The following is a 72,089-nucleotide window of genomic DNA, read 5'->3' as shown; positions in this document are numbered from 1 at the left end:
GGCTGTCGCTTGGCAACTCGAAGTTTCAGCTCCCTCCATACATTTTCTATAGGATTAAGGTCTGGAGCCTGGATAGGCCACTCCATGACCTTAATGTGCTGCTTTTTGAGCCACTCCTTTGTTGCATTTGCAGTTTTAGGTCAATACCATGCTGGAAGACCCATCCATGACCCATCTCAGTGTTTTGGCTGAGGGAAGAAGGTTCTCATCCAAGGTTTTACAATACATGGCCCCGTCCATGATTGATCAGAACACAATAGTCTAAGTTGTTGAAGTAAAATTAGAAAAATATACGTATAAAACTATTTTTCAGAAATAAAAAACGGATAATTAGTATGTGCATATGTATTCACCCCCTTTGTTATGAAGTCCATAAAAAGCTCTGGTGCAACCAAGTACCTTCAGAAATCACATAATTAGTGAGATGATGTCCACCTGTGTGCAATCTAAGTGTCACGTGATCTGTCATTACATATACACACCTTTTTGAAAGGCCCCAGAGGCTGCAACACCTAAGCAAGAGGCACCACTAACCAAATACTGCCATGAAGACCAAGGAACTCTCCAAACAAGTAAGGGACAATGGTGTTGAGAAGTACAAGTCAGGGTTAGGTTATAAAAAAATATCCAAATCTTTGATGATCCCTAGGAGCACCATCAAATCTATCATAACCAAATGGAAAGAACATGGCACAACAGCAAACCTGCCAAGAGACGACCGCACACCGAAACACATGGATCGGGCAAGAAGGGCATTAATCAGAGAGGCAGCACAGAGACCTAAGATAACTCTGGAGGAGCTGCAGAGTTCCACACCAGAGACTGGAGTTTCTGTACATAAGACAACAATAAGCCTTATGCTCCATAGAGTTGGGCTTTACAGCAGAATGGCCATAAGAAAGTCCTTACTTTCAGCAAAAAACAAAATGCCACATTTTGAGTTTGCGAAAAGGCATGTGGGAGACTCCCAAAATGTATGGAGGAAGGTGCTCTGGTCTAATGAGACTAAAATTTAACTTTTTGGCCATCAAAGAAAACGCTATGTCTGGCACAAACCCAACACATCACATCACCCAAAGAACACCATCCCCACAGTGAAACATGGTGGCAGCATCATGCTGTGGGGATGTTTTTTCAGCAGTCGGGACTGGGAAACTGGTCAGAGTTGAGGGAAGATGGATGGTGCTAAATAAAGGGATATTCTTGAGCAAAACCTGTACCACTCTGTGTGTGATTTGAGGCTAGGACGGAGGTTCACTTTCCAGCAGGACAATGACCCCAAACACACTGCTAAAGCAACACGTGAGGGGTTTAACCGGAAACATGTAAATGTGTTGGAATGGCCTAGTCAAAGCCCAGACCTCACTCTAATAAAAAAAATCTGTGGCCAGAGTTAAAGATTGCTGTTCACAAACGCGAGCCATCCAACTTGAAAGAGCTGGAGCAGTTTTGCAAGGAGGAATGGGCAAAAATCCCAGTGGTAAAATGTGGCAAGCTCATAGAAACTTATCCAAAGCAACTTGGAGCTGTGATAGCTGCAAAAAGGTGGCTTCACAATAAAGTTGTGGGCATGTTCTGTAAATTAAAGTGGAGTTGCACCCAAAAATAAAAATCATGAATGTTCCTAAAAAAAATATTTTTTTTTACTCCCCTCTAAATGGCTGTTGCTAGGGGGTCCCTCATAGTCTGCCTCCTTCAGTGCCTGGGCTTGTGACATCATTTCCCCTCGGCGCAGAAAGGGCTCAGCTCTGCCCCCTCCCTCCTGTCAGTCATCTGGGACACGTGACAGGTCCCAGCTGATTGTGCGGCCAATCGCGGCATGCAGCGCCACTCGCGCATTTGCAGTGGGTGCCCGGCTGTAAAGCCACAGCCGGGCGCCTACAGTGACAATGCCGGCGCCGCTGAATGGAGGGGGAGACGAGCGGGGCTTTGAGCCCCCGCATCGCTGGAGCCTGGGACAGGTAAATGTCCGATTATTAAAAGTCAGCAGCTGCAGTATTTGTAGCTGCTGCCTTTTTAATTTTTTTTTTTTAAATAGCAACACCACTTTAAATGATGCAAATCCTCAAACAATCCATGTTAATTCCAGTTTGTGAGGCAACAAAACATGAAAAATGCCAGGGGGGGGGGGGGGTTGAATACTTTTGCAATGCACTGTACTGTAGCCAGCCTGTGGGAGCGAGAAGTATTGGTTGGTAGGGGATCAAATACTTATGTAGCGCCAGGCTCCTGAAGAGCACGTGCTATGTTTTTGTAAATTTAGTTTTCCTAATTGGGTTTTAGGGTTAATTATGGTAAATTATGGTCTCAGCATCAGTTTGGCTGGACTATATTGTGTTCTGCCTGGTCATAGGTGTAGGTGTCACCTTTGGCAGGCATTGGAACGCAGTCTGGTTGGACGCATTGGGTACCTATCTCTCTCTCTGAGCCAATCAGCGGGTGCGTTGTCTCGCTGTGTATTCCGGGAGAGGGTACTTAAGGTCACGTGGTTCTGGGTTTCCGGGCCAGAAGTATGTTCTGAATCCCTGATCTTGGTCCTCCTGACCAGCTCCCAGAGGCCCTCATGGCCTGGGGTGTGGATCCATCAGTTTCCGAGTCTTGGAGCTGGCTAGCCCCAAGCACAGCACCTGGAAGGAGGGTTCCAAGGTGGTCCGGTGCCGTCTGTTTTGGAGAGGCCCAGAAACTGAAATTGCAAGCAGGGGAGGACTCTTCAGAAAAGGGCCACGCACAAGGCTGGCTGCTCGGTAAGAGCCTGGAAGCTAAGCTGGAGAGGACACTAAGGTGAATCCACATCCTTGCGGTATCGCCGGACCGGCTGCAAGATACTGATACCGAATTAAAGTTCCTAGTTTCATCCTTCAGTTACAACTAAGTCTGTGGCAGAGACTTTTCTCATTATAAAGTTCTACAACCAAGTCTGTGGCAGAGACTATGCTTTTGAATCACCTGTTGGTTGCTAAATCCACAAAAAGGGGATTTATTTGACAGCTGTAGCATCCAGAGACATTCAAGTATTAGCAGTTCCAAGAGTACCTGAGCTTTACTACCTATACCCTCTATTCCCTACTCAGAGACTGTGTGTTCAACGTTTTGCAAATGAAAATCCCTAAAGTGGCTTCAAGTGTCGGTCTCTACAGTTTATTGGGCCATCAAACCCCTAGATGAGCATGAGGAGGAGAAGGTAACGGTAAGCCCAAAAATAACCAGCCGCTCCTTCGGGGGGGGGGGGGGGGGGGGGTCAGTGCTACACTTATTTTATTCACTGAACTGCAACTCAATTTATAACTTTTGTATCGTGTGTTTTTTCGGGATTTTTGGTTGATATTCTGTCTGTCATTTAAAAAAAAAAAAGTGGGCCTTTATTGTGCTTTACCATGCTAAAAAATGCACATGGACTTTTTTTTTTTTTTCTTAAGGTACAAGCATGTTATATTGTATAGGAGTGGCACTGTCCATGACTGAACCTAGCATCAAAATGCAAAGTTTGCTTCTTTTTTAGCCCCCTGCAAATGTTCCAAACATTGTAACAATGAACAACAAAAAAAATGTACTCGTGGTACATGCCAACTTCTACTTGCAGTGCCTAGGTGAGGGTAACATCACAGGTCATCCAGCGAGATCTGGCAAAGCTAAGGGAGGGAGCAAGAAGGTGTTTCATTACTGTGCTGTAGGAAGGGAACAATGGTTTCATGTCAACATGTACAAATATATAAGGGGTCCATATAGTGAACTTGGAAATAAAAGCTTCACCGCGGCAGGGGGCAGCGGTAGTGCAAAAAGGAAGAAAGTGGGACTTTAAATGAAGCTCAGGATGACAAAAATGAGTAAAATGGTGGAAAATAAGGGTTTAATAATGCGTAAAAACAAGTTTACATACAGTTCATTCCATGTATACAAAAATGCACCCATAACATGGTGTCAATCTGTAACCTGGCAATAATTGATAATAACATATTTATAACCATTGATATTCAAGGTAAAATAAAAGGGACCACCATACTCATAGTTGGATACAAATGTTGAGATAATAGCATCTGCACTATCAATAGGCTCAAAAACCCAAATATGTTAAAAGAAGTATAAACACATATCATGATGGTTGTGTAGCTCATACACCAGTAGCTCGACGCATTTCACGGCTTCAAACCGCTCTTCAGGAGCAGACATGTAAGGTATCTGCAATAGGGAAATATTTGTAGGTAAGTATACTAAATCAGGGTAGGGGAGGATGGATAAAGCCCCCCCAAAAAAGGGCCCGTATAAAACAAAATGGCTTACAAATATATGTGTGCTGGAAGGCAGGGTGTCAAGGACCTCAAGCCACCCCAGAACATCAGTGTCGGGAGCCATATAGTGAACTTGATGTCGAGTTATTCACTTTACAGTCAACAAAGAGGACAAGGAGGCACTCTTTACGTCTAGAGGAAAAGAGATTTCATCTCCAAATACGGAAAGGTTTCTTCACAGTAAGAGCTGTGAAAATGTGGAATAGACTCCCTGCAGAGGTGGTTCTGGCCAGCTCAGTGGTCTGGATTATTTCCTAAGTGTACATAATATAACTGGGTACTAACATTAATAGGTAAAATTGATCCGGGGAAAATCCGATTGCCTCTCGGGGGATCAGGAAGGAATTTTTTCCCCTGCTTTAGCAAATTGGATCATGCTCTGCTGGGGTTTTTTGCCTTCCTCTGGATCAACTGTAGGTATAGAATTGGATATATGGGCTGGTATGATATTATATATATATATATATATATATATATATATATATATATATATATATATATTTTTTTTTTTTTTGTGGTTGACGTGAAAGGCAACAGCTAATAGGATACAATCTGCTGACGGCTGATGTCACAGAGCTGCTCCAAGCTATGGGAAGAGCTTGACAATAACATCGGGATCCTGCCAGCCACTCCCGCCTCTCCACAGCCCGGGCGCTCGAATGAGCGCTGGCGACACAGAGAGTAGAGAGTGACTGACAGTCACCCCTCAGTTCTCAGTCTTCGCTGAGCAGAGAGCGATTAGCGGTCGTGTGAACGATCAGTTCTTGGGTTAGAGGTGGTGGGAGATAGCTGCAGCAACAGACTGATGCTGCAGCAGGGATGTGAGTATGTATGTTTATTTTTTTTACAATCCCAAACTTCTCCTTTAAGTGTAGCAGAGGGAGCTACAACCTCAGAGAATGCCGTTCAATAACGGATGAGTCAAAAGCTAGAGACATTGATCCCTGTAAACAACAGGCTTTTTGTAAAAGTAGCCGAGAACCCTATTTTCTGGTTAAAAAAATAAATAAAATTACACAGCATTAAAATTAAATATGTCCTATTTATTTGACCAAATGAATGGGATTTTTTTTTTTTTGCATTCATTACAAAAGAAAAAAAATATATAAAAAAAGAAAAGACACCTAAACGTATTGAACTTGTGTTTATTGAAATACTCATGCCTATAATTTTTATGTAATGAGGCAGAGATGACGCATGTTTCCATTAAGATTAACACAGACCATATTATAAATATGTTTTATTCTTTGGTGCAACACATCCATGATAAAACTATAAATACATGAGAGTCAATTGTTACAAAGTAACAATTGTATGCAAATTTAAGTCAACTGTAATTACAGCTGGCTGATATATACGTATGCAAAATACGTCTCGTATAAACATTTGGCTTCAGGTTGAAGATTGAAGTGAGCTGGAAATTGGCATCAGTTTATGAGGAAAATCCAAGCATTGCCGCGTTCCATGCATTTTCCCGAATGAGCATTCAGTGATTTTTCCGGTTTGGAAATTTTCATCAATAGCATAGGTAAAGCATCAAGCTGAGCCGATGCTGGATTATAGAATCGCCTATTTTTTAAGTGTAATAAGTGGGGGAATACTGTATGTACTTTGTGTTCTGTTACTATAGTGCCAAATCATATATTTCATATGCATTTATTAAATAAAACATAAATATAATTACCATATTTATCGGTGTAAAAAAAAATTACATTTTAAATGCCCATCAATGCAGCCATATCACTGTCCATCTGCAGCCTTGCCCAAAATTGCAGTATGATCGTTTTCAAATGTTACCGCCGCCGAGATAGACAGAGCCGGATGTCCCGTGTACTCGGCTCTTGCAGTCCCGCCCAGTCCTGCCCCTTGGCTCCTATGGTGGACACAACACCGGTCCAATGGCAGGACGTAAATGCTAGGACTGGGCGTGAGCCTAGCCGATTGCATTGTACACTCGGCTCTGTCTATTTCGGTGGCGTCCGTTCCCTCTTTCCCCTCCGAGGCAGCAGTTTGGCATATAGCATGCACCCACGATTTCCCCCTGATTTTAAGGGGAAAAAAGTTATACACCGATAAATACGGTAGCTACTGACATTTATAGGTAAAGTTGATCCAGGGAATATCCGATTTGCCTTTTTGGGATCAGGAAGCCAATTCCTTTGGTGGCAAGCCTGCGGGCTCACTCTTGACTCGGGCTGTGTGTGTGTCTATAGACCTTTTCTTTTTAGCTTTAAAGTATGATTGGCTGAGCCGCGATGATGTCATGTGTGGGTGTCACTGTTTGACACAGGGCTCTGAAGGAACGGCATGAGTATGCCGTTCTTTCAAAGCAAATGCGCCGGTGATGCCACTTTCTGCTTTTAAAGTAAACATCTCCTAAACAGTGCATGTTTAAGAGATTTTTACTGTACCTATAGGTAAGAATCGAGGTATTTTACTCCAACTTTAAATGAATTCAAGCAGATATCACTCTTGCTTTGTTAAATCTGTTCAGTAGGGACACGGACCACAATAAATATCTGACAGGGGCTCTAAACTTCCCCCTAATTTATTTAAAACTCTAATTTTTTGCTATTTTCCTAGGAGAATTAGTGTCTTATGCCACATACACATGGTTGGAATTTCGGACAGCAAAAGACCGATGAGCGCTTTTCATCGGAAAATGCGACCGTGTGTAGGCTCTATCAGAATTTAGCTGTACGAATTTCCGCTAGCAAAAAATTGATAGCATGTTCGCAATTTTCCTGACGGAAAAATGTTCTCTCGGAAATTCCGATCGTGTCTATGCAATTCTGACGAGATAGAAGCTATTGGCTACTGGCTATTGAACTTCCTTTTTCTAGTCCCCTTGTACGTGTTGTACGTCACCGCATTCTTGGCAGTTGGAATTTGGTGTGACCGTATGTATGCAAGACAGCTTCAGCTAAATTCCATCGGGAAAACCATCAGAGCTTTTTCTGACAAGAATTCCGATCGTGTGTACGCGGCATTAGAGAGAAGCAAATCCATTCTATACTTTTTTTTCGGAATTTTATTAACATTTCTTTTTTTTTTTTGGTCAAGATTCAGTTGCTGCAGAGCTAGGAGAGCTCCCTTTGTAGCTTTCTGGATTGTCTGATTCTATGCATAGCCCCAGAGGTCATAACTGGACCCTGCTGTGAGAAGAACACAGGGCCTCCCTGAAATGTAACCTGCACTAAATGGGCCCATTCCATCTGCTGATCCACTACACTACATTCATGTCTAACCTGGAGCAACCTGTACCTACTATCTCTAAAGTTACCAGCCTGGATTCTCTTAAAAGTCCTCAGCCTGTTAAAACTCTTCCAGTCCACTCCCTACTGAAACATGTTTTGTGTAGTGATTGGCCTGATCCAAATAAATTCGCTTCTCCTTCCAAGGAGAGCTTTGCTCAGCAATACTCTATTGAGGAGGAATTTGTGAAATGCTGTGCTGTTCCTATAGTGAATCTGCCCGTTTCCTGGCTCAAGAAAACTCGGACTGTTCCTGTGGAGCACATCCTGGTGTTTTAAGATACTGTGGATAAAAGACTAGAAGCCCTTTCTAGTCTTTTTCGTCCTTAGTGGGCCTTGTCCTGCAACCTGTCATTGTCCCTATGCCCATTTGCCTGAGCTCTTATCTTATCTAGTGTCTTTACACTGCTGCATTGATGGAGTAGTGAATATTATTTGCCTACTATTCAGAATGGGTCTATCTGTACACATGCCTCAGTCTTAGAAACCTTAGAAAGTCCTAGAAATCTTAAAGCTCCTTTTATGTCTCCCAAACCTCCAAGGCCAAGTTCTGCTGCTGAAATTCAAAATCCTCCTGACCTGTGAACAACTTCTCCGCACAATGTGGGGACCCCCCCTCTCGCCAACTTATCAGAGTAGGGAGAAGTCTCTTAGCCTTTGTGGCTGCCTGAATCCATACCTTTTGAACAGTTGGGTCCAGAATGGGATATGCGGAGACTACAAGGTAGAATTTCAAACTCTGCCTTCATATTGTCAAATCTGCTAAGATCTCTGCAGAGACTAGTAGATCCACCATGCTGCGTTGCCACATCTCCTCTCTCAAAGGGTTATAGCCATTGTTCCAGAGCAGGAAAAGTTTCAGGGTTTCTACTCAAACCTGATTACAGTTCCCAAAGCAAAAGGGCACATTTGCCCAATACTGGATTAAAAGATACTTTATTTACAAAAAATCTGCATGTAATCAACAGGTGCAGTAATTGCATTCCTCTGTTTAGGGGAATTTATGGACATCAAGGATGCTTATGTACATGTCCCTATTTTTCCACCGCATCAATGCTATCTGTATTTTATGATAAGCATACAACATTACCAATTCATTGTCCTTCTTTTCGGTCTGTCCACTGCACCTCTGCTCTGCTTTGCCCTCTGTCATTCTCATACTGTAATTACTTATATGACATTGTACTGAAGGAACCGTTGGCACAGACTCAGTCAGTATCCAACAAACGGTGCAGACTCTGAAACTGATGGATCCTGAACCTCCAGAAGTGAGTCCTGGAACCAACTCATACTGCTAAGTATCTAGGCCGGTGATGGCGAACCTCGGCACTCCAGATGTTTTGGAACTACATTTCCCATGATGCTCCATTACACTGCAGAGTGGATGAACATCATGGGAAATGTAGTTCCAAAACATCTGGGGTGCCGAGGTTCGCCATCACTGATCTAGGCCTCCTCCTGGTTGCAGCTTTCTCCAGGGTTTTTCTTCCACGCGAAAAACTCCTCAGACTACACTCTCTTGTAGGGTCACTACAGTCCAGCAGCCATCCCACCATCCTCTTTTGAAAAACAAAAAAGGGTTGGGAGCTAAAAGAACAGTTCCAAAAAAGCAATTCATCAGGGAGGGACAGACAATCTAACAAAAAATATAAAGTTTATTATGCAAATTCACTTAGATATATATCAAAACAAAATTTAATTTTAGAAAAAGTAGCCCAAGCATTCCATTAAAATAAGACAATGTTGTCTTAATACCCAGATAACCACCATATACCACCACACATTCCCATAAATATGACTATATAAATAATGTTCCACTATAAGTCCTGGGAAGGGAAGAAAAGTATTATTCATCCAGGGGACACAGATTAAGTAATTGCAAAGTAAGAAATGGGAATAACAGCAGTATGTGACCTCAATATCATGTGTTGACAACCGCTAATATAAATTAGAAGGCAGTAGCTTTTAGATGGACAAATCGTGATTGTTTTTAGACCAGGAACCGTAATAAATTGCTGTAGAAAAGATCTCACTGCTTTCCCAGCATCAATCACCACCGCTGCACGGATGGATGAGGAACTTCTGTGGTTTTTGTTTCCCGGTCAAAGGGTAGGTAGCCTGAATCTCAGTCCACAAATGTAAGCTTCAGTCCTTTTCCTTCTTTATAAAGCAGAATTAATTAGATGAATCCTTATGTTTCGGCCATTAAGGCATTCACGGGGCTTCAGCAGACAATAACTGCAATCACGATATTGTCCGAGATCACATTCGTTAGTGTATAGGTGGATCCAGGAAGACACTACTAGGAGCGTGATGGGGTCGTCTTGACGCTTTTCACCCGTCACTGGGTTTCCTCAGAGCATGCGCAGATACTAATCCGACTGTCAGAAACCAGGAATCAGACTGAGACAGAAGTACAATTAAATCACACTTGTTTATTAATACAAATAAAAAGGTGAATAGAAAAATGTCAAGCATAGCCAGAGTCCAGTAACCAGATCGGGTAGTCAGCCAGGCCAAAGTTCAATAACCAGATTGGGTAATCAGCCAGACCTGAAGTCAAGGATCCAAGTAGAGTAACTGCAAGCAGGATAAGGAGCCAGGAGGGATGTCAGCAAGCCAGTGTTGAAACAAACCGCAGGAGATGGTTTCTTGTGATGTGACCAGCGCAAAGGCAGAGGTGAAGTGAGCTAGAAAGCTTTAAGTAGGCAGGTCAGACGAGGATCATCGGGAACAGCTGGTAACTGTGGAGAGCGAAGAGAGCTGGCAATTAGCCAACAGCTGAGCGGCCAGCCCAGAGAAGGAAGGGCTAAGCCAGCCCTGACACCCAACAGCCTTAAATAATAAAGACAGTGTATTTACATAATAATGTCGGTGTCCAGCTATCAGAGCGTCTGCGCATAAGATAGACAGCCATTCACTCACAGACAACAACAATACTCAAACAGCGGGCCGAACTGAGAGCATGGGAGTCCACCCACAAAAAAAGGGGTATTATATAATCAAATCAAGTAAAATTAACACACTAATGGTGTATTATGTAATCAAATCAAATAGGATTAACAGACTGATATACACACATTACCACGGATATGTCACCAGAAGTTCAAGTTGAGTTTAGCAGCCTCATACTAGGGTGTAAGGAATACTGAAAGATTAAACTCGTTATTTAACCCATGAGGCTGCATTCTGTTAAAATTGTATATCCACATTTTCTCCTTCTGGTACAAAATCCTATCAAAGTCTCCCCTTCTGAGTGGTAGGTTCAGTCTGTATATCCCCTTAAAGGAAAGTCCTGTGGGGTCACTGCCATGGAATTTAATAAAATGCAGGGAAAGTGGACGTTCATCATCTTTACTGATAATACTTTGGACGTGCTCAACGACTCTAATTTTTAATTGTCTTTTGGTCTTACCAACATAGTTCTTTCCACAGGAATAGGTTAACATTTAAACCACCCTAGTGGTTTTACAGTTGATAAAGTTGTTCATTTTGAATTTTTTCTTTCCATCAGAGTCGGTAAACACGTCCGTTTTCTCCACATATTTACATACCGAGCATCTACCACATCTATACATCCCCCTAAGAGGTGGCAATTGTGTCAACCAGTTAAGGGTAGGAGACCTCTAATACTCAGAATGAACAAGACTGTCCCTGAGGGTACGCGAGCGACGGGCTGTAAGGAATGGGCGATCTCCCACAATTTCTCCAAGGATAGGTACATCAGCAAGAATATGCCAATGACGACTCAGTATATCTCCAACTTGGTTCCACTGAGCCCCAAACTTAGTAATGATCCTAATTGGATCCTGTGGCTTATTCAAAGGTTGAGGACATTGATCCTTAGCGAGAAGAGTTCTTCTATCAGCCTTTATGGCCCTCTTTTTGGCTTTTCTAATACAGAAGTGAGACTAACCCCTCTCTCTGAATCTGCCATAGATATCCCTCGACTCAGTCCTAATATCATTTGTGTTGAGCTCCTCTATGAAAGCAGTCAGTTCCTGGGGGTGCCCATCCAGACCATGAGCACATCATCGATATATCTCAGCCACATATTGCTGTGGCTGAGGTACATCTGTGAGGAGCTCATGAACTGTGCCTCCCAGAGGCCCAAAAAAAAAAACAGCATAGGAGGGGGCCCAGGGTGCCCTCATAGAGGTCCTGCTAATAATGGACCCCCATGAACTTAAAGCAATTGTGCTCAAGTAGGAATTCAAGGATCTCAACAATGAATTCATTTTGTTGTGCCATAGATGAGAAATGTTCTTTCAAGAAAAAACTTCACAGCTCTCAGACCCCACGCGTGGGGAATAGACGTATATAGAGATTCTACATCTACCCCCACAATGAGAGCTCCTTCCAGCAATACCATAGTGTCCAGATATAAAAGAACATCTTGTGTGTTCCGCACATATGGAGGAAGGTCATGGACTAATTCCTTAAGTGCATCAACAAATTTACCAGTATTTTCAAGGGGACCATTAATAGCAGACACTATGGGTCTTCCGGGTGGATCAGTTAAAGTTTTGTGAAGTTTGGGTATGATGTATAATGTAGGGGTGTTGTATTGGTGTACCCGCAGATAGTTAAATTCCTTTTTGGTAATTAGATTTCCCTCCATACCCATAGTCCATTTGTAGTTGAGGGCCTTAACAATAGTAGGGAAGGGATTGGAGCAGAGTCTTCGATAGGTAGATGTGTCGAGGAGCAATTTCATTACCCCTTTTTCATATTGGTCCTGGGTAAGAAGTACCACATTGGTACCTTTGTCACTCCCTTTAATGACAATACCGGTAGCCTCCTCCAACTCCTTCCATGCCCTCCTCTCCTCCCTGGTCAGGTTATCAATTCCCCTATATTCCCAGTTAACCTTTGACAGATCCCTTTGGACCTGATCAAGAAAAAGTTCAATCCATTTATGTTTGGAAAACAGGGACATCTTTACTGATCTAATTTATAATTTAGATGGATGGACAAACTCACCTTCCATGTCAGTGATTTCCCTATCTGAGTCTGAATCAGAATTTTCCTTTAAAAGAAATACAAGGGCATCTAATGCCACCTTTTCTTCTTTAACAAGTTGACTTATTGTTTTATTATGTCGTACATAATGCCAATAACTAAGAATGACCTTTCTAAGGAAGAGGGAAATATCCTTATGAACCTCAAATTCATTAATGACTGATTTAGTGGAGTATGAGAGACCCTTTTGTAAAAGAGAAACGTGATGTGCATTCAAGGGGGAAGTCAGTTAGATTCACTGCCTTCATATCCTGTGCAGAATCCACATCCGTGGGATTTACAATCGTCAGGGGGTTAAATAATTCCTGTGTGCCCTGCTTCTCAACTCTCGTTAGCTTCCGTGTGGCTCCCTGATTCATCCTTGGTCTACCAGGGACGTATGTGTTATGGGTTTCGCCTTTGTATTTTGTTTTACCCTCCCCTTGTTTAGACCCACGTTGTTTATAGGGTTCTGACCCTTCTCTAAAAAATTCAGATTTGTCTCTATATTCGACTTCACTATCTGAGGATGAGTGAGGTCTACGCCTGGCATTGGGATTTTTTCCCCTCCCCCTACTTCTACGGGATCTACTTCTCCCCTTAAAGATAGTAGGATCAGATATATCCCCCTGTTCCCAGTCTAATAAATTCTGTTTGAATTTATCCTGTTTGTTGGCTTTTAAACTTTTTTTGTTTTTTTTACACTTTTTTTCAGAAGTTCATTAAATATTTCAAATGCAGGTTCTCTTTTAAAGGGTTCTAGTAGACATACACTCGTGTCTATCTCAGCCTTAATTTCATCCAACTGTGTTTGCTACTCATTCACAATCATCTGCATCACTTCAATACCACGTTTTATACATCCAGCCTTCCAAATTTCCAGGAAGCGCAGAGTATGAAGGCGTCCTGCTGAGGACACCTGTTCCCCTAAACCTCTAGGGATTATCCCGTGTTCAATATGTGATTTCAATGATGAGATATCCCATTTTCTATTAAGAAATTTAATTGTGTTTTTTATGATTTTTAAATAGGGTATGAAGTGAATCGTCGCTACAATTAGGGACAGGTTGTTCACATAAGAAGGCAGACTGTATTTCCTGGTCAATTCCCTCATCTAGGACATGTATATCTAAGTGAATTTGCATAATAAACTTTATATTTTTTGCTAGATTGTCTGTCCTTCCCTGATGTATTGCTTTTTTGGAACTGTTCTTTCAGCTCCTACCCGTGTAAATAATTCTCTGCACTTCCTGGAAATTTGGAAGGCAGGATGTATAAAATGTGGTATTGAAGTGATGCAGATGATTGTGAATGAGGAGCAAACACAGTTGGATGAAATTAAGGCTGAGATAGACGGGAGTGTAAGTCTACTAGAACCCTTTAAAAGGAGAACCTGCATTTGAAAAATTGAATGAACTTCTGGAAAAAACAAAAAAGTTTAAGAGCCAAAAAACAGGGTAAATTCAAACAGAATTTATTAGACTGGGAGCAGTGGCATATCTTTGATCCTACTATATTTAAGGGGAGAAGTAAATCCCGTTGAAGTAGGGGGAGGGGGAAAAAATCCCAATGCCAGACGTAGACCTCACTCATCCTCAGATAGTGAAGGGGAATATAGAGACAAATCTGTGACTTTTTTAGAGAAGAGTCAGAACCCTATAGACAACGTGGGTCTAAACAAGGGGGGGGATCAAACAAAATAATAAGGGGAAACCCATAACACATACGTCCCTGGTAGACCAAGGACGAATCGGGGAGCCACACAAGCCAACGAGAGTTGAGAAGCGGGACACACAGGAATTAGTTAACCCCCCTGACTATTGTAAATCCCACGGACGTGGAGTCTGCACAGGATATGAAGGTAGTGAATCTGACATCCCCTTGAATGCACATCACGTTTCTCTTTTACAAAAGGGTCTCTCATACTCCCCTAAATCAGTCATTAATGAATTTGAGGTTCATAAGGATATTTCCCTCTTCCTTAGAAAGGTCATTCTTCGTTATTAACATCATGTACGACATAATAAAACAATAACTTGTTAAAGAAGAAAAGGTGGCATTAGATGCCCTTGTATCTCTTTTAAAGGAAAATGCTGATTCAGACTCAGAAATCACTGACATGGAGGGTGAGTTTGTCCATCCATCTAAATTACAAATTAGATCAGTAAAGATGCCCCCGTTTTCCAAACATATATGGATTGAACTTTTTCTTGATCAGGTCCAAAAGGATCTGTCAAAGGTTAACTGGGAATATAGAGGAATTGATAACCTGGCATGGAAGGAGTTGGAGGAGGCTACCGGTATTGTCATTAAAGGGAGTGACAAAGGTGGCAATGTGGTACTTCTTACCCAGGACCAATATGAAAAAGAGGTAATGAAATTGCTCCTCGACACATCTACCTACCGAAGACTCCCCTCCAATCCCTTACCTACTATTGTTAAGGCCCTCAACTACAAATTGACTATGGGTATGGAGGGAAATCTAATTGCCAAAAAGGAATTTAACTATCTGCGGGTACACCAATACAACACCCCTAAATTTTACATCATACCCAAACTTCACAAATCTTTAATTGATCCACCTGGCACTACATTAGTGTCACTGGCCCCCAAAAAAGTGTTAGGTTTGTCTGTTGCTGTTTGCCGCCATCACTAGTAAAAAATTTAATCTATACCATAGTTTGTAGATGCTGTAACTTTTGCGCAAACCAATCAATACACACTGCTTGGTATTTCTTTTACCAAAATTATATAGCCAATTATACATATTGGCCTAAATTGATGAAGAGATTTGATTTTTATTATTGGACGTGTTTTATAGCAGAGAGTAGAAAAAAAATATTTTTGTTCAAAATTGTCGGTCATTTATAGTGCAAACAATAAAAACGCTGTTTTGATCAAATACCACCAAAAGAAGCCTCTGTTTGTGGGGGGTAAAAGGACATAATTTTATTTGAGTACAGTGTCGCATGGGCGCACAATTGTCAAGTAACGCAGCGCCGTATTGCAAAAAAGGGCCTGGTCAGGGAGAAGGTGAACCTTCCAGAGGTGAAGTGGTTAAAGCAGAGTTCTTCTTAAAATGAAAAGTCAACAGCTACAAATACTGCAGCTGCTCACTTTTAATAATCGGACACTTACCTGTCCCAGGGTCCAGCAATGCGGGGGAATGAAGCCCCGTTCGTCTACCCCTCCTCTCTGCGGTGCCGGCATTGTCACAGCTGGGCACCCACTGTGCACGCGCGACCCGTGACTGGCCGGGCAATCATCTGGGACCTGCGACTTGTCCCAGATGATTGCCAAGAGAGAGGGAGAGGGGAGAGGGGAGAGGGGAACTTCCAGCACTGCGGAGCCCCAGGACGAAGTGGGAGCTGGAACCTTTTAAAAAGAGGATTTTCGCCCCCCCCCCCCCCACCAAAAAATGTACATGCCAAATGTGGCACCTTCCCTTAAAGCCAGTGTTTCTCAAATCCAGTCCTCAGGCCCCCCCAACAGGTCATGTTTTCAGGTTTTCCATTATTTTTCACAGGTGATTTGATCAGTTTCACTGCCTTAGCATTTACCACAGCCGTTTCATCTGAGGGAAATCCTGAAAACATGACCTGTTGGGGGGGGCCTGAGGACTGGATTTGAGAAACACTGCCTTAAAGCGGAAGTTCCATTTTTGGGTGGAACTCCGCTTCAAAGTGATTGTAACGTCTTTTTTTTCTTTTAAATTAAATTACAAAAATGTTATACTTACTTGATCTTGGATTTGTATAGAGTGACCCCGAACTTCCCTTTCTAGCATCCCCGCTGGCACGCCTCCTCTTCTGCGAATACCCCCAGAGTACACCATTTGCTATGGGGGCACTCCTGCAGGCTCGGTCCTGAGCCACACTGCCTGCATCTATAGACACAGGCAGAGCGGTTTGGCCCTGTCCCCCTTCTGTCAGAGGAGTTTACTGACAGCTGCAGTAAAAAATGTTTACGTTTTTTAACCGCTTTAAAGTACAACTAAAGGCAAAACCTTTTTTCCCTTTTGGACAGAGTGGAGATGGGTTAGAACCCTTGTCAGTTTTTTTTTTTTGCTGTCCCCATTAGGGAGATTCTCCCTCTCTGTTTGTCCTGTTTACCGTTATTGAAAGTGAAAGTAAAAGAAAATCCCAAATTTTGGGTTGCTCCCAGAAAAGTAATAGCGGGGAAATCTTCCAATGGGGACACTAGTTCTGGTGACCTGGGGGGTCCCCAATGGACTTCATTTGCAGAGATTTCCTTTCACTTTCTGTTTGGCTACAGGACAGGAAGTGAAGGGAAATCCCCGAAATGGGACACAGATCGCAGAAAAAAAAAAAATCTGACAGGAGTTATGACTTACTCTATCCAAAATGGGGAAAAAAAAGTTTTGCCTATAGTTCTACTTTAACCACTTAAGCCCCGGAGGATTTTACCCCCTTCCTGACCAGAGCACTTTTTGCGATTCGGCACTATGCCGCTTTAACTGACAATTGCGCAGTCATGCGACGCTGTACCCAAACAAAATTGACTTCCCTTTTTTTCTCACAAATAGAGCTTTCTTTTGGTGGTATTTGATCACCTCTGCGGTTTTTGTTTTTTGCGCTAAAAACTAAAAAAACTGCCAATTTTGAAAAAAACCCATTATTTTAAACTTTTTGCTATAACAAATATCCCCCAAAAATATATAAAAAAAACTTTTTTTTCCCTCAGTTTAGGCCGATGTGTTTTCTTCTACATATTTTTGGTTAAAAAAAAAACCACAATAAGTGTATATTGACGGGTTTGCACAAAATTTATAGTGTTTACAAATAGGGGATAGTTTTATGGCATGTTTATTTTTAGTTTATTTTTATTAGTAATAGCGGCGATCTGCGATTTTTATCGGGGTTGCGACATTATGGCGGACAGATTGGACGTTTTTTTTACACTATTTTGGGACCATTCATTTATACAGCGAACGATGCTATAAAAATGCATTGATTACTGTGTAAATGACACTGGCAGGGAAGGGGTTAACCACTAGGGAGCGATGAAGGGGTTAAGTGTGTCCTAGGGAGTGATTCTAATTGTGGGGGGCTGGACTTCAACACACAGGACAGTGATCACTGCTCTGAGACAGGGAGCAGTGATCTCTGTCCTGTCACTAGGCACAACAGGGAAATGCTTTGTTTACAAAAGTATCGCCCCATTCCTCCTCTCCGTGACACGATCACAGTCACCCGGCGGACATAGAGTTCGCGGGACCTGGGGTCATGTGCCAGCAACACCATTTCTTAAAGGGGATGTACCTTTTGCCTACCAGTGCCATTCTGCCGACGTACAACGGCGTGAGCTCGTCGGAAAGCGCTTAATGTTAAAGTGAAAGTTCAGTCAGTGCCCCGTCTAAGGCTGGTTGTTAAGGAGTGGGTCCGCAAGCTGGGTGCTGCATCCTTAACAATGGATGACTTTTCAGCTGCCAGCGGGGTTCTCCTCTGACAGCTAGCTGTAAACACAATTGCTGGCAGTAAAAATTGAAATCCATACCAGACACTTGAGCATGCAGTCTGGCAGGCCAGGAAAGGGGGGATGAGCGAGTGCCCGCCATACCAGGCCACATATCCTCAATATGGGGGGATACAAGGGCCTCTTCACTGGGCCTGGGTTGTGGGGGTACCGAAATCCTGCCCCCCCCATGTGAATGCGTATGGGGTACCACTACTAGTCACCAAAAAAGTGTCAAATAAAAAAACGCACAGTTTTTAGTAAAGAACAAAACAAAAAAAAAACTCCCATGTAGATATATTCTCAATAATGATGAATGCCAGATGCCAACGAAGGCTACTACCATTTGAGAGCTCCACCGCTAAATAAACAAAGGGATGGGGCCACCCGGTGACATCACCGGGCAACCCACCTCTTTGTGATGTCATCTACCCAGCATGCCTCCGGTCGATGATGTCACAAGGGGGCGGGGCGGCACACAAAGCAACTACCAAGGGTCACAGTGTATATACATCATTACTTTGACAGATCCATTCCGTGGCTGGGCAGGAAGCCGAGTGAGGGCAAGATAGTCCCTTGGAGGACAGGAGCGATGTCCTATGTCACTTTCGCCTTCCGGCCTTAAAGGGATGATTTTTTTCCATCTCCTAAAGGCAATATGACTATTTTTTATTTTTGCTTCTAACTGTAAATGTGAGATATAAAGTCTCTTTGACCGCAGATCTCACAGTAAAGAGGCCCTTTCATGCTTATTTCTTTTACAAGGACTGCTTACATTCCTTGTAATAGGAATAAAAGTGATCAAAAAAATAATTTAAAGGGACAGTGTAAAAATAAAAAATAAAATAATTTTTTTTTTTTTAAAGTGCCCCGTCCCTCTGAGCTCGCGTGCAGAAGGGAACACATACAAAAGTCATTCCCACATGTGAGGTATGGCCGCAATCGTTAGAGCGAGAGCAATAATTCTAGACCTCCTCTGTAACTTAACATGGGCACAAGGTGCTTGGGGGAGCAGAGCCCCCCTGCCCCAAAACATCCCTGCCATGTTGAGGGCATGTGGCCTGGTATAGTTCAGAAAGGGGGGCGCTCACTCACCCCCCCACCCCTTTCTTGGCCTGTCAATAGTTATGCTTACATTCAGCTGTCAGTATGGAACCCCGGCTGCAAATGCCTGTGCAGTGACGTCACCCATAGGCTTTCTATGGGGCATCTGTTGTCAGCTGCCCCTCCTCTACAGTGAAGCCCGTGCTGGGACCCGATCATTTGACCGGACCAGAGCACCCTCAGAATAGGTAAGTGTAAGCATCTTTTCTCTTTCTCTGTTCTTTTAACTGAACGTCCACTTTAAGGTTTTGTGTTAGGATTTAGTTAATGGTGTAGAGGTGGTTTTGCTCAGTTCTATTTACAGCTTTTCAGAACCAAAAGCCCCACACTGAACACCATCAGTGCTGGGTTTTTGGTGTCTGAACCTACTAGTATACCTCTTTATTGACTATACTTGTTTTTTAATGGACTTATAATGTGTAGATGATTAGATTTCATGACATGTCCGGGAACACTTTAAAATGGTGCTTTTGGTATATGTTTCTAGACAGTTTAATCATACCCTCCCCGCGCCATCAACATGGCTGCATCCTTCCCTAAAGAGAACACAGAGTCTGATATTTTGGCCCTGACCTAAGAGTCCTCTCTGGAGCCACAAATCTAAGATATCAGCCTTTGACTTGGTGTAGTCTTGGATTGATGGAAATGTTTCTGTCTTCGTTTCTCTAAGCATTCCAACTGGTTTTTGAGGAATTGGCGGCTCTGTCTTGTAAAGAGCCATATTAAAAAACGAGGAGACGGGAATTCTCAGAACTCTTGTTTGTAACCTAGAGAAATTGAGGAAGCCACCCATCTTGACATTGTTCCTGCCAGATCTTTGAAAATTGTAGAAGCCTCCCCCCCCCCACCTGAGCGAGCGCGGGCGCCCCTTCATAAGGAGGCTTTAGTATTTTGCTTTGCGGCCTTCCTGCCCCAAGTCCTCTTTTGGCCCTGGGACTGCCCCTGAGGTCTTCCTCTTGAGCTCGATGGTGGAGGCCGTCGAGACTGTCTAGAGGCAGATGCTCCTGGCACTGGAGAAGATGCACGTTTAAAGGAGAAATGCTTAAAGCGGTTCTTCACCCTAAAGGGGAAGTTCCACTAATCTGATCCCTCCCCCCCTCCGGTGCCACAATCGGCACCTTTCAGGGGGGAGGGGGGTGCAGTTACCTGGATAATCCAGGTATCTGCACCCACTTCCGGGCAGACCCCCGCAGACGCCCCGCCCCCCCCCCCCCCCCGTTGTGTTCTGGGAAACACACAGTTCCCAGGACACAGCGGGGGATCTGAAGAGACGCGCAGCGTGACTCGCGCATGCGCAGTAGGGAACCGGGCAGTGAAGCCGTCATGCTTCACTTCCCGATTCCCTGACAGAGGATGGCGGCGGTGGCAGCAGCGAGATGAGCGATCGCTCGTCATCTGCCGCCGACATCGCTGGACCCTGGGACAGGTAAGTGTGATTTTATTAAGTCAGCAGCTGCAATATTAGTAGCTGCTGGCTTTTAATATTTTTTTTTTTAGGTGCAGCTCCTCTTTAAACTTCTTTTTCACTGGCCAAAGAGAACTTTTCCCATTAGAAATCCTTTGCATATATTTATCTAAATCGTTTCAGTTCTATTTACAGCTTTTCAGAACCGAAAGCCCCACACTGAACACCATCAGTGCTGAGGTTTTGGTGTCTGAACCTACTAGTATACCTCCTTATTGACTATACTTGTGTTTTAATGTACATATAATGTGTAGATGATTAGATTTCATGACATTTCTGTGAACACTTTACAAATGTATACCAAAAGGGCCATTATAGACAGTTTAATCATATCCTCCCCGCCCCAATCAACATGGCTGCATCCCTCCCTAAAGAGAACATGGAGTCCGATATTTTGCCCCTGAACTACGAGTCCTCTCTGGAGCCACAAATCTAACTTTTACAGCCTTTGGCTTGATGTAGTCTTGGATTGATGGAAATGTTTCTGTCTTCGTTTCTCTAAGCATTTGAACTGGTTTTTGAGGAATTGGAGAATCGGTTTCTCTTAAGGCTGCTGGTAGAGGAGAGCTATGTGGAGAGACCGGCTCATCCAGCCTATCTGGTCTATGCAGCTTTGCAGAACAGTATGGAATTCAGTGTTGGCCATCAGGAACAATATAGTGTAACTCCCTACATTCCTGCTAAAACCGGCGCTTTACAATGATAGTGCCACTGCCCTCAGCATTCCACAATAGAAAATGATAGGAAATGTACCAACAATTCACTGACAGCTTCTACAGATTCCGATATAAATGTATTTTTGCTCCGAAAGCTCCTTTTGGAATAGTGGGAGAATTGTTCTTCCCTGTTAAAGGGTACCTAAACCCAAACACTTGAAGTAAATCTAATGTTGCTGATGTTCCTGTAATGTCAAAAAGTGTCCTGCTTTCAATTATGAACTTCCTTTCCTAGGTGACAACGCTTACTCAGTTCAGTTGCTGCGTTGTCACCCTTTTCAACGCATTCCAAAAGGAAGTTCATACGACAATCAGTCAGTCCCTCCCCTGATACCAGGCAGCTAGGTCTATTCCTGAACTCCGACCTGTCCTTTCAGCCCCAAATCCAACCACTTCACCTTCGTAACGTCTACAAAATGCGTCCCTTTTTAACTACCAGACAACTCATTCACTTCCTTGTTATCTATCACCTTGACTATCGCAACTCCCTTCTCACAGGCCTACCTCTACACAGGCAATCCCGTCTTCAACCTATCCTGAATGCTGCTGCCGCCAAACTGGTCCACCTTACCAACCACCCCTCTCTACCAGTTCCTCCACTGGCTTCCGATTGGCCAACAAATAAAATAATTAAAAATAAAATAAAATCAAAATACTCTGGGTGGTGGATTAGGTGTACTGACTGATTAGTAGATATCTCTGAGTGTGGAATGAGCATTGGGCAGAGAGACGGGTTGGTCTATGTTACCTTCACCACCCCCTTCTCACCCCCACCCTTTTTTTTTTCTTTTCTCACTTAATCTCCTTTTTTTTTCTTTCTTTCTTTCTTATTCTGATCTTTCTTTATACTTTCTTGAGCTTCAGCCAGTATAACAGGACCCACTGCAGTACTTTTGGGTGTGTATTTCACCCAATCTATATACATTTCATATGTGTCGTTGGTCTTGTTGGGTAGGGAAGCAAACAGGTTTCCCTTCACTAAGGGTAGAGAATGGTGGACCTCCCTTCCTGGTGAGGGGAAGGCTTACATCCAAGGCAGAGTGATTCTCCCCTACCTGATTATAAGACACCCAGTCCCTGTTTAAAATGTGATTCTTGTACTTCTTGATTTGTGTGTTATATATTAGCAGAGTATTAAAATAAGCGCTGGAAGCTTCTTGGATACAGCAAACGGCTTTACGGCATGTCTTGCAGCAATATGGTACATGGACATTATCCTATAAGCTTTAGGTTTACAGTATATGACAAAAGTAAGTACACCCCTAACATTTTTGTAAATATTTTAATCTTTTCATGTGACAACACTGAAGAAATGACACTTTGCTCCAATGTAAAGTAGTGAGTGTACAGCTTGTATAACAGTGTAAATTTGCTGTCCCCTCAAAATAACTCAACACACAGCCATTAATGTCTAAACCACTGGTAAAAGGGGGGGGGGTAAAATTGCTCGTATAAACATTCATACATGAATTCTCAGCACCTTCAATAACTTGAAGACTGTTGTTCAAAAGTGCTTTACATTTTGTTTGCTTTGAACGCTCAGTTTTGGAATGAATGATTCTTGAACAGAAACCATATTCCTAGCTAGAAAATTGTACGTTCGAGGAAGCTTTTCCATCCTTCCCCTTCGAATTTTCTTGTCACCAAGAATGAATGGGGGTTTGACCCCTCCAATGATTGGAAATGCGATCGAACGTTCCTGGACTAAAATAAGATCTAACAACATTTTACTGGTGTATGGCCAGCTATAGGTTTGCAAAAGCACTTTGTATTATAAACAAATTGCCTTTTTTTTAAAAATAAAATGCTTGTTTGCTCCTTTTTGTTCATTTGTTGTATCTCAGGGCTGCTGGAACTTGTGTGCAGCCAGTTCCTGTCTACATGCGCTCTAGCAGTGGGCCATGCCTTCATAATGTAGGTTGAACTGTCCATCCATCAGAAGCCTGAGTGACAGGGACAGAGCACTGTCTCCCTATAACAGGAATAACCTTTCAAGGCGCCTTAATTGCAGTGGCGACGGTGTGTTTTTTAAAGCACCTGATTAGGGCCATAGGCTCTAATAGGGAGGGCTTGGAAGGCAGAGCATTGCGCCATGAGCCCACCCAGGTGTATTCACTGTTGTAAGACTGATCCTCAATACGGCCAATCAGAGGCAGGTCTGAGACTTGTTTTATTATTGCCTAAAATGAGAAGACTCCCGATTGGCCACTGAGGAGGAGGGAGGAAACGGAAGCCGCTGATGCCCGTGGAGAGCAGAGGAAGGAAAAGCTGTCACCACCGCCGAGCAAGGGAAGCCGCCAGTCAAGCCGACCGGGGGGGAGGGGGGCGAGTGTTGTGATATCGTTTGCTGCCCCTACCAAAAAAAAAATTGCCATCAACCACCACTGGTTGAGACAATCCATTTACCATGGACAAGGGTGCTTACAATGATCAACTTTTATTCGTGTATGTAACACCTTTGTCCCAAAAAAGAAAAAAAAAGAAAAACCCGTTGTAGTGTGCTACTAGTCGGGTAATAATAAAAGGAAAAAAGCCTAAAAAAAAGAAAAAAGAAAAAAGAAAACTTATGCAGCCATCATATTAAACAATTAGTAAGCTGTAAAGTTTTATATTTTTGTTTTTGGATTTAATACCACTTTAAATAAGATTTTAGTAATTGGGTTCACATATACTTTATATTAGAATTAAATTATAAATAAATGTAAATTTACCTTTGCAGTGAGGACTGCATTGTATGCAAGAATGGCAAGGTCCCGCCTACAACGCTGAGCGTCAAAGAGGATAGGAGTGCGCTCAGAGCGAGGAATAAGGTAAGTTGACAGCACATACCTCTACCCCTAGACTTAGAGCATTTAAAGGTTAAAGTATAACTAAAGGCAACACTTTTTTTTTTAAATTTTAGTTTTAGATAGTGGAGATGAATAGAATACCTGTCAGTTTTTTCAGTATATGTCCATATATCAAAGCAAGTTTCCCCATAGGAGTCAATGAAAACTCATATAATTTGTTCCACAGTGACTGCTATTGTATGCAGTACCGCATGTGACCAGAGGTGGGAAGGGGAGACACTAGGATGCACTCGGAGACACTCGTGAGGCTCGAGAATGGAGTGTTTTCATGTGTTTCCGAGCGGCTCGAGTGTCACTGGCGCAAATTGTCACAAATGCGGTACTTCACACCCCAAAGGATTAACTACTGCTCGTCTTGTGAGACAACACTCACAAACCGAGTCAGGATTTTTTTTAAAAAATAAGCGAAGCGCTTGTAAACCACGTTACTCGCAATCTGAAATATTACTGTATTATTGAAAGTGAAAGACAATCCAAATTTTGGGTTGTCCCCAGAAAAGTAATAGAGGGGAAATCTTCCAATAGGGTTAATGGTATGGGAGAAGAAGTGAAAGTAAATTTCCTCAATGGGACACAGAGGGTGAAAAAAAACATCTAACGGGTTAAAACCTTCCCTTACTCAATCCAAAATGAAAAAGCAAAGTCTTGCCCTTAGTTCTTCTGTAAGTTCACCTTTTGGAACATGTTATATGTTCCAAACATATTTAGGATGGAACACATAACATGATCCAATTCCTACTGCCGATCCCCCCTTAATATGACAGTGACCGTACCTGCTGACCCAGCTGAAAAACCATGTGGCTGTGCGGAGCTCCACCCACATGGTGACGTTATACATTCAGAGTTTCCTATGAGTGAATGAACGATATGACCCCTTTCACACTGGGTAGCTTTTCAGGTGTTTTAGCACCTGTAAAGCCATTTTTAGCACCTGTAAAGTGCCTGAAAAGCGCCTCTTAAGCCACCCCGGTGTGGAAGCCCGAGTGCTTTCAGACTGGGGCGGTGTGCTTACAGGATGGGAAAAAGTCCTGGGGCGGTACGGGAGCAGTGTATACACCGCTCCCAAAACACCCTGCCCATTGAAATGAATGGGCAGCGCTGCCAAAAGCACCTGCAAATCGCTTCGGCAGGGCTGCAACACGGGCACTATTAACCCTTTCGGCCTCTAGCGGGGGTTAAAAGAGCCCCCATAGCGGGCAAAAAGCGGCACTATAACACGGTAAAGCGGTACTTAAATTTGAGGTGCTTTACCGCTAACGCCCGCACCGCCCCAGTGTGAAAGGGGTCCAAGTACCATCAGCCATGGCAACAGACGGCATGTAGTTCACCACGAAGGTGCTGATGAGTGCCCTTTGTAGTTCATTCACAAGTCCTGCAGTTTTCAAACTGACAGCATGGATGTCCTTCAATATAATTACATAATTTGGTTGCTAATAAAGAGATGCAGATTCTGTATGGAAGGAAAATTATGGGCTAGAGCAACATGAATGGGAATTAAGAGCCTGGATTGCCTAATAGGTAAGATCAGAACAGTTTTCCAAAGTTCACAAAGAGTGCACAGCTCTACCTCTGACCATGTGCTCAGCAGACTCATTTCATGCTGTCAGTGTGTATGTTCAGAATAATACTGGAGAATGAATATAGAGAGGACCAGGGCACAGGGTCTAGAATTGTACCACTGGTTAACATAATTATTTTGAACTTTTTTTTTTGTTCAAATTCCAAGGCAGCCATGACTAGGGTGAGTTTTGGTTCCTGGTCAACTTTTTTTTCAGAGAAATAAATACATTCTGATGATGATCTCTTGATTAAAAATGGTTGGTGTGATGGTGAGTTCTCTTCCAAATGTGGCCTAGTCACACTGTTAAACCGCTTCAATACTGGGTGCTCTCCCACTTTGAATGACAATTGCGCGGTCATGCAACGCTGTACCCAAATTCAATTTTCATCATTTTTTTTTTCACACAAATAGAGCTTTTATTTAATGTTTAATCACCACTGGGGTTTTTTATTTTTTGCTAAATAAAAAAAAAAAAAAAGACTGAAAATTTTGAGAAAAAAATAGTTTTTCTGTATTTCTATCATAAATTTTTGCAAATAATCTTTCTTCATAAATTTAGGTCAAAATGTATTCTGCTACATGTCTTTGGTGAAAATAACCCAAATCGGGGTATATTATTTAGTCTGTGGGAAAGCTAGGGTCCACAAACTATAGTATATACAGCAAATAAAATAAGTATTAACCACTTACAGACCGGACCATTTTGCTGGTCAAAGACCAGACCACTTTTTGCGATTCGGCACTGCGTCGCTTTAACTGACAATTGCGGGGTCGTGCAACATGGCTCCCAAACAAAATTGATGTCCTTTTTTTCCCACAAATAGAGCTTTCTTTTGGTGGTATTTGATCACCCCTGCGGTTTTTATTTTTTGCGCTATAAACAAAAATAAGCGACAATTTTGAAAAAAACGCATTATTTTTTACTTTTTGTTATAATAAATATCCCCCAAAAATATATAAAAAAACATTTTTTTTCCCTCAGTTTTGGCCGATGCGTATTCTTCTACATATTTTTGGTAAAAAAAATCGCAATAAGCGATTATTTATTGGTTTGCGCAAAAGTTATAGCATTTACAAAATAGGGATAGTTTTATAGCATTTTCATTAATAATTTTTTTTTTTTTTTTTTTTTTACTAGTAATGGTGGCGATCAGTGATTTTTATTGTGACTGCGACATTGTGGGGGACCCATCGGACATTTTTGACACATTTTTGGGACCATTGTCATTTATACAGTAATCGCTGCTATATAAATGCAGTGATTCCTGTGTAAATGACACTGGCAGTGAAGGGGTTAACCAGTGGGTGGCAGTGTAGGGGTTAAGTTTTCCTAGGGGTGTGTTACTAACTGTGGGGGGGTTGGGCTTTCATTTAGTGAACACTGATCTCTGCTCCAATCACATGGAGCAGAGATCAGCGTCACTAGTTGCTAGGCAGAATGGAGAAATGCTGTTTACGCGGCATTTCCTCCATTCAGCCGTCCCGTGAGACGATCGCGGGTATGCCCACGGCGATCGAGTCCCGCGACCGGACTCACGGGGGTCCCGACCAGTGCGGGAGCGTGCCGCTGGCGGTGCGCTTCCGATGGCAGGGCGGCATTGAAGATTGGACGTACCTGTACGCTAATATGCCTGCCCGTGCCATTCTGTCGGCGTGCGCTGGTCGGGAACCGGTAAAACAAGTCGCCATTTTTCTAGGCAAATATATCTCTAAAGGTGCTATTGGCATGAAATTCTCACCATGTGTTGGTAACAACCCATGCAATCCATACATAGAAAGACACTAAAACAAATAATTTAAACTCTGAATTTGGAAAATGGAATGACACAATGAAAAAGTATTGAACACATGATGAAAGGGAGATGCAAAAAGATATGGAAAGCCAAGACACCAGCGGAAATCTATCAGTAATAAGAAAGCAATCCTGTCCCCTGTCAGTGCAAATTAATATCAGTTGGTTCAGTCTCAACTGGCCTATAAAAAGGTGTCTCATTACCAAGGTGTCACACAAGAAACATCTCATGATGGGTAAAAGCAAAGAGCGCTCTCAAGACCTTTGCAACCTTATTGTTGCAAAGCATACTAATGCCATTCTTGATAAAAAATCTGATGCCATCTACCAGATTGATGAAGATGAAGCGAGGGGGGACATTTGAGCAAGACAATGATCCCAAACACACAGCCACAGAAACTCTCTATTGGTTTCAAAGAAATAAAATAAAACTGCTAGAATGGCCCAGCCAATCACCTGACTTGAATCCAATAAAAAAATCTATGGAAAGAACTAAAGATCAGAGTTCATAGAAGAGGCTCACAGGACCTTCAAGATTTTGAAGACTGTGTGGAAGAACGGGTCAAAGTCACCCGTGAGGAACACATGGGACTAGTTTCTCCATACAGGCGGCGTCTTGCAGCTGTCATTACCAACAAAGAATTTTGTACGTATTAAATACATTTCAGTTAGCGTGTTCAATACTTTTTTCCTGTGTCATTCCATTTTATTACACATAACCTAATTTCTAAACTTATTTGTTTTTTTTTTGTTTTTTTTTGTATGTATGGATTGCATGGGTTATTGCCAACATGCGGTGAAAATTTCATGTCAATAGTACCTTTAGAGATATATTTACCTAGAAAAATGGTGTTTGATACTTATTTTCCCTGCTGTATCTGAAAATTGATTAATCTGATGTAGCAATGGCCTATCTCATTTCTTGAGGCCCAAAAATGCCAGAACTATACAATATTCCCCAAATTACTCCTTTTTGGAAAGCAGACAGTCCAAGGTATTTAGTAGGAGGCATGGCAAGGTTTTTGACGTTGTAATTTTTTGTCACTTTTTTGGGGGGGAGGAATGAAGACATTTTAATATTTTATTTTTTTTCACTTTAAAACTGCAGATGGAGACTTTTGTGGGGTGGGATGGGGTGTCGGGGGGTGAGAAAGGATAAACCAAGAAAGAGAAGGCGTTGTGGGCAGGACCGGGCTGAGGAGCGGACAGAAGAACTGGCTGCCCTGGACTTTTCATTAGGAGGTGGGTGCAAAATGGCAGGACCTGCAACCTATGCAGTTGAGTAGTAAAAAAATAATAGGTTGCGCTGAATGTGGAAAAATCACAAATCAAGTGATATATAGTGCAGATAAATAAATGAACAGTGAACATTAAAAAAAAATTCATACACGTATATAAGTATATTGCACTGAGGAATTGATAATCACAGGAAGACGTAAGGCATTACGAAACATGTAGGGCGGTGGTTTGTGCTGACGCTATCACGCCACATGAGACCTCGGTTCACGGGTGTTTGACTGTTTTTTAGCTTAGCCGGCTTTTTTGTAATTTTATCTTGTAGATCATGGCTGTTACTGCTTGCTTTATTAGAGAGCTTTTTGTTTTTTAAAATGATACTTCACGATTGGAGTTCCTTTTATTTTTTACACTCGTGGCTTCGAGCCCGAGTGTTTTTCTTTCAGATCCTAGCATTTGTGTGTCAGGCTCTTTCCCTGTATCCTGCCAGGGTGATCTCCGCTTATCACGGGAAGACTTCAGAAGGTACAGAGGTATCGGAAGATCTACCTGTCCCCGCAGAGGGCTCAATCTGCTGGTGCTGATGACTCAGCTCTTGAGGAGGTCCACGCTCTCTCTGGTAAGGGTTCCCACTTATAGAGTATGGCACAACTGCAAACCTACCAAGACATGGCCGCCCACCTAAACTTTCAGGCCAGGCAAGGAGAGCATTCATCAGAGAAGCAGCCAGGAGGCCCATGGTAACTCTGGAGGAGCTGCAGAGATGAACAGCTCAGGTGGGAGAATCTGTCTATAGGACAACTGTTAGTCATGCAGCACTTACCCCCGAAGGAGCTGCTGGAAATTGATTGGGCCTGTACTCTGATTTTCCACCCCCAATGAATTGGCTCAACCTGCTTGACATAGCTGTGTAACAGTGTTGGTGTGAAACTCAACAACAAGGAACAACCCCACAATAGGAATATACATATATTATACCTTTGTCGTTACCTGGACATCCGTGGTCCTGCCTGTTAGAAGAATGGACAAGCCTCACACCAATTGTACTTTGACCAGACTGTAGTTTACTGGAGCTGGTCTAAACAATAAAATAAATGTATTAACACACAAGCTTAACACAATAATGGAATGAATATATGTGAATAGTTAACACTCAAAGATTCCTCAAATAGCCCCTGCAGGCGCGTCTCCAAGTGGTACTAGTGCTCAGGGTGATAAGACCTTAACACTGGGCACCTTCCCACTTCCAGTATGGCCGTATAACCACACTAGGCAAGGTATTAACAAAACACCGTACAATTGCTCAATAGCTCCCTTTGAGGTGTAATGCAGTCCTTTGCATCTAGCTCCCTTTGAGATGTAATGTAGTCCTTTGCATCTAGCTGAAGCACAAAGTCTCCAAATGAGAAGTATAGTCTCTGTTCTTCTTTCTTCTGCTAGCTATTATACTGCAGTGTTTGTAATCCAAGTTTTAACAAGTACTGAAGTGGTATAAGATGCAGAGTGGTAACAATTCCTGCTCTGCAACACACTTGTAAATGTCTCCGGTGTAGGTATCCCTTAACCGTCAATCAACTATCAATGAAGTATGGGCATTGAGGCCTGATTGAACTCAGTCTATATGAACCTCTCTGTGTGGAGCTGCAGGTCTTAGCAACTCTATAGGATGAGTCTAAGTGTGTTAGGTGCGTTAAATACCATCTGCTCCAGTTATCTCAGTCCTGCTGCCAGCCAGCACCACCAAGCCGCTCTGCTCTGCAAGATGTCCGGGACCCTCGCTTGGCTCCGTCAGAGGCTCTAGACCCTCAGAGCCAATCACACAGCTTCTCCAGCACACTGTAGTAAGGCACAGTCAACAGTTACTGTTCTGCTCTGCACGATGTAGGCCGCGCTCTCTGGAACACTCCTTCACTAAGTAAACAATTAAGTCACTTCCTGCTTAACTGTAATGTGAATGTAATGTTTTCTATTGTATACCAGTAGAGGGAGTGAAATACCAATCTATTAACATGGTCTATTATTTAGCATTACATGGCAAAAATTCCAGTGCTTCAATCATGTACTCCACAAATCTGGCCTTTATGGAGGAGTGGCAAGAAGAAAGCCATGGTTGAAAAAAAGCCATAAGAAATCTAGTTTGCAGATTGCGAGACACTGCACATCACTCTGAACACACCATCCCCTCCGTGAAACATGGTGGTGGCAGCATCATGTTGTGGAGATGGCTTTCCTTCAGCAGGGACAGAGAAGCTGGTCAGAGTTGATGGGAAGATGGATGGAGCCAAATAAAGGGCAATCTTAGAAGAAAACCTGTTAGAGTCTGCAAAAGACTTGAGACTGGGGCGGAGGTTCACCTTCCAGCAGGACAACGACCCTAAACATACAGCCAGAGCTACAATGGAATGGTTTAGATCAAAGCATATTCATGTGTTAGAATAGCCCAGTCAAAGTCCAGACCTAAATCCAATTGAGAATCTGTGGCAAGACTTGAAAATTGCTATTCACAGACGCTCTCCATCCAATCTGATGGAGCTTGAGCTATTTTGCAAAAGTGGTTCTACAAAGTATTGACTCAGGGGGCTGAATACAAATGCATGCCACACTTTTCACATATTTGTAAAAAATGTTAAAAGCCATTTATCATTTTCCTTCCACTTCACAATTATGTGCCACTTTGTGTTGGTCTCTCGCATATAATCCCAATAAAATACATTGAAATTTTTGGTTGTAACGTGACAAAATGTGAAAAATTTCAAGGGGTATGAATACTTTTTCAAGGCACTGTATTTGTTTTTTTACTGCTACTCCCACTGGTCAATTCATGCATAGTACTTTTGGATAAAGAAAATAAATCTGGAGTTGTGTCAAAAATTACCTAAAAACAAAAATTTTTTATCTATAAAAATAAATCAGATTGTGGTGGTGCTGCTGCATTACAGCTGAACAATACTGTAAAATAATAAAAAATTTATTACACATAAAAAATATGTGATGCCAGAAAATGCCTCTGATACTGCCCATGAGAATTTTACAGTTCCAGAATCCTACATACGGATTTAAGGCTGGTTCACATCAAAATGCAGCGCAGGAAAGACGCGTTCTGTGATCACAGGCGAACATGATGCCCTTGCCATCTAGATGCGGGTACCAATGTATTGCCAATGGCAAATGCAGCATGCTTGCAAACACCTAATCGCCTTGGTATTGCAGTACCATGTGGTGTGTTTTGGTGTGGTGCTTTTTGAAAAAGTAGCGCTTGCACTACTTTTTCCACATTCCAGTGAGATTTGCAACTGAATATACTGTCAAAATTGTACCGCATGGGAAATCGTGGAATTGTACGGGAACATGTGTGTTTCTGTGTGAACCGGTCATGAAATCATCTCCAAAGCATGCATGAGAAGGCAATAATGGTTTCCCAAAAGAGAGAACACAGGAAGCGCCACCTAAGTGCAGAATTAAAACAGCACTTGGGTAGCGCTTGTTGTGTTCTCCCTTTTGTCTCTGAGGACAGCAGCCGCCGTTGCCTTGCCATTTTTTTACTTTTAACCTTTTGAACCATCTGATTTTCCTATGGACTGGTGACACAACAGTTGTGATTACTCTGCATGCACTGTATTTCCTCTTACAGTAATTGTTACTTTTTTTTTTAAATAATGTTTTCCCATGTTGCCCTCAAAGTCACATAAAGCCTGACCTCCCTGCTGATTGTTTTGTATTTGCATTGGAACATTTTCCCCATGGCAGTTCCCCCTTTCCCAGGCCACATGTTTGACAGTCCCTTGCCTATTTAACCTTGAAAATTGCCAGGAATTTTTCAATCATCACCCCCTCTTCCCAATTGAGGCCAGTGGGGTTCGGGGTTAAAGGTCACTATTTACAAATCTCACTATTGGTTTGACAAACAACCTGCGAATGAAAACCCAGGCCAATCTACTCATGCCTTGTGATGATGCGTGTTCTGAAGGGAGACGGGCAATCATAGAAGAGACCGGCTGGTATCCGGTGATTTACCATTATTAGTAGTTTTGTGTTTGATGAGACAGTGCTTGTGAACATTCAGCATGTTCTATAATGTGTCACCTGAATGAAAATTGGAGGCACCATTGGTGTGGGTTTTTTTATGGAAAGAACCGAGATAAGAAGCCATCGCCTGCTCTGTATTCATGCCCCACTTTAATAATTGGATTAAATGAAGATTGTGCACAGATAGGCAATGCTTTTACTGTTATCGGGAAAGTGACAGATGAGGACACATCCCAGAAGCCTAAATGTTTAATATTTTAGGAAGAATTGGGGATACAGGGATTTGTGGAATAGCTCACAAAATATATCATCAAACTGTTGTGCTACTACTGGCTAATCTGCACAAGGTTAACATTTTTTTGTTTTAAGAGTACAACTTCCTATAGCTTTTATATGTGTGAGTGTTGTCCTGTAGCTCCCCCGCCTGTCATCTGGAGGTAACAGCAGCATCACCATCTCTTTCTGTGCTGCTGATAGGTACTTTAGATGTGGGATTAACTTGTAATTTATAAATATATATATAGATATATCTATGTGTGTATGTATATATATATATATATATATATATATATATATATCAAATCAAAAATTTGCATGGGTTACTTCTGTTTCTTTTATGCTTTAAGCAGAGATCAGTGTCAGGGTGGACTCCCAATATTCCACCAATATCCAAATAGAAAAAAACAACGGGGCACGTTCTCCAATGCAAATATATATATTTGTGTCAAATGCTCTTCAATAGGGATGAGCTCAGGCGTGTTCGCATAGAACACGTGCTGAGCCCGCCAGGAAGTCGGCGCAGCACTGCGCTAAACACAGGCAGTGAGACATTGCTCCGATGTGCGGCTGCAGAGATCGGGTCAATGTCTAACTGCCTGTGATTAGCGCAGCGCTGCTCTGACTTCCTGGCGGGCTCTGCACGTGTTCCATGCTCATCCCTACTCTTCAATACATAAAAATAGTTACAAAGTACTACTGCTGCTAGTAATATAACAAATATAATATATTAAAAAATATAATATAAATAATAAAATGTCACGTTGTTTATATATATATATATATATATATATATATATATATATATTTATATTCATAAATTTTATAAAATAATATTACAAATATAAAATCAGCAGTAAGTTATGTATCTCAGTAGTAAGAGTATTACCATGATAGTCATTGACTGGAGTTTAAGTGATACCTTTTTAAAGGCTAACTTGAGCTAATAAAGTTGCAAGCTTTTGGGATAACTTCTTCAGGCTTAATATAATTTTATTCTTTGAAGGGATCCAAGTTGAGCTTTGGAAAACTTAATTTAGGAAATAATGGTTATCACTTAAACTCCAGTCTTTCTGCATTAATTAATGGCTACCATGGTATGATATTCCTACTACTGATATATATATATATATATATATATATATATATATATATATATATATATATATATATATATATATATATATATATATATATATATATATATATATATATAAAATATATATTTTTTTGCAACAACCCCCCCCGTTCTGTTAAATTTTGCACATAAGAATTATTTTTTTATTACAATCTTTCCTTTTCTATATAGCATTTGCATGATTTTTATTGCCCTGCATTCAGCCTGGGAGTAGAATGACTTGGTGCATATAATAGATTGCTTCTTATCATCAAGTTCTCCCACCCTCATCCATAGAGGACTTTCGACATTTATGCAGTGAGGTGTTTGAGTACTCTTTTGTGTTACTGTAGAAATCAGTGAACAGGTAAAGTAGCAGCATGTGAGCTGTAAACCCACATTTGATAAGTTACACAGAAGGTCTTGACGGGTCTCAGTGGGGCAGCACTGGATTTTGAAGAAGGGCACATGTTGACTACCTGCCATTTTTTGCATGTCTGTGCCAGTCATAGGGCACCCATAGGCATGGAATGGGTGATGATTGTTGCGTCTCTAGTGTCGGATAACCTTGTTTGTGGGGGGACTAGTAGTTGGGATTTTTAGTTGTTTTCATAGTGATAAGGCCAGTGGTGGGAATGTCTGGAGAACATGGTATTGCTGGCAGAGAAGTGTGGAGGTATAGGAGCTTTTCATTCCTTTACAGGTAAGTATAGACCAGTTGTGTTTCCTTGTTCAACCACATTAGAGGATGATATGATGTGTGAGGAGGTGATGACACTGTAACCGAGCTGAGATTCCACAAAGCTGTTTGTGCAGTATTTTTCCACCTGGCCAGGTGAGGATTGTGGGCGGGGAGGTAGTCCCATCTCTGGGGAGGAGCTGCAGGTATCTCGGAGGTAGAAATAGGACCAGCAGACTGATGCCCGGGCACAGGGCTTTTGAAAGCTTTCCTGTCCTGTGTCAGGATGTCATTGTGTGGGGAAGACTGCAGCTAACATTGGCTCTTGTTGGGACAGCCACAACCTCTAAAGCTCTTGCATCTAGAAGATCCTGTAAAGGCCATCCCTTTTACTGGTTTAGCATTTTTTTTTTGCTCCTCTGCAGTCTTTGTATTTTTATTTTTTTGTTCCAGAGCAACAGATTTCTTCACCTGCAACTGTAAAGAATGGGTAGCGAGGTACGTTATAACCCAACTCACAAGATCAGAGGCACCTGCCTTTCTGTGTCTCTTCTGTTATCAATGCAAGAAATTCAGATAAATCTCCTTTAAAAAAAGATAAAAAAATATTACAAAAAATATAAAAGTATTGTTAATGCACGTTTTAAAATTCTGTCTTTAGTGACCGCTATCCGTTTCCAAACCGTGTAAAATAGCGCAGCATCTTATTATTATGGCTGATGTAGCTTGCAGAATATAAGTATCACATTTATGATTTATTTAGGTTGCTGCTGCAGATGATTATCTTTATGATTTAATTTTTAAGTACTGCGCTTTTATTTTATTGTGTATATATACTTTTGGTATCAACAAACTTTCATCTCAGCTTAGGTGCTGTGATGATAGGTGACCCGGGCACAGAATGTTGGTTTGATTTAGCGTAGCACATCTAGTTAGCTGGTATTTATATTGGTAGAGTTGATATCATCATTATTACACCGTGAATGAAGGTTTTGTTTGTAATGTACTCAGGGACTTGGCCACACCGCTTCTCCTTGGTATTGCAGAGGATTTCCATGGAATAACTGTGTATTGTATAGCAAGGCTACATAGATTGTTATATATAAATTAAGCAAAAGGTTTTGTATTGTCCCAGCTGTGATACAGTAATACTGAAGAAATTTGTCCATGCAGTACAGTTCGCTGTTTTGTAGTTTATATTCAGAAACAAATTATTGCTATTATATACAATTAAAAGACACTTCAGTTTTTTTTTTTTATAACTTTAAGGATTGCGGATTGTACAGAAAGGAAAAATTATTATTGAAATGTCTATGTAAATGTAATAGCATGTGTAAGGAAGCCAGGATAGCAATCTGGAACTATTGCTAGGTCGTGCTTTGATCCATCAGGTGTGACCCAAAGACCTGCCTGGACTACATTGCAGCCATCTCGCCTACGACCAGCATCACTTTATTGATGGACTAACATCGCTGTCAGTGCAATAATTTTCTGCCTCCTTTTTATGTTGCAGGAAAAGCCTGATGCGTACACTGTGGAGATTAATGATACAAAGGATGCAGATCTACCAGAAAAGGTGATTGGAGAAGACAATCACAATAACTTAAAGAACAAAAAGAAGAAGAAGAAGGTCAAACAAGTTGATGATCTTAAACAAGAACTGGATCTGGTGAGGAATTCTCTGAGCTTCTTGACTTTGCTGCTTTGCATTTCATATTCTCAAAGCCCTTGTACTTTGTATTATGTTGTATTTGAATTCTAGTAGAAAACACTTTTCTGAAAAAAAAAAAAAGGATTAAAATGTGCCATGGAAACATACAATCGCTGTTACCTAGCAGGCAGTATAAAGCTCCATCCATGTACACTAGCAACCCCTAAACTTAAGTTTAGAAGCTTTTGGCATTTTTTTTGCCCAAGCCCCTAAACTAAACTCCATGAAAGGTTATAGTCCATGTACATATAGGCTTTTAGGATCGTTTATGAGCTGATGCGGTTAGGGGCGGTTCAACCTCCCCTAACCTCCCTCTCCTGAACGTTTTGTCCGCCGTCCCTGAATGCACAAGAATCGCGTTTATAGGATAGGAATGTTTTGACCACTGGCCACAAAACTCCCAGCATCCCTAATAAGTACCACCCCACATTAGGAGAACATGCCATCAACCAAATCTATTTCTGATGTGATTATATAATCCAAAGCACAATAGGCAGGAAGCAATACAACATCGTGATTATGCTTCCCACTGGGATTAAAGATTTGCATTGTGGAAGCAAACGTGTTAATTAACCTGTCGAAAGACTTTATCTCTCATCTGCATATCAGTTACATACAGCTTATTTCGAAGCACAAGGAGGGATAAAGTCTTTCTAAGTGTTGTAAGTATATATTAGTCATATGAAGATTTCACTTTATAATTCCCAATGCTGTGAGTGACATCTAATAATAGCAGATCCTATCCTTGTGATCTAATCACAACCAGCATCTCAAGCTTTGCGTTCTGGGAAGATTTTGTATACTGTACACCTCGGCACAGTAGATTCAGCTATGCTTTTCAGTAGATGACGAGGTATGTCTGAGTGGCTCTCTATCAAGCCCAGCCTGTTTACATTATTGGCTGTTAAGTGGCCCCATGATGAAAAGACTCCATTGTCTCTCTGATAAAGTGGCTGCTATGTAGTGTTTTCTTTAAATTGGATATCGAAGAAATTAGCAGAATTTCCAGTTTACCTTTTCATCACTAAGATATTTGCATTGCCCAGATACCTATCAGATGATTTTATGCATTACCATTTTGCTACGGATTATAGTGAATCTGTCACAAGATTCCAGTACTATAGATCTGATTCAGATTCAGAATACTTTATTGATCCCAAAGGGAAATTATGATGGAAACCGTGTTGAATTCACATCTTTTTCCTTTCAATATGTTTTAATGAATGTAGAAAAAGTTATACAGACATAAAAAATTATTGACAGATCCAGGTTTGAAGGTCCGAACCAAAGTTCATCAATACATGAACACTAGAAGCTCAGGGTACGCCACTTCTCTAATCCCCCGGGTGCTCTCCTGTCCCAAAAAAGCAACAGACATTTTGCCAAGGAGATCATTCATGTATGAAGATTCAATGCCCACATCGCTAGGTCATATACCATCAATATAGCGTTTTGTTTTTTTTAAAAGGGGAGGGGGGGAGGTAAAAGGACAAGAAAGGAGAAAGCTGGAATAGGGAGAGAGATCCCAGGGACAGTACCAATAAAAAGCAAGATTTCCCAAGATACAATGAAAATTATAGTTCAATGTTCATACAAGTAGCCTCCAGACCTTTTCAAATTGCTTTTGAGATTCCTGTATAATGCTAGCAATCTTCATATAGGTCGTAATTCATGGGACCTTCTGCCATACCTCAGAGGCGGGGACCATAAGTCTTCTTCATCCAGCATCTGGTGATGGTGAGCTTGGCTGCTAAGAGGAGGAAAAAATCAATTGTGCAACTTGGGGAACATTCTCAAGTGGTTCATTCAGTAGGGGCTACACTAGGAGATTGTAAAATAAGAGACTCCAGTCACCCGCTTAAGTGGGCAAAGAATTCACATCTTTTATGTTTCCAATGCTTTGTCAAGTGATCAGCAGAGTGGTGTTGGGAATTCCAAAATGGCTGTATCCAGAAAGGAATTTTGTATTGCGTAGGCGGAAGTTGTCTAGTCATTACAGACATAATTTGTTCTCTCGTTGGTGAACTACTGCATGCTTACATTGTTTTCTGCTGGTAACAGATTTCCAGTAACATTGCCCGTGACCAAAATTCATTTTTACACCATTGTTGAGATGCAGTCCTGGGTGCTGACTTCCCATCCTAGTTTTAACCCAAGATGAGAATCTGCTGATCCTCTACAAAATATCAACAAAAAATTATTTCAGATTTTTCTGTGAAAATAGATGGCTGTTTTTGTAATTTAGTTTAGTGCTCATTTTATTGCATTATTGTTTTTCAGGATGACCATAAACTTTCTATTGAAGATCTGGAAATCAAATATGAAACAAGTCTTCTCAAAGTGAGTAACAGAATAACTTTTATAATCCAGCTTGTCATAAAAGTTAACCAGTTGGCCAGATACCAGCATGTGTCAAGTTCCTTCATATTGTGCCCTATGGAGACATGTGCCTGCTACGTGCCACATCAATGCTCTACCCCTTCCAAGATAAAATCAAGAGCATGAAATCACCATTACCTGAATGTTCCCTCTACACCGGATATGGTAATGGTTAATCGGTACTTGGCAATGTCCTTGGAACTCTGCAGTCTGGTCACTTCTATCAGACATAGGATTATTTAGAGAGGGATGGAGTAATCCAGGCTCTACAGATGGTTATCACAGAGTACACACTGTTCAGAGTGGGAAGTGCAGACACATAGCTGGTCACCATTAACAGAACTGGTTATGTAGAGTTCTAGGCCGCCCCTGCCTGCTCTCACCTCATATCTTAATAAGATCAGGGTTAGCGCCTAGTTGTTTTTTGACATAATATGCACAGAGAAAGACATCAACCAATTAACCATTTCTCAATTAAAGTAGTGTAATCAAATTACTTTTCCTACGGATTCACAACAGCTAAAGGCTGTAATGAGACTGTAAGCTTGATGGATGCATAGGAAGGAATAGGAATCCTAGAATAGGAATTTGTCACCAGTGTGGTGGTGGTGTAGCCCAAAGAATAGCAGATGGGTCAGTGGAATGGGGCTTGCAGAACTCATATTTCACAGTGGAGCCAGGTTAAAGTGTGTGAATTTGTTTACAAAATACCGTGTAGGTGCAAAAATGATACGTTTTTACTTTGAAAGTGTCTCTAGAGTTGGCCTTTAAGAAGTAAAAATTTTTTCCAACTGGCATGTCAGTTCATGCACTTCTCTACTGTCCCTGTGTTCTTTTACATAAACCCAGATAAATAATGGATCTCCTGGAAGGGCTATCGTTAAATTATACATGGTGGAAATTTCTGTTGCTCAATCCTGTGTTTGTCTTCATAGGGTCTCGCTAATGCAAAAGCTGCAGAGGTTCTGGCTCGCGATGGTCCCAACGCACTCACTCCTCCCAAGGGAACCCCTGAAATCGTCAAGTTTATGAGACAGATGATCGGAGGTTTCTCTCTTCTACTATGGGCGGGGGCACTTCTCTGCTGGATTGCTTATGCGGTTCAGGTCGCTCAAGATCCTACGGCGCTCAAAGACAATGTAAGCATCATGCAGTATAGCAGTTATGCTGAGAGTAAGCCAGAGCTCAGCCATGCCAGTTTACACACATAACTGTTCATTTAATTTCTGCTGACCTATAGAATTTTAGAGATTTGATATTGATGACCAATGTTCTCTTTTGCCACAGCTGTACCTGGGCATTGTGTTGGCCGTGGTCGTCATCCTCACCGGCTGTTTTGCTTACTACCAAGAATCTAAAAGTACCAACATCATGGCCAGTTTCAATAAGATGATTCCACAGGTGAGTGAAATTGCAGCCGCCTGAGAATCTCAAGCTATTTGTTATTTGGGCGGTAAAGTTTGTTCATGTTGCTCTGCAGTACTATAGAGCAGGGGTAGGCAACCCAGGGCCCTCCAGCTGTTGTGGAACTACATTTTCCATGAGGCATTGCAAGGCTGGCAATTATAATTACTCCCAGAGGCATGATGGGACCTGACGTTCTGCAACAGCTGGAGGGCCCCAGGTTGCCTACCACTGCTATAGAGCATGCACAATATGGCTGCTCTCATGAGGTCTGAACTTTGTAGTTGTATGGATCATGTGTACTCTTATTAACGAATAAGCACCACTGTACTGTGTGAAGTATACACCTGGTTTTAAAAAGAGTTGAATCACCTAATAGACCTCCAACAAAATTATAAAGAGAAAAAGTATCTTTACATTCCAGAAGTTAAATAACCCCTTCCACCCCCTGGTGCCGTATGTAGTTCACTGAGACAGGGCACGCCAACTTGAATGATCCCTTTGGCAACCATCATTCAGTGTAACTTTGTAAACCTGATAAAACGTTCCACTGCTGCGACCTTCTTAGTGCAGCTTGACATTAGGCGCAACAAACTAATTTTTTGTATTTTTTTCCATGTTCTATTACCTATGGAACATAAACATTTTATTCATCTTTAGTCTCTCTCTGCTAACCTTTTTATCATGTAGAATTGTGTTTGTCACTAGTCCTCTAATTTTTCTGCCCTGAATAAGGTGTTTTTATCAATTCTTATATTTGCATGTTTTATTTGCAGCAAGCTTTTGTCACCCGAGAAGGAGTTAAACTGGAAATCCCGGCCACCGAGCTTGTAGTAGGAGATTTGGTGGAGATCAAAGGAGGAGATCGAATACCAGCAGACCTTAGGATTTACTTTGCCCAGGGCTGCAAGGTAATTTTCTACCAGTGAGATATCCAAATGCACTTGTGCCCAGAATATCAACATTAAATTATTTACATATTCTTAACAAACTGTAAAAGAGCTTCAATCAAAAAAAAAAGCCACTCCTGTCCTCACTAACTGTATGTACTGTGAAGTAATTTATCATCAAATATTACAACAGGGACTCTAAAGTCCGGTAAACATGGGCCAAATAACGGCCATAATCAGCCGGTACAGTAGAAACCAGCAGACATGCAGCCTGTGTGTACAGCTCCCTGTCCCACAGAAGCTGGTCTCACAATCAGCTTCTGTTAAATGCAGTGGCAACTGGTGCTAAACTTTTTTTTTTTTGGGGGGGGGGGGGGCGCGGCAAACACCCAAACCCCCCCAGGTTCGCACTCACCCCTTCACGATCACGGTGCTGCAGCTTCCTCTGCTTCTCCTTCCATCCTGATTGGCTGGGAGGAGAAGCTTGAAGACAATAGCGAATATTGACTCGCTAGTGTCACGAGTGGGTGGGTGAGTGGGTGGGTGGCCCAACCTTTCCTTTTTTTTTTTTAAACGAAGTAGAGCCTCAGGATCTAATCATGAGGCCTGAAAAACAAAAAACAAACTCAGAAACCTATGAGTCCTGCGCCACGCATGCAAGCTAGGGGGGCAGCGCCGCTTATGGACCGGCCGCTCCTGGTTGAATGGGCATGGTGAAAAACACACATCCGATTGTCATCCAATGAGCGCTGACAGCCCAATGGCTGCGAGTGCTGACCTGTGTGTCCTGGCAGAGGGGTGGTACCCCTGTCAGAACACAATAGCACAGTGGGGGAGATCAGTGTACTAACATTGCTTGAGTTAGTACAGAGATCTTTTTTTTTTCCTTTCGTTCAGCATGCTGGGTTGAACAAAAAAAAACTTATTGTGTGTGCCAAGTTTAAGGCCTCATTTACAAGGATGAGACATGTACAGAATGAATGAGGCAGTGGCTTTAGCCACATAAACAAATGGCCCATCCTTGCTGTAGGGGTCTTGGCGCTTTTTTATAGAGGCCTTACAATTGTGTCTCAGTTCGTTTTTAGAACTACTTCTGCCAGATGTTTACCTTGGAAGGCTGGAAGCCTGACAATATCTGCTCACCATCGAGTTGTGATTTTTAGTGTCTCTATTATGAATGTAAAAGAAAATGTCATTGTTATGTCTATAGCTTCAGAAGAATGAGAGCTTTTACATTCACTTTAACAGCAAAAGTGTTCTAGCTGACCTAATTTTCCAATGTAAAGTTAAACCAGATGGGTCAGTAAATTTCTCCTTCCTCTTTGGTCTCAGGTGGACAATTCCTCTTTGACAGGAGAGTCAGAGCCCCAAAGTCGATCTGCTGAATACACACATGAAAATCCTCTAGAGACTAAGAACATCGCCTTCTACTCTACCACCTGCCTGGAAGGTAATGACTCGCTCTGAGGCTGTAAAACTGTGTTTAGAGACTTGACACCAGAGCTATCAGCCTGGAGAAAGTGATTGAGAAATTATTGTAATCTCAAGCATCTTGCTGACATTACACCTCTATTCTGAAGATCCCTACCTAAAAAAGAATTTGTACCCAAACAGGGATGTTTTAGGTGGATTGGACACCAACTTTTCATATCTAGATCTTCCCTGACCATTTTTTAGTGAATTGGGCACTAGTCTTAAATATGTAGACCCTCCTTGGCCGGTTTCTGGTGGATTGGGCACCAATCTTGTATATGTAGACCCTTCCTGGCATCTCCAGGCCAAACACTACCACAGATGGAGCAAATAGTTGGGATTGAGCCTGATGGTCGATCCTTGGTTTCCCCATAAACCAGTGCTCATTACCCCTCTTTGTGTTCAGTGGCTGGATTTTGCATGTATGGATGGCCACCAATGTATTGTTTGTAGACAACATTACAGAGTATGTTTTCTTTATTTTTTTTTCTCAGGCACAGCAAAAGGTATTGTAATAAATACTGGAGATCGTACAATTATTGGCCGGATTGCTTCATTGGCATCAGGAGTGGGAAATGAGAAAACTCCCATTGCTGTGGAGATTGAACACTTTGTTCACATTGTGGCAGGATTTGCCGTGTCTATTGGTGTTATATTCTTTATCATTGCCATGTCTATGGGATACTCTATTCTGAACTCCATCATCTTTCTTACTGGGATCATTGTCGCCAATGTGCCTGAAGGTCTCTTGGCCACTGTGACCGTAAGTAGCTGTACTTTTGTCTATAAGTGGTTTGTGTGTGTGTGTGTGTGTGTGTATTATATATATATATATATATATATATATATATATATATATATATATATATATATATATAAATAACAGTGGGCTAGGCACTGTGATGCCCCTTGCAAGTCCATTTTCTCTTGGACAGGTGTCTCCATACTTGAGTACAAAAGCCACATTATCTATTTTACAAATATTCGCAACCGAAAAATCAGTTTTATTAAAGAATTCATAAAATTTTAATAAATATATACGCTTTACCTGGAGCTTTTTTTTTTGTAATCCGCATATAATTCACAACTTCAGTAAAATGTCATGAGAGTCCCTCTTACATTTGCACCCCCATCAGAATTCCTCTCTTACCTTACACTACAGTGTAGTTGTAGAAGCAGGGTCAGAGCCAGGAAGAGATGTAGCTTGCATCGAAAGTTCTGTCCTCCTGTGAATGCAGAGGCAAGCATGTGATTGGTTGCTAGGGCGCCAATGGTTATAGCAACTACCGACAGAGAAAACAGCACAGTGGAGAACCTGCATTGGGAATGGGGGGGGGGGGTAGAAGACCTTTTGTGAGAGCACAGTGGGCCCACATTGGGTATATACCCCACTGACCCCCTCTTGTAGTGGGTGAGATTTGGCGACCCCTGGTCTACTTTAATGCTTACGGTAAACTGTTAGTGAAATCTGCAAGTCATAGGAATCGGTGGTTCTTAATCCATCATCGATATTCTGTAATATTATCTGAACAGAAAATAATGGATCCAGTGCATTGATCCAAAGGCTCGGTTCACACTGCTTCAATATGATATTGATCTGACTTTCAGTGCAATTATGTAGTTCTACTTGGATGCTACTTTGAAGCCATTTTCAATTTCTTTGGGGCCAAAACGGTGTTGGAACCTTTTCCAAAATCGCATTGTGCCGAGTTGCATGTGAACGGGTACCTTTGAAAACAATAGGTATTATTTACTAAAACTGGAAATTGCAAAAAGTGGTGCAGCTCTGCATAGAAACCAATCAGCCTCCAGGTTTTATTGTCAAAGCTTAATTGAACAAGCTGAATTTAGAAGCTGATTGGCTACCATGCACAACTGCAACCGATTCTGAGTGCACAAATTTTCATAAATCAACCTCATTGCGATTCCCATTGCCATGTGATTCTGGTCGACTCAAGAGCCTAAATAATGGCTTTACTCAAAAGTTGTGTGACTTTTCTAAATGATATTACATATTGGATTTCAGAGCTCCATTCTGGACAGAGATTTTAGAACCACTCTCTTTTTCTCTCAGGTAACACTCTCTCTGACTGCAAAGCGCATGGCCAAGAAGAATTGTCTGGTGAAGAATTTGGAAGCGGTAGAGACTCTGGGCTCCACTTCCATCATCTGCTCTGATAAAACTGGAACCCTGACCCAGAACAGAATGACTGTAGCTCACCTCTGGTTTGATGACCACATCCATTCAGCTGACACGAGTGAAACCCAATCACGTATGTGTGAATGTTATATTTCCTATAACAACTTTTTCTTTTATTATACAGTAAAACCTTGGTTTGAGAGCGTTTTGCAAGACAAGCACATTTTTTTAAACAAACTTTGACTTGATATACAAGCGATGTCTTTATATACAAGCAGCATCACATCAATACTGAGTATAAAAAAGGCGCCTCTAAGTGTAGCAATATGGTTACATTTAATGAAGGTACAACATTTAGCAACTCACATGATTGATGATTTAAAAGAGGCACATCTAAGTTTTGCAGGCATCCAGGGTAAAGCTGTCCACACATAGACCATCCTCCTCACTGCCATTATCGTCGTCCCTTCTGCACTGCGCACAAAGAGCGGTTCAATCACTCTACTGCAGTGTAGTCTTCCCAGCCACGATTGCAGACTAAAACCGGTGTTTAGTCTTCAATCGTGACTGGGAAGAGTACCCTGCAGTAGAGCGAGTGAACCGCTCATGGTGCGCAGTGTAGACGGGACGACGTTGATGGCGGTGTGGGGAATGGTCTAAGTGGACAGCTTTACCCCGGATGCCTGCATACTTAGTTGTAAGTTTAATCATCAACTATGTGAGTTGCTAAATGTACCTTCATTAAATGTAACCATATAGCTCCTGATGGATTTTGCTTTTAATCCCCTTGTAGAGGCTTCCATTTGTGGATGGACATTTTATGGTTACACAACTTATCACATTGCTATCATCTTTTTATATGGACCTTAAACTGAAGGACTTGTAAATGAATGATTGTGGAACGAATCATTTGAGTTTCCATTATTTCTTATGCTTCAAATTTGCTTTGATATACAAGTGCTTTGGATTACAAACATGTTTCCGGAACGAATTATGCTCACAATCCAAGGTTTTACTGTATTTGCTTTCATTTTGTAGCCTGTCTTAGAAAAAGACAGTTACCACTTATACACTTATTGGAACACTATGGCACAGCTCTAAATGATCCCTACAACGAGTGAATCCAAATAATTCCCTCTTATATATCATTATATTGTATAAAATTTTAATATGGTCTTTGCCCATATAAAACTTGTTTTAAACAAATAATGTGGATTTTTTTTTGTATGTATAGATCATTCATTTGAACAGACATCTGAAACCTGGAAAGCACTAAGTAGGATCGTGAGTCTATGTAACCGGGCTGAGTTCAAGGCTGAACAAGACGATGTGCCCATTATGAAGGTATATATGTGGATCCCGGAGTGAAGCCCTCATTGAGAAGCTAGTCTAGAAGCTTTGGTGTAAGCTCCACGTAGCAAACTTGAATCAAAAGAAATAATATGATCCTTTTTCTGCAGAAAATTGTGGTGGGAGATGCTTCAGAAACAGCCCTGCTGAAATTCTCTGAGGTCTTAACGGGAAATGTGATGAAGATTCGAAGTGATAACAGGAAGGTGACTGAGATTCCTTTCAATTCCACCAACAAGTTTCAGGTATGAGGAGTTGAAGTGAGCCTGCTGTCTCCACAAATAGGCCTATGATCACTTGAACTAAAAGACTCACGTGATTGTGTTTACAGCTTTCTGTACACGAGACGGATGATCCCAACGATAAGAGGTTACTGCTGGTCATGAAAGGTGCTCCAGAAAGAATCTTAGATCGATGTTCCACAATTATGATGGGTGGTAAGGAGGTCCCATTGGATGAAACCATGAAAGATTCCTTCCAGACCGCTTACATGGAGCTCGGAGGACTTGGAGAGAGAGTCTTGGGTGAGAACAATTTGCAGCTTATACTAGATGACTGAAATGAGTACAGACATACCCCACTTTTAAGTACACAATGGGGTTTATTTACTAAAGTTGGAAAGTGCAAAATCAGGCTCACTTCTGCATAGAAACCAACGAGCTTCCAGGTTTTATTACAAAAGCTTAATTGAACAAGCTGGGGTTAGAAGCTCATTGGTTTCTATGCAGAAGTGAGCCGGATTTTGCAATTTCCAGCTTTAGCTAATAAACCCCATTGTGTACTTAAAAGCGGGGTATGCCTGTATAGATTTATTGTTGCTGTATACAGGAAATAAGCAATACTGTATTAACGATCTGTTTGGGCTTGATCAGAAAATACTGCTTTTCGAATCCTGGGTTTGCTGTGATCTGTAGGCCACTTGTTTATCTCATTGTATAGCTCTTTTTTTTCTTGTACCTAGTCATCCAGTCGCAGCTCATCTCTCTGCTGTTTTTATGCCTTCAGGTTTCTGCCATCTTTACCTCCCAGAAGATAAATACCCCCCATCCTATGCATTTGACACTGAGTCCATGAACTTTCAGACAACGGATCTCTGCTTTGTTGGACTTCTCTCTATGATTGATCCACCTCGTTCCACAGTGCCAGACGCTGTTTCCAAGTGCCGGAGTGCTGGAATCAAGGTCTGCACTTTCTTAGAGTTTTCTGTAGAGTAAATTGTGCCTTGATTAAGAACTTTTGGATGACTGATTGCACTTAATTTTCATTCCATTTAGGTTATAATGGTAACTGGTGACCACCCAATCACAGCAAAAGCTATAGCTAAAAGCGTTGGTATCATCTCAGCTGGTAGTGAAACTGTGGACGATATTGCCACTCGACTTAACATTCCTATTGAAGAAGTTAACCCACGGTAAGATGACAATCTGCTGTTACAGCTGTCTGTTTGTGTAGATCTCATACTGTGTCTACAAAATCCTGATAATAACATAGTGGCTGTAGAAGGAGACCCTGTGTATACAATATCTTGGCATAAATATACATTTTGATAATAGTTTTGCTGAAAACAATAGTTGGAGTTTCTCATTTCCCTTCCTACAGAGATGCAAAAGCAGCCGTGGTGAATGGTGCAGATCTGAAGGACATGGATGAGGAAGACCTGGATGAAATCCTGATTAATCACTCAGAGATTGTGTTTGCTCGGACATCACCTCAGCAGAAGCTCATTATAGTGGAAGGATGTCAGAGGCAGGTCAGTGTGGCTCATTTCTGCAGGTGTCATTGGAATTCATGTAGAAGCACCATTTCTACTCTTCCTGTGTAATCAAATGTCCAACTGGGAACAATTTTTGCAATAGAAATTTTTGCCCTGACTGCCCCCTGATTCTTTTGTAGGGATTGCTAAACATAGGGAACAATTAACTGTTCCGTAAAACATAAAAACTGCCCTTAGTACCCATAAACCTAAGCAATCAAACAGTAGCACTCGCCAATACTGGAATACAAAATAAGTCTACAAGTAGTAATAGCATCGTTCTGTGCTCCACCAGCTTCGCACACATTTACTGCTCACCTGAGGATAAGACATCAAAGTATAAGAGGACTAATAACACTTAATCTCATCAGACCATAACACTGCCAACTTGGATGGATCTTCCCCTGCACGGGGACTCCAGTCACATTAAACCAAGGGACATCCAGCGCAAAAGAAAAAAGGAGGGGAACTCCTTACTGTAGTATCATGTAACACCGTATGTACAAGAAAGGTATTCACAGAACATCCGTAAGAAGCAAGAATATAAAAGCCCCACTGTCCTGAGACGCAGGCATGATGATGTCACAGCTAAAGTCCGCCCAATGTGTTTTATCCCCACAGACATCATAAAGGGACAAAGGACTACCTGTCTCATAAAACCCCCAAAATATATATATGCTGAAGGCAGACACCCTAGAAAATAAAATTATGGCATTTGCAATTTTTGTATGTTACATGATATTAGCGCAACAGTTTTGGGAAAAGCAAAATTTGTGTAAAAAAATCGCACTAAAATTTATTTTATGGACAACAAATGCTGTAAATTGCCAGATTTTTGGTAAAATATAAGAGACTGGGTTGCACTAAGTAGGTAGATACCCAACATGATAAACCTTAAAATTGTGTGCATCTGTGAAATTACGTCAGTACTTCAGTACCCTATATTTTCCATAGGCAATGCCTTTAAAAAAAACGCCCCTACATGTTTTACATGCCACTTCCGGGTCAGCAAGAGGAAGATGAGGAGTGTGGATAAATGTTCACTTGGCTCCCTCCCCCCTCTATCACATTGGTCTCAGGTGCGCAGAGCCTGGAAAAACATGGTAGGGGGTGCTGTTACCGGGGGTGTTTGGAAGCAATTGGGTGGCTGCTTAGCCGTTGGATTGTGTCCACCTGCAGTCAGCTTATCAGACATACACACTCCTGGTGAAATCCCAACGGTGAAACTACTGGTGAGGTACAGACCTAGCAGTAAAAGCCTTAAAAGGTTGCAACGCTTCCCAAAAATATCTACCAGAGAAGATTGTCAGCATGCAATAACACTTTAATTATTTCTTTACAATGCACCCTGAACAGAAATCTAGTGATGAAAAAACCTGCAACACCTCTCAAGGAAGGAGAGGAATGCTGGTACTTCCCATACTTTGATGTGTACCATCCTCTCAAGTCAGATTAGATCAGAGTGATCTTTGACTCAAGAGCTTGCTATGAAGGTCTTTCCCTCTTCGTCTCTAATCTGAACAACAACCTTTCCTCTGCTTCAGACAAGAACTAAGAACCAGTTGCTGTTATGGTCAACATTGAGCAAATGTTCCACTGTTTTATTGTTTGAGAAGATAATGAAAACTTCCATAAGTCCCAATGCTATCACAACAATAATGTCCGTAATTAAATCATAGACTACCGAATGAAAGTACATGTTTTTGGTAACAGACCTTCTCTTGCTGTAGCAATTTATGGACTGTGAAGGACAGCTCAAGAAGGTGAAAAAGCCCTCAGATCTGATCATGTGAATTTGTGGAAAATAATTTCTACTTAGCTGGTGGTCTTTCATCTCTGCCCAGTGCCCAAAGAAGAAGAGGCAATTGACCTTAGAAGAACTCATGCTTGTGATTGCCAACCTTAGGCTTCACGACATTGTCTCTAACAGTGACAAGGTTATGAAATACTTTCCTCGTGATGACTATGTTGTTAGTGTTATGAGATTCAAGCTAAGAACAAATCTTCCTTATGCAACGTAGCCTCAGATTACTGGGATGTCAAAAAAAGACACATTTCATGTATTAACTTGTGACAAGCTCTTCATAAAATGATGAGTTTTGTTTGCTGTGAACAGCATCTATAATCCTTTAGGTTTCATAGAACCCTTTACCATTCAGGGTCTGCTACTGCTAAGACAGCTTTCTATGGAACTAGAGCTTCTTTCGCTAAAGGGAGGTATGAAGGACTGGTGCATGCAGCCGTCTTCCCCTCTAAAAACAGACTCATGGACTTCTGTGCCATCTTACAGACACCAGTAATGACTTTACAAGTTTTACAATATGTTAATGGTTGGATTATTCTCCTTGTTTGTTCTCCACCTGCTTCTCTTTCAGGTGTTCCTGGGATAGAATTTTCACTTGCAATGTTTAAACTTGACTTCTAATTGATATTTTTCAACAGGGTGTACAGTAAAACTTTGGATTGGGAGCATAAGTCGTTCCAGAAACATACTTGTAATCCAAAGCACTTGTATATCAAAGAAAATTTCCCCATAAGAAATAATGGAAACTCAAATGATTTGTTCCACAACCATTTATTCATAGGTCCTTCAGTTTATAGTCCATATAAAAAGATTATAGCAATGTGATTGGTTGTGTAACCATAAAATGTCCCTCTACAAATGGAAGCCTCCGGAAAGAGATTAGAAGCAAAACCCAGCAGGAGCTCCAGAGTATAAAAGAGAAGAGAGGTGCCTCTAAGTGTAGCAATATGTTTCTAAATGTTGTACCTTCATTAAATGTAACCATATTGCTACACTTAGAGGTGCCTCCCTTCTCTTTTATACTCAGTTGTGACATGACGCTACTTGTATATCAAGACATCGCTTGTATATCAAGTCAAAATTTATTTAAAAAATTTGCTTGTCTTGCAAAACGCTCTCAAACCAAGGTTTTACTGTATCATGTTACACATACATTGTCTGTTTGCCTTTAATAATTTGTCCCCTACCTAATTCTGTCTCTAAGGGGTGCTCTATGTAGTTAATCCCACCCTTCTCGTCTCATAATATAGCCTCCATTCCCCACATGTACTGTATTATGCTGGAGCTAGACGCACCATGATGTTTTGACCTTCTACGTTGACAGCTGTATTGTAATAATGTGCACACGCTTGGCAGGGTCCTCACTTTTCCTTAGTAGTACTGCAATCTAATGGAATATTTTGTCTTCCAGAACTGTGTGGTTGCTGTGACTGGTGATGGTGTGAATGATTCTCCAGCTCTGAAGAAAGCAGACATTGGCATTGCTATGGGAATTGCTGGCTCGGATGCGGCCAAAAATGCTGCAGACATGATCTTATTGGATGATAATTTTGCCTCTATTGTTACTGGTGTGGAAGAAGGTGAGCAGACGTATAAGCTAGACATTTTCCATGGATTAAATAAATTGGCCATACATGGCTTGAGCCATCTGATTGGAAAATCGAGGGAGCCAGGTGGAAGTTGTTGGCCAAAAGGGACTGCAGCCAGGTTGCCGGCTGTTTGTTTATTAACCCCTTGCGATAGCAATTAAGTAAAAATAAATAAAGTAAAAAAAATTTATATTAAAATAATTCAAAAAAAATCCGAAATCCCCCGCACATCTGCGCAAACACAGGGTGTGTCAGCGCATGTAAACCACTGTCGCACCATACATGTGACATATCGCCGCAAACATCAGAGTAAGAACAATACTTCTAGCACAAGAGCTACTAGCTAAACTGATGAGCTGTAAAGCATTTAAAGCATTACCTATGGGGATTTTTGGGCCCCATCGTCTTTGGTGATATTGCGGGTGCATGCAATTTTAAGACATGGAATGTTTGATATCTATTTATTCGATGCAACCTCATCTTTTATATATTAACCAAGAATGGGTATTTTTTTTTCATGAAAATTTGCATTTATTAACCAGCTGTGCAAATATCATGTGAAACAAAAATTTGCAACTATCACCTCTTTATTCCACGGGCCTCCGCTTTCAGAACATATATAATGTTCTGGGAGTTTGTTTAATTTTATTGCCAAAAATTAAGATTTGTAAATGTATGCGGAAAAAAAAAAATTGCTCTGGAGCTAAAATGGTTAACCACACTGTTTAGCACAGATGAAGGTATATATTTGATTTCTCCCATATCAGTTCACGGCCTGAATAAGAAAAATCCATTTGCGTATGTCTAGCTTTACATTCAAATACAGGTTCTACACGTCTTACTCTCATCAGCGGGGGTTATGGTTTGGTAGTTCAGCATTCTCTGGACAGTAAGCATGCCAGGGGACAATAGATTGGATGTCAGTCTATTACTAGTGAAGAGCTCCTTTCCTTCTTTATCATGTCTGCAGAACTGCAAGTGTCTCAACAATGGTTTTCCATTTTACAGGCCGTATAATCTTTGACAACATTAAAAAGTCTATTGGTTACACCTTGACCAAGAATATCGCTGAGCTGTGCCCATTCCTGATATACATTGTTGCCAATGTTCCGCTCCCAATCGGCACCATCACTATCCTGTTCATTGACTTGGGGACAGACATTGTAAGTAAAAAACCTCAATACCAGAAGTGATGATGCAGACATTGCATTAGCACTGAACTATCACTTTATGTTGGATTCACTTGTAACAGTACAACCAAGTTAAAGTATCACTTAAAGTGTATGTCATTTTCTAGACATGCAACATCTTAAAGCTTACCTTTTTTTTTTTATTTAATTTCTTTTTTATTTTGTGTAAGGTGAGTTCTGGGATAAACAAATAGGGGTTTTACTAAAACTGGAGAGTACAAAATCTGGTGCAGTTTTGCTTAGAAACCAATCAGCTTCCAGTTTTATCGTCAAAGCTTAAGGCCCCGCTCTCCTCTATGTGGAAATCGTATGGAAACGGATCACCTGTCTGTTTTCATCTGATCCGCCAGATGGATGGAAAAATGGGGTCACCATCCTTCTAGATTTTGCGGGCAGGATCCGATTGATCTGCTGCTCCATAGGGGAGAGTGCAAGGTCAGATTAGGTCCGCTGGTCAGTCTTGACCAGCAGACCTGATTGCAAGGCTGTCTTGATGAGTGAGCACTGCCCAGGGGCCTCAGCTGCATTGGGGGGAATGATGCACTTTTCCTAAAGCAGCTGGTCCTTGAGCCCACGCTGCCCCAAAATTGGGGGCCCCATGATGGCACTGAGAGTGATGGATACACAGGGGAGGCAGGCTGGCAGTGGTGCGCTGTGCAGAATGATACCTATTATTTTACAGCCAGCAGGGAGGGGCATGGCCAGAGGGCCAGTGATGCTCTGACACCGCCCCATTCCTCTTGAATGCTTGGGACTCAAAGGCTGTGGGGTAGGAGCTGCAGTGGGAACTGCTGAGTCAGCAGCACTGAGAGCCCATCTGCAGAAGTAGCATTGTGGATGGAGCCCAGCTGTCCAGCACTGTTTGCACCGAAGGGCTTGGAATGCCCAGAGGGATGCTCCCTCCTTCTGCCTGCTGGATTGGTATAGAGCCCAGTGCTGGAGGTGGGCACATAGCCAAAAGTTTACATGCACTGTATGTCCACTGGAAAAGGGGGTACTACATGAATGGAAAAATGGCGCTGTGGGATATCAAGGGTGTATGGAGGAGAAAAAAAATGCTATGGGGGGATCTGGGGTGTATAGGGGTAGCTTGGGTGGCTATAGTGCTAAAGGTATCAGGGATGTAGTGGGGTCACAATACAAGGGGTATCTTATGGTAACAGTGCTGGGGGGAATATCTAGGTTGTAGAGTGGTCAGAGTGCTGGGGGGGATATCTGGGGTATAGAGCGGACCATAGTGCTGGGGAGGCATCAATCTAGCACATATATTATATGCACAGGACAGCGTTGTCACTTTATGTATGTAGTATTTTCCCACTCTTTCTTTGCTGTACAGAATGATCGTTCATGTAGTTAATGCGGAGCTCCACCCAAAAGGGGAAGCTCTGCTTGTCTGCCTCCTACCTACTTGATGTCTTTTTACCTGCACTGTCTCCATTGTAGGGGCCCCAGAGCATTGCTTTGCCCAGGGGCACATGATGCTATTAAGACGTCCCTGCCTGATTGGACAAGCTAAAGTTAGAAGCTGATTGGCTACCATGCACAGCTACACCAGATTTTGCATTCTCCAGTTTAAGTAAAACGACCCCTATTTGTTTATCCCAGAGCTCACCTTTCACTAATGTATGTAAGTGAACCCAACATGTCTAAATACAAGAGTAATGTGTAGTCTTCCTGCAATCTCGGAATGCAGCATGACACTTTTCCTCTGTGCAGGAGCTTCCTATAGTAATGACCGGTCACTGCTGCTCTCTCTCCTTGCGTAGGCTGACTGTTCTTCTTTACAACACCTTCTGTAGTTTTTTGCAGGTGTTCCGTGAGATTTGGCGACCTGTCAGAATTTGTAACGTTCCGTCGTCGCCATCTTGCTACAACCCGCACTCCTCCTCAGTAAGGATACAGTGAGAAGGGGGCAAGCGGACATCTTATTACACCCAGTTTTGCATTTCTCACATATTTTTAACAGTAAATGGAGCATATATAGTGAAATGCAGGATTTAGAAATACATCTTAATGTTTACATGTTGGATTCTAAAAGTAGAGGTGTTCTGTCAGATTAGAACCTGTGACATCAGCAGGTTTGCCGCTGCTTTTAAAATTCAACAGTCCGTTGGATTTCTAAATACTGTATTTCACTATATAAGCTCAGTTTACGGTTAAAAATAAGAGTGAAATGCAAAACTCCGGTGGGTGTAACAAGATGTCCGGTTGCCCCCTTCTCAGTGTATACTTACTGTGGATGAGTGTGGGGTGTAGCAAGATGGTGGCGACGCAACGGAAGGTGACTTCTGTTACAAATTCTGACAGGTCGCCAAATCTGACGGAACACAGGCAGCCTATAGTGGGTGGAGCCTGCAGGGTCCATCCCACAGTTCTTCTCCCTACACAGGCTATGTACAGCACAGTGATGAGGTTTATATTGTAATGTCTGGGTTTGTGAAGGCATTTTTATTACATACAAAGTGGACTTATAATCTTCGTGGCTATCAATATCAGTAGCCTTAAAGCATGTATATTGGCATCTAATCCGTCATACTTCCACAGATTCCATCTATTTCATTTGCCTATGAGAAAGCAGAGAGGGACATTATGAACAGAAAGCCACGTAGGAAGAATGTGGACAGACTGGTGAATAAGGAGCTTGCGCTATACGCCTATATACAGATTGGTATGTATATCTAAATGCCTACCTGCAATACAGAATAAAGCTGGCAGTGTCACCAGAGCTCAGCTAGCCAGTACAAGAAGCATTGGCATAGTCCACAACAAGCAATCAGATATTTCCTGTTGTTTTCTATTTTGTGCCATTAAAATTACAACTGGAACTTTGGTTGCTGCTGGGCTAATACATTCGTTTTGCTTTTGACAGTTTAGTAGAAATAAGTCCTATATCCCCAAGTAGAAGTGTAAAGGAAATTTGTAAGTTCTGTATAGAACTGTATTCTATTTTATATGTATAGAGAGCCCACGTAGCAACAGCCAAAGGCTGTAGGTGAAGGGACTGCATGACAGTTGCTTTGTATGCACTGTCGCCGTTTTTAGAGAGCAGAATAAGGGGCCGCTTTAAGAGTTTTGGTAGGCGGAGTTAGGGGGCGGAGCCAGAACGTTCGGCCGGGAAGCCGAGCGGAAGCCAGGGCAGTTGGAGAGCGAAGGAGGAAGAGATTCCCACCCACCCTCCCTTTTTGTTAGTAGGATTTTGTTTTCTGGGGGTGTGTTTACAGGGTGGGCAGGTTGTTTGGGGGGTCAGTTGAGAAGGTTAAGTGGTGCAGGTGGTAATTAGGTTGTACCCATCCATGGGGGATAGGGATGGTTGGTGATGTACTTCATGGTTACAAGGGGGTAACCGGAAGAGAAAAAGGGGTAGGTTACTGCATTCGTTTGGGTATAGCCTCCGAGACAGGGGAGTCCGTCTGGAGGTCAAATATATTGTGCAGTGACCAGTAGGGTCTTGGGTATGCTAATGACCCATGTTTCAGTGTTAAGGGAAAGTTTACATGTTAATAAAAGTTATTTATTGAAAGTTTATATTTTTTATATTTATACATATTTTGGTTAATAAATCAAGGCCTTTGGCCATTTACTCCAAACATAGTCTGGTCTGGTTAATGGGGTGTGAGGGGTTTGGAGGAAAGGGAGGAGTTGGTGGTATTTGGTGGAAATGTGGTGGAAGTGTCAGACAATACAAATGTCATGCACGCTGGATTCACTGTGCACACAGCACTAATAATGTTTTCAGTACATGTTTTGCATTCTTTCAAGTCCTAATTAGATTTAGTCTGCCTATGTTACGCCCCTTGCTACCATAAACGTACAATTGTAATACCTACGTAATCATGTGTACCTTCAATTGCGTCATAATAAAGCAAAACAGTCATTTGGAAAGATGCGGCGTGTATCTTTTGTGTCTGTTCCCTGCTGCAGTAGTTATTATTAATTTGGAACCACTAATCAATATGAGGATAGGAGTTGCTTATCTATAAATTTCCATGTCGGAAGAAATCAGAAATGTAAGTACAGTTTCCCCTTCTTTGCACCAAGCTCTTACACTTTGATTTTATTTCCAGGCATCATCCAGTCTGTTGCAGGATTTCTAACTTACTTCACAGTCTATGCTGAGCAGGGCTTTCTGCCCTACACAATTATTGGTATACGTGTTGATTGGGAAAATCCAAATATTCAGGATATTTATGACAGCTATGGACAAGAATGGGTGAGTTATCAGAGTGGAGCTTTTTTTTTAATGATGTGTAAAACATTTGCAGAAAAAAAAATAAAAAAAAAGCTGCAATGGCAAGGCTAACATACTGATCCCATAACTTGTGGACAAGTTCAGCTTCTTCCCATCCAACTCTTAGCAGATCCTAAGATCAAAGACGGATTGTGAACTCATGGCCAGTGCAGTGACCTGTAACAACAGTCCTACAATTATCAGGAGTTTGGGGGGGGGGGGGTGTCAGTGAATTCTGAATGTCTTCTTCATCAGACAGAATAGCTAATGCATTGTTCACCTTTTCTGTGAAGCTCATATAGATATATATTACAGAGCAAAATAGTGACCTGTTGAATAGCAGTTACTGTATGAAGCCAAACAGGGGCGTACCTACAGGGGTCACGATTGCAACCTCTCCCCATACTCAAAGGGGCCCTCCTGTACACCTGGATAGAAGGGCAGTGGCATATAGAGCAACCAAGGCTCTCCATTCTCCTCCAGCCGCTGATAAATCCTGCTTTCCTTCTCCCTCCCGGAGGCATTCAGCAGCTGCAGGAGGAAAATGAAGGGGATCGTTTCCTCTACATACGGCCCTCCTATATTGGTCTTGCTGCCCCAGAGCCCCCCCACCATGTGCTCTCCTGGCTCCCCCTCATCTATCCATAGCTTTGCCCCTCCCGTCAGCATCTGCGGGGAATGTGTTAGGATGAAGATTGGGAAGGGGCTGCCATTTACCATTCCCTTGTTTGGACAGAGTCAATGTTTGCTATGCTTCAGATTATGAATGAATGGGAAGCCTCTGTACAGAGCTATTCCTGTCCATTCATTCTGTTTAGCTGAGGCGACAGAGATGGAGATTAAGGGTTGTGTACCCAATCTCCTCGCTTTGCCTCAAAGGGGAAACATCAGAGATCTGTTTGGAGCCCTGATATTTCACCAACCCCCCAATAAAATTTTAAATTGTACAAAAAAAATAAAATAACATAACAAAAATGGAAAAAATTACTGACGGAACCATCAGGGTTACAAAGGTTGTGCTTGCAACCGGGGGCCTGGTGCTCTGCCACCAGGCTTGGAGAGAAGGGCCCAGACCCTTCAAAGTGTCTTGCACCAAGCCCTGAAGATTCGGTTCAAGTTAATGCTCTGAAACCAAAGGCTTCCATTACCATAGAACTTTTTGCAGCACAAACAAGCTATATACTTCCCATGCATATATTGCAGAGGACAGCATACACAACGTTTTCTGTATCATTGCAGACCTTTTGCTCGCTTTCCTCTTATCGAGTGTATCTTGTATTATTTCAGACCTTCTTCCAACGCCAATACATGGAGTGGACAGGATATACAGCTTTCTTTGTGACCATTGTTGTAGTGCAGATGGCAGATCTTATCATCAGAAAGACCCGAAGAAACTCTCTCTTCCAGCAGGGCTTCTTTGGGTAAGTCCGAGGTCAATGAAAATAACGAGTGAGCATTGTTGTCACTATTAAAAACAGACTGAGATTGTCATATATCTGTAAAGAGTGTGCTATGGGATGTATGGACCTCTGTATATCAGTTACAGATAATTAGCACATGTGTGGCCAGAGGCGGCTCTAGGCTTTGTGAGGTCTTGGGAAAAACTTGGACATGAGGCACCACTCACGCCCATAAGGGAAATAAATTATTCAAGCGCTAAAATTAACCGTATAATAAATTACATATATTAATAGCCTAAGACCCCTTTCACACTGGGGCAGTTTTCAGAAATGGCCTCGGCTAAGTGCCAGAAAACCGCCTCTCATTCATTCCAGTGTGCCTTTTCAGACTGGGGCCGTGCGCTTATGGGATGGGAAAAATAAATCTTGCAAGCAGCATCTTTGGGGCAGGTTGGGAGCGCTGTATACAACGCTCCCAAAATGCCCCTGCCCATTGGAATGAATGGGCAGCTCTTTCAAAGTGCCACAAAACAGGAGTTTTTTTTACCCCTTTTTTTGGGGTTAAAAGTTCTCCCTCATCCCAATAAGGGAGCCGGCTGGATGCTCAGGCAGGCTCAATGGTTATGGCTGTATGTCAGCACGCTCACCCTACCAGCCAGCGGACACTGACCGGCCGTGATCGGGTGACATTCCCTCCCACACTGTCCTATTAGGCGGCCACCCACGAGGCCCCTGTGAGGGCGAGGCCTTAGGCGACCGCCTAATTAAAGAGCAGCCTCTGGGTGTGGCCAAGCAGTGGGGAAAGTGAAAAGAATTCTAGGGTGTATCACTAGAGGGTTCCCCACAGGAGGAAGGATGTACCGATTATCCCATATAGACCCCCACTTAGATACTGTGTTCAGTGCTGGAGCCTCACTTTCAAAAAGATATTGATAAGATAGAACACATTCATAGACAGGCAACGAAAATTGTGAATATAAACCATACCAGGAGAGACTATAGGAACTTGATCTGTAGAGAGGAAGGGGGAAGACGTGATTGAAACCTTTAAATACATTGAGGGTTGTAAATAGCGTTCAGGAGGTGCAGTATTTTCAATATGAATCCAAGATCGAGAACATAACCTCAAACTAGCAGGAGGAATGTTCAAAATGAATGTATTATTTTGATAAGAGTAGTTGATGGTTGGAATAGACTTTCAGCAGAGATAGTGAGTCAGTCAACAGTAAGTGGATTCAGACACGATTGGAACACACACAGTTTTTCTGTCTGAGTATAGATCTAACTAAAATAATTGGGGCAGACTTGGTGGACCACTTGGTCTATTTTTTTTATGCAGTCACGCTTTACTTTTCTTTGTGTATTGGAGTGCAACATCTGTAATGAAGGTCAACACCTAGTGATCAGTTCTTTTGTTTTTCTACTTCAGCAACAAATTTCTTCTGTTTGGCCTGGCTTCACAACTCGCCATAGCATTGTTCCTGTCCTATTGTCCTGGGATGGCATATGGCCTGAAATTTGTCCCTTTGAGGTGAGTCCTTTCTATTAAGATTGCTGCACACACACTGTGGAATTTTGAAAGACCTGCACAAGTAGTGGAGAATGTTACAAAATACATCTACCTGTCTAGATGGTTTTAATATGGTGCATGATACACCACTTTAAGAATGGATTTGAGACATGTTTGCAAAATCTTTCTCTGTATGCCAAAAGAAATATGGTCTTAATTAGTCGTCTGGCTGCAGCCAATAATTCACAAAGTTTAAGAATATTGGGGGCCTTTTGCCAGTTCGAAAAGCAAAAAATCAAAAACATTCTGCCTGTGATTGTTCGACTGGAAAACCAGCAGCCGGCCGACTCTCAGCCAATGCAGAGAGAGCTGATCGGAGTGTTGGGGGTGGGGCATCCCCCTGTCAGAACACAACAGCTCAGCGGGGGTGATCGCTGAACTAACCTTGCTTGGTTAGTACAGTATCTCCGACCGGAGCTGCCAGTTTTTCTGCCATGCACTGTTAGTGTGTACCAGGTTTATGTTTCTTATCCTCCTCTTCTCATACACCCTTTGGAATTGCCTGCACTGTCTGTAACAAACTCACCTCTGTCAATTAACAGTTTATCACTAACTCCTTTAATCTACTTGCTGTTACTGAAACATGGCTTCAAGAATCAAACTCTGCTTCCCTCTCCCATGGTGTTTTTTTCTGGACTTACTCTCCCGGACCCAGTGAATGGAAGGGAGGTGAAGTTGGAACCCTTCTATTTCCACAAAGCACCTTTTAGGTTCTTTACTTAACCTCCCTCTCTTTATTTGAGGAACACTGTAATTGTCTATTTTCTCCCGTTTCTATGAGAATTGCTGTGATCTACTGGCCTCCTTGACCATTTTCAACCTTCCTTTGATGACTTCTCTGCTTTGCTACCCTACTTTCTCTCTTCTGAAATTATCACAATCATGCTTCTACTTGCGCTGATGGCAACACCCTTGACCTTGCATTCTCCTAGCTATGCGCTAGTGCAGTGGTTCTCATCTCCTGTTCTCAGGACGCGCACTAACAGGTCAGGTTTGCAAGATAACTGAAATACATCACATGTGATATAACTTGCTGCTCAGTGACTGCAGTATTCTAGTCTGCATCTCCTCAAGGTAATACTTAAAGCGGTTCTGCACCTTTAAAAAAATAAAATAAAAGCCAGAAGCTACAAATATTGCAGCTGCTGACTTTTAATAAATTCACACTTACCTGTCCCAGAGTCCAGCGATGTCAGCGGCAGATGACGAGCAATCGCTCATCTCTCTGCTGCCCGTGTTGCCATCCTCTGTCAGGGAAGTGAAGTGTTGCAGCTTCACTGCCCGGTTCCCTACTGCGCATGCGTGAGTCGCGCTGCACGTCTCTGCTGGTCCCCGCTGTGTCCTGGGAACTGTGTGTTTCCCAGAACACAATGGGGGGGCGGGGCATCTTCAGGGGTCTGTCCCGGAAGTGGGTGCAGATACCTGGATTATCCAGGTAACTGCATCCCCCTCCCCCCTGAAAGGTGCCGATTGTGGAATCGGAGGGGGGGAGGGATCACATGAGCGGAACTTTCACTTTAGGGTGGAGAACCGCTTTAAATCTGGCCTGTCAGTGGGGTGCTGAAGACAGGGGTTGAGATCCACTGCGTGACTAGTGCAACCTTCCAAACAATCCTCTCTCTCTCTGATTTCCACTTGCCTAAGTGTTACCTGTAGAAACATTTGCCACTTTTAACCCTTCTCTATTCTGATATTGACCACCTCTATGACAAAATATCACCCCTGTCCTGGCAACTTCTGTCTAAAACAGTTCACCCCTTATCTTCCCTGGACACACGGGTATCCCTTGCTAGACACAGAATCAGGCCACGACTGCTACAACCAAAAAAAATGTAGCTCTTAATACTTCAACCAATATAAATCTTTCCTTTTTTTTAACCTTGCCACTATAGTCAAGGTTGCGAAACTTTTTTGTAATGCCTACCTCACCACCTGTCCCCTCACAATTTCTACGGTCACCCTCTGCTCTATTCTACACTGTCGCATCTTCAATCTCTCTCTCTCTCTCTTCTGACATCTTCCCCAACTAAAACATATCACCCCTGGTCTACAACTAAAGAGGACCAAGAAGGGTCTTGGTGAGGTAGTAGCTTAATCAGTCTGGATTTCGTCCTCAATGCTCGACAGAAGCTGTACTCCTAAAACTTACTAACGCCTAAAACCAATGTTCACTATTCTGTCATCCTCCTCCCCTCCATGACTGTACTTTTATTGATTCTTATCCTACCTAACTCTGTATACCTTCAATGTTGCAATTCCTGTTCTCTAGCTCCCTTGTCACCTCCTCCCACACTTGCCTCCAGGACTTCTCCTGAACCTCTACAATCCTCTGGAAAGCCTTACCCCAATCTGACTTTTTCCTATTCTGTCTAATTTTAGATGATCTCTGAATACCCTTCTCTTTTGAGAAACCTGTCCTGCCTCCACCTAACAACTGTACTTTTATTTTCTCCATCAGCTCATCCCCCCCACGGCTATTGCCTTTTGTATCACTTGACCTTCCCTCTTAGATTGTAAGCTCTGATTCCTCCTGTACCAAATTTTATTGTAACTGTACTGTCTGCCCCCATGTTTTAAAAGCGCTGCACAAACTGTTTGCGCTATATAAATCATGTATAACAACAATAACTTTCATAAGAAACAAGCTGTTGGTATTTTAATTTTGAAGTGGAGTTAATTGCCTGAATTTGGCACACAAGTCGCTGTCAGAACTAAAACTGTAAGTGCTCATGCACACGGACGTTTTAAAAAACTGGCTGCAAAGCTAGCTCCGATGTCTGGAAAAATCGTTGTTAAAAACATGATTTTTACCACGTTTTGCATTGGCGTTTTTGCGCGTTTTTTAGCGTTAAGTAGCGTTTTTTAAGAAACACATCTCTTGGCTATAGCACTCAGAAAACAAAGAAAATATGTTGCGCATTTTTGCGCGTTTTCCCGCGATTCGCGTTTTTACAGCTCTAGCTCCACGCCACGGAAGGCACTGGTCCTGGGTTTTTTTTACAGCTTAAAAACGCCTATGCCATTTGCAGCTCAAAAACGCCTAGGTGGGCATGAAGCCATAGACTAACATGGACAGCCGTTTTTAAGCTGCAAAAAAAGCTCAAAAAAAGTGCCTGTAAAAACGTCCGTGTGCATGAGGCCTAACAGATGTTTTTTGAATTAGGCGCAACACATTCATAAGAGCAATTCACGCCAGAAAAGCAGGAGATAGTCTGAAAGAAATCCCGCAACTGCCACCTGTTTATAACAAAAATACGTGTTTGTCATTAAAAAAGTATTTTACCTCCAGCTTAGCATGTAGAGTACTTTTCCTCCACAAGTTCTCTATTTATTTATTTATTTTTTTCTTAATTTTATAAAGAGGCCAGTGACAAGCCATTGATGATTATTTAAGAGAGGATCTGCTTAGAGACACAGCAGTTAAAGACTGAATCATGAAACTATTTTCTTGAAAAATATGAGTATAGAAGTCTGGTCATGAATTGTATACGGTGTGTATGTCTTACAATCTGCTCTCTCTCGTTTTCAGAGTGCAGTACTGGTTTGTGGCCACGCCATTCTTCTTCCTGATCTTTATCTATGACGAAATCCGCAAATTGCTGATCAGACGCTATCCTGGCAGTAAGTATGCTTTGAACAGTTAAAACTGTACCCTGTGGGCAGATCTACACTTAATACTACCAGCATGTTTTGAAATGGACGGTTTAACCTGTGTGCTTAGCCATTTTGCTCCCAGGTCACCCAACAAGAAAAGTTATCCAAACATCTTGCTGTAAGATGAAGGTTTCATATTTCTAACTAGGGAATGCGTTGCAACACCTCTGTCTTGTGCAGCAATGCCTTTAGAAAAAAAAATGAATTTTTTCCTAGACAGAGCTGATTGTGAAATGCAATCGAAAAATATATAAAATTATAATTATCACTGAAGTTCATTTAAAAGCAGTAGTGAAGTCGGATAAAGAAAATATAGGTGTTTCACCCCATCCCCCGCTGCAGTGCTGCACTGTTTTGGATGCTGCCATTACCACCGATTTGAGATGTCAAATCGCATGCCAAATCACATCAATGTGAACCAGGGCTAACTCGCAGGACAGCTCTGAGAGTCTGTGCCTATCTGAACGGGGGGTATGTGTGCGCGCCTTTCCTCCAATCAGCTGTCTCCCAGTGTAATCCAAGACTTCACTCACATTGCAGAATGAGGAAGTGAAGATTCTATTTCTAACATGACATGCACATTCTAAACCATATATAAAGCTGAAGACAGCAGACATGCAATTAAAACTTATGTAGGGAGATTTGTTTCATTTCTGTGTATCATCTGAGGCTGTTCACTTCACTGGGTATATGTGAGGGTTTACATCCACTTTAAGTGCAATTGAGTTTGGGTTTAAATGTCATAATGTGCTAGTATGCACTGCATACTAGCACATTATGGCAGGCTTACCATTCGACCTCCAGGAGATTTATCCTCCTTCATGACCAGGCAATTTTTTGTGATACGGCACTGTGCTATTTTAACTGTCAATTGCGCAGTCATGCAACACTGTACCCAAATAAAATTGATATTTTTTTTCTCACAAATAGAGCTTCTTTTGGTGGTATTTGATCACCTCTGCAGTTTTTATCTATTGCGCTATAAAGAAAAAAAAGACTGAAATTTTTGGAAAAAAACCTAGATATTTTTTAATTTTTGCTATAAAATAAAGCCAATTAAAAAAATTGTATAAAAAACAAATTTCTTCATAAATTTGGGTCAATATGTATTCTGCTACATGTTTTTGGGTTAAAAAAAAAAATGAAATAAGTGTATATTGATTGGTTTGTGTAAAAGTTTTATAGTGTCTAAAAAATATGAGATATATACTGGACTTTATATTTATTTTTTATATTAGCAATGGCAGCGATCAGCGTCTTCTAGCAGGGACTGGGATATTGTTTTAGAAACTCTGACACTTTTTGGAAACCAGCGACACTAATACAGTGATTAGTGCTACACATATGCACTGCCACTGTACTAATGACACTGGCTGGGAAGGGGGTTAAAGATCTAGGGCAGTGATGGTGAACCTTGGCACCCCCAGACATTTTGGAACTACATTTTCCATGATGCTCTACTACATTGCAGAGTGAATAAGACTGTACTTGCCAAAACATCTGGGGTGCCAAGGTTTGCCATCACTGATCTAGGGCAATCAGATGGTTAAATGTGTGCTTAGCCAGTGTTTGTGTGAACTGTGTACTGTTTTTATGAAGTCAGAACTGAGCTCTGCCTAACGATTGGCTGGCGTCTGCAGTGACAGATCACAGCAGACGTGGCGTTCCCCCTACCCAGAAGTGCCAGATCATGTACTAGGTACCTGAGTCGGCACAGGAGAGCCCCTCTGCCACCGTACATCCTTGTGGTAAGCAGGTCAACAAAGCCCCCCAGCAGTATGCTGTCACTGCTGCAGGTGCTTCCAGTTTTCCTTTCAAATTACAGCTGAAATGACATCACTATTGCGTCACACAGCTCTGTCCATATTGCACATGCGCCGGTGACGTCACGGGCTGCTGCAATGGGGAATATTTCCAAAATGGTGCACATTTAGCAGATATTCACTGTACTTAAATGTAAGCAATATTATAAGCTTACAAGTAAAAGCAGAGTTTACTACTGCTTTAAGAAATTTTTTGCTCAGTATTAGGTATCTGCTAATATGCCGAATTTATCTGTGTATAACACGCACATTAATTTTAAGAGGGAAGTTTCTGGAAAAAACTAAAATTTTAAATAAGGCAGCTAAAATGGAAGTATTGGCGTATAGCACGCACATGCTATTTGCACCCGATTTTCATGGTGAAAAAGTGAGTGTTATACGCCAATAAATACAGTATATATTTGCAGATGTTCAGGACATAAAATTCAGATTTAATGTAGTAGAAAATGATTGTCCATCTTCTTTCAGTAGCTCAGTTTTTTTTTTTTTTATTTCACTATGCTGGGCGTGTCTTACATGTATTAATTGCACCTTTCTCTTCTCTTCTCCAGGCTGGTGGGACATAAATATGTATTATTAAGGTTCGTTGGACCGTGTTATACCTAAGCAATATTTTCAATGCTATTATTATATATATATATATTATCCTGTTTGTTGAACAAATTGGGTGAATAAAAATTGTAAATGCAATGTATAAAAGAAAACTAATGTACAAAGAAACTAGGACGTGTATTTTTCAGTTCGTCTCAGAATACTGTAAATTTATATTTTCTGTACAGCTACCTTTGTAAATACAATGAAAATAAAGTGTTTTTCATGAATAAAGTGCTACATCTTTTTTTTTTATATATATATTACTACAACTCCTCCATACATGGAAGCAAAGCAGAGCGAGACTACAGTGTATTGTAAATGTCACATTTAACCCCCAGGGCAATATTTACATACTTGAACTCTGATGTCACAGTGTACTGGGAGGAATTTGGGACTAAAGGAACAGAGCTGCTGCTGCCGTCACTTGGGGGGGCGGTGGGAAAAGAGTAACAGTTACAGCCCCCCCCCCACAACTGCGTTACCCTATCCACTAGATGCACCTGTACCTCAGGTTCTCCCTAGGGCAGAATAGCAGCTCTTAAGCCAGTTATACATACATGGTCAAATTCTGCAAGAATTTTCTTTAGAAAATTTTAACTCTGAATTTCTGTTCAAATTTTGCACCATTTCCGTGTGCCCATCGAATTTATTTTTCAAAAAATGTCCAACATATTTCTATTATGAAGGGAGAATCATGTGAGAAATGTAATTGAAAAAGAGCTGTGACCAGGAAAGATATGAAGATTCCTGGCCAAGAGAATTCTTTTCTATAGCAGCACGAGGTGAAATTGAAGGCTTGGTTGGTCAAATTTTGAAATCAATGGTGGTATCTGGTCCTTGTAACCTGGACCAGATGGCTTACACCCTAGACTCCTCAGAGAACGCAGTCAGTTTTATAGTCAGACCACTGTTCCTAAAATTTGTGGACAGGATTGGTGCCAACTGATTGGAGAAAAGCCAATGTGGCATCAATATTCAAAAAAGGACAGAGACAAATCCCTGGGAACTACAGGCCAGTTAGCTTAACATCAATCGTTGGTAAAGTATTGGAGGGGATGATAAGGGACTAACTTTAGCCAAGAATTTACGTAAAATTCTTAAGTAGTCCTCAGTATGGGTTTAAGAGGTCGTTCTTGCCAGACCAATCTGTTAACATTCTACAAGGAAGTGAGCTGCCATCTAGACAGGGAAAGGCCTGTGAATTTTGTGTACCTGGATTTTGCAAAGGCAGTCAATGCAGTCCCCCATAAGTGCTTAATCTACAAGCCGAGGTCTGCAGTCATGGACCATAATGTTTGTTCTTGGGTTAAAAACTGGTAACGGTGGTGATGATAAATAACCTGCACTCAGACTGGCCTGGAGTGGTAAGTGGGGTGCCCCAGGGTTCTGTCTTGGGACCAATTATATTCAATTTGTTCATAAATGATATACAGAATGGGGATAGATAGCTCAATCTCAGTTTTTGCGGACAACACAAAATTAAGCAGGGCAATAACTTGACATCAGGATATGGAAATCTTACAGAAAGACCTGAACAAAAATAATGGAGTGGGCAACTACATGGCAAATGAGGTTTCATGTGGATAAATGTAAAGTAATGCACTTTGGGGCTAAAAACTTAAATGCAAATTTAACTGTAACTGTGAGGACTTATAGTGTTGTGGCACCAGCACCACAACCACCAAAAGGTCAATTTTTCTACCACTGTTCAACAATGGCATGTAATTACAATTCTTGATATAATCGTTCACAGCAGGGCGCTCCAGCGCCCACCAAGAGTCACTTTGAGGGCTTACAATGTTGTGGCAAAACCAACACCTTGTTCCGCCATTTCTGCAGAGCATATAGGGCAGGCCCCTACTTTCAAACATCCAACTTACAAACATCTCCTACTTGCAAACGGAAGGAGACAACAGCAAGTGAGATGAAAAATGACTGATGGAAAAACAAATTATACAGGGGTGATAACCCTTCCCTATGTTTTCCAAAAAGCTTAAAAATAGTTTTTTTGACTGGAGCTACACTTTAAAAATGTACCAGTTGAAAATTACAAACAGATTCTACTTAACACAACAAACCTACACAGTCCCTGTCTTGTTTGCACCGCCTGTATACTGCTGTTCTGAGTATATAGGGCCTGGGGACCACACGTATTTCCTTTTTTTAATATGGGTACGGGGTTCCCCTTAATATGCGTACAAGACCCAAATAGGCTGGTAATGGGCAGGGAGGGCTACCCATGCCATTTTTCTCAATGATTTTCAACCATATTGCAGGAACCAGATTAAACATTAAAACCACAAGCAGTTTTAAATGACGTTATTTCCGTTAAATGTCATTTTGTGCAGGGACTGTTCTTCTAAACACGGGAAACACGTGGCACTTCACAGGCATACTACAGACACCCCCCCTAGGCATGATTATTTAAAGGAATATTTTACTTTTTTTTTCACTTTAATCGTCATTAAAATCAGTGCTCCTGCCAAAACGGCCATTTTTAAACCTTTTTTGCATTGACCCATGTCTCCTGGGGCAGGAGCCAGGTCCCCAAACCCTTTTTAGGACAGTATCTTGCATATTATTAACCGGGGGGGGTGTTCGGCTTATCCCTACTACCCAGCTATTCACACAGTAAAATTATACACCTCTGAGTGGTTTCTCAGTGGGTTGGAAGATCTCGATTATGAGGAATAATAATAAAGATAGCATATTTTTCACTCTGGAGAAAAGACGCTTAAAGTGATATTAAAGGCAAGTTTTTTTTTCTTTTGAAAAAATAAATGTTATAATTACCTGCTCTGTGTAAAGGTTTTGCACAGAGCAGCCTGGATCCTACTCTTCTCGGGTCCCCTACTGGTGCTCCTGGCCCCTCCCTTCTCCCGAGTGCCTTCAGAGGAAACAGCTTGCTGTGGGGGCACCCAAGATGCTGCTCTGTGTCCATTCAAACACACGGCCACGGCTTGGCCCCACCCTCTCTCTCTCCTCATTGGTTTCCACTGCTGTCAGTGAGCCAATGATTCCCACTGCTGTCTCAGCCAATGAGGAGGGAGTTTCTCCAGAGAGCCTGCTACACAGAGGAGGTTTTTTACCTTCATGTACTGTATAGAATGCATGAAGGTGAAATCTGTTTTACTATGACGTCCCTGAAGAAGACACATGGCCACAATTATAAACCAGAGGAAAAAAGGTTTTGTCACTAAAGGCAACATATAAAAAAATAAATAAATAAGGGAGGGTTACAGCCCCGTCCTTTTTTTTCCATTGTGGAGATTTTCCTTCATGTCCTATTCTGCAACCAAATCAGGAATTGAGAGAAAAGTGAGGATATCTGGGGGTGTCACTAAAACTAGGGTCTCCATCAGAAGATTTCCCCTTTTTTCCGCTTCTGATGTCAACACAAAAGTTGTGGAAAAGGGGAAAAAAAATACCTTGGGTTGGTGGTGTCACTAAAAATAAAAGTCGGTGATGTCACTGGAACAAAAATATGTCCCTTCAACAGTGGTTCCTGCATCATCGGTGGTGTCTGGAAGGAAGAAATGTCCCTGAGTCAGTGGTGTGTCACTGGAAGGAAAAAAATAACTGAAAAATTGTCCCTGCATCAGTGTTGTCACTGAAAGAAAAATATCTGAGTTGGTGGAGTCACATGAACGAGAAATGGCCCTGAGTTGGTAAAGTCCCTGAGTCCGTGGTGGAAGAAACACCACCACAAAGCTCCACCACCCCCAGTACAACAATACAGAGCTCTTCTCTCAAACATTCCCTCCCCCCCCTCCCCCCACCACCAAGCTTTACGAGTTGTGTTCTTGCAATAATTGCTCAGTGTGCTAGTCTTCAAGGACGAGCAATGGACAAATGTAACCTGACTACATCTGCTAGGACCTCCACCCCAACCCAGAGCCTTGCACAATTTTACAGTGTGGTTAGTGAAATGTTTGTAAGACACAGCAGCAAATTCCACCAAAACTGTTATTTCAGCTTTGTGTTGGAGCCTATGGTATAAATAATCTGCTGATTTATTGTTTGTCTTCTGTAAGTTCCAGTGACAAGGTTTCCTACAGTAGATTTACAATTTCACCTTCCAATTATTTTGTTTTACAATACGGAGATATCATTTATTGAAGAGGGCAAAAGAGAGGCTGTGCTTACCCCTGTACCAACAATGCACATATAATGGACATACCCCCCTGAGGCATGAGGCTTGAAATAAGAACAGGGGTCTGCAAACTCCTACATCCAAGCCTGATGCCTTTTTCACTGGCACCTGCCAACTCAATAGTCTGCCAATTAGATGGCCCACCCACCTCCTGGACATCAAGTGTGTGGAAGAAACCCACACATGTAATGTATATTCTTCTTCCTCTTGTTCATCATACCCTGCAGTAGGTAGGCAAAACCTCTACATTTCTAAAAGGACTGAAGATGGAGCTGATATGAAGGTGCATGATCTGGGGCTTATCTGAGGTTTAAAATACAGGAATTTAGGCTGAGCTGAGGTCTAATAGTGTAGCTACTGGTGCAAAGGTTCAGAAACTTTGCCTGATTCTGAGGACTAAGGCCTGGTTCACACTTACTTATGCAGGTTGTAGTTTGCATATTGCAGGTGCATTTTTCAAATACATGCTTTTCTCCCATAGAAGTCAAATCAAAAAACAGAAAAAAGTCCCTGGCCCTTTCCATAAAATGCACAGATGTGAACTACATCCATAGGAAACCATGTTAAATGGACTGTAGTTTGTTTCTGCAAAACTGAACATGCACTAAAAATAGGATTTTTAAAACAGCTTACCTGTAAAATCCTTTTCTTTATCGTACATCATAGGAAACAGAGTCTCAAGTAATTACTTGGTGGGTTATAGGCCTACCTTCAGGTGTTGACACTGGCAGGCCCGGACTGGCACAAAAAATAGGCCTGGGCATTTTGCATTGAGCAGCCCATGACATGTTAACCGGCCCCTTCCCCACTCTCCTCCCTGACAGATCCCCTGAGAGGGAGAGGGGGAACCCACCAGGGGAGAGGCAGAGAACACAGGGAGGAAGAGGAGAGCACAGGGGGCAGCATAGAGCATAGGGGGAGGTGGAGAGCACAGGGAGGCATTGGAGAGCATGTGGGGAGGTGGATAGCACAGGGAGGGAGGCTGAAGGAGAGCATGGGGGGTGGCAGAGCACAGGGTGGTGGAGGGCATGGGGGCGGCAGAGAGCATGGGGGAGGCTGCAGAGAGTATGGGGGGATGACAGAGAGCCTGGGGGGTGGCAGAGAGCCTGGGGGGTGGCAGAGAGCCTGGGGGGTGGCAGAGAGCCTGGGGGGTGGCAGAGAGCCTGGGGGGTGGCAGAGAGCCTGGGGGGTGGCAGAGAGCCTGGGGGGTGGCAGAGAGCCTGGGGGGTGGCAGAGAGCCTGGGGGGTGGCAGAGAGCCTGGGGGGGTGGCAGAGAGTATGGGGGGGGGGGGTGGCAGAGAGCATGGGGGGAGGTGGAGACTATGGGGGATGGCAGAGAGCATGGGGGGGAGGTGGAGAGAATAGGGGGATGGCAGAGATCATGGGGGGAGGTGGAGAGCATGGGGGGTGGCAGATGGCATGGGGGATGGCAGATGGCATGGGGGGGATGGAGAGAGCATGGGGTGGAGGTGGAGAGTATGGCAGAGAGCATGGGGGGAGTTGGAGACTATGGGGGGATGGTAGAGAACATGGGGGGAGGTGGAGAGAGCATGGGGGGATGGCAGAGAACATGGCAGGGTGGCAGAGAGTATGGGTGCGGTGGAGAGAACAGGGGAAGCAGCAGAGAGAAGCAGGACAGGAGGAGCGGTGGGGCGGCTGCATATAGAAGAATAATTCTCTCCATCCTCCTCCTGCAGTCTCTGAATGCTTCTCCTCTCCCTCTTGCAGGCATTCCGCTACTGCAGGAGGAAGATGGAGAGAATTATTCTTCTATGTGCAGCTGCCCCCACCGCTCCTCCTATACAGTTTACAAGGGGGCTGAACTCACGGTTTTTCGGGCACTTCCCAAGGTGTCTGCTCTGGCTCCTCCCAGGCACTGACGGGTGACCTATATGGGCGGCCGCGCAGCCGCTCAGAGGCCGCCGAAGGTGTCTCTTCTTGCTCCTCCCCGGCGCTGATGGCTGAGCGGGCGGCTGCGGAGAGGCTGGATGAGCAAGGACATGCAGCCTGGCGGCCACGGCCCACCGGGCAAGTGCCCGGTTTGCCCTATGGCCAATCCGGGCCTGGACACTGGTATAACCAATACAGGAAGTTGGCTCCCCTATATAACCCCTCCTCCTTCCAGGAGCACTCAGTTTTTGTAGCCA

At 42.3% G+C, this 72,089-nt stretch overlaps 1 protein-coding gene and 1 long non-coding RNA gene across 3 annotated transcripts; one reads left to right on the top strand and one right to left on the bottom strand.

The window, feature by feature from the left end:
* The first annotated feature begins 29,229 nt into the window (after positions 1-29,229).
* LOC143934417 (potassium-transporting ATPase alpha chain 2-like) lies at positions 29,230-66,020 on the top strand. 2 transcript variants are annotated; one of them, XM_077458020.1, is made up of 23 exons: positions 29,230-29,358; positions 36,351-36,506; positions 38,829-38,888; positions 39,863-40,066; positions 40,215-40,328; positions 41,108-41,242; positions 42,554-42,671; positions 43,189-43,457; positions 44,769-44,967; positions 46,069-46,178; positions 46,295-46,429; positions 46,516-46,708; positions 47,190-47,365; positions 47,459-47,595; positions 47,784-47,934; positions 51,153-51,321; positions 52,339-52,493; positions 55,065-55,188; positions 56,585-56,730; positions 58,036-58,169; positions 59,578-59,679; positions 63,248-63,339; positions 65,747-66,020. In XM_077458020.1, exons 1-23 carry the CDS (start codon positions 29,323-29,325, stop codon positions 65,773-65,775), a joined length of 3,144 nt encoding a protein of 1,047 aa, XP_077314146.1. In that variant the 5' UTR covers positions 29,230-29,322; the 3' UTR covers positions 65,776-66,020. The 2 variants fall into 2 exon arrangements, with proteins under 2 accessions (XP_077314146.1, XP_077314147.1); XM_077458021.1 differs by lacking the exon at positions 29,230-29,358 and adding an exon at positions 35,196-35,335.
* On the bottom strand, positions 35,183-43,972 carry LOC143934418 (uncharacterized). Its single transcript, XR_013263260.1, has 2 exons — positions 43,845-43,972; positions 35,183-36,613 (listed from the first exon to the last, which is right to left on the bottom strand). It is a non-coding gene; the product is annotated as an uncharacterized LOC143934418 (long non-coding RNA).
* Positions 66,021-72,089: the final 6,069 nt, after the last annotated feature.

This window comes from Lithobates pipiens, unplaced genomic scaffold, assembly GCF_037356315.1.
Source record: "Lithobates pipiens isolate NorthernLeopardFrog02 unplaced genomic scaffold, aLitPip1_a1.2 Scaffold_27, whole genome shotgun sequence".
Lineage (NCBI taxonomy): Eukaryota > Metazoa > Chordata > Amphibia > Anura > Ranidae > Lithobates > Lithobates pipiens.
The sequence above is the reverse complement of the archived record's forward strand: the minus strand, read 5'-3'. Positions and strand labels throughout refer to the sequence as shown.

What these genes read in the sequence shown, in the direction of transcription:
- LOC143934417 (XM_077458020.1), top strand. Translation starts at nt 29,323, where the DNA reads ATGACTCAGCTCTTGAGGAGGTCCACGCTCTCTCTG. An exon ending in CTCTACCACCTGCCTGGAAG is followed by an intron (nt 42,672 to 43,188) that starts GTAATGACTCGC and finishes TTTTTTTCTCAG; the next exon opens with GCACAGCAAAAGGTATTGTA. An exon ending in CTGAAATTTGTCCCTTTGAG is followed by an intron (nt 59,680 to 63,247) that starts GTGAGTCCTTTC and finishes TCTCGTTTTCAG; the next exon opens with AGTGCAGTACTGGTTTGTGG.